Source organism: Oreochromis niloticus, unplaced genomic scaffold (genome assembly GCF_001858045.2).
Source record: "Oreochromis niloticus isolate F11D_XX unplaced genomic scaffold, O_niloticus_UMD_NMBU tig00006690_pilon, whole genome shotgun sequence".
Lineage (NCBI taxonomy): Eukaryota > Metazoa > Chordata > Actinopteri > Cichliformes > Cichlidae > Oreochromis > Oreochromis niloticus.
The window spans coordinates 148,438-220,526 of NW_020328122.1; the positions used below are offsets into that span (position 1 = coordinate 148,438).

General features: G+C 41.4%; 3 protein-coding genes and 2 long non-coding RNA genes across 10 annotated transcripts; all 5 read left to right on the forward strand.

The window, feature by feature from the left end:
- The first annotated feature begins 18,440 nt into the window (after positions 1 to 18,440).
- On the forward strand, positions 18,441 to 20,179 carry LOC112845323 (uncharacterized). Its single transcript, XR_003218140.1, has 2 exons — positions 18,441 to 18,502; positions 18,954 to 20,179. It is a non-coding gene; the product is annotated as an uncharacterized LOC112845323 (long non-coding RNA).
- Positions 20,180 to 39,792: 19,613 nt separating this feature from the next.
- On the forward strand, positions 39,793 to 45,330 carry LOC106097433 (uncharacterized). Of its 4 annotated transcripts, none has more exons than XR_003218136.1 (6): positions 39,793 to 41,326; positions 42,417 to 42,466; positions 43,243 to 43,480; positions 43,610 to 43,776; positions 44,011 to 44,106; positions 44,555 to 45,330. It is a non-coding gene; the product is annotated as an uncharacterized LOC106097433 (long non-coding RNA). The 4 variants fall into 4 exon arrangements; XR_003218137.1 differs by having other exon boundaries at positions 43,287 to 43,480; XR_003218135.1 differs by having other exon boundaries at positions 42,382 to 42,466; positions 43,287 to 43,480; positions 43,610 to 44,106.
- A 4,788-nt stretch (positions 45,331 to 50,118) lies between these two features.
- Positions 50,119 to 51,340, forward strand: LOC109200174 (P2Y purinoceptor 14-like). The gene is made up of 2 exons (XM_019355636.2): positions 50,119 to 50,442; positions 50,552 to 51,340. The coding sequence occupies exons 1-2, from the start codon at positions 50,420 to 50,422 to the stop codon at positions 51,060 to 51,062; spliced, it is 534 nt and encodes a 177-aa protein (XP_019211181.1). The 5' UTR covers positions 50,119 to 50,419; the 3' UTR covers positions 51,063 to 51,340.
- Positions 51,341 to 59,361: 8,021 nt separating this feature from the next.
- Positions 59,362 to 62,943, forward strand: LOC109200171 (nuclear factor 7, ovary). Of its 3 annotated transcripts, none has more exons than XM_019355633.2 (3): positions 59,362 to 59,504; positions 59,606 to 61,009; positions 62,881 to 62,943. In XM_019355633.2, exons 2-3 carry the CDS (start codon positions 59,623 to 59,625, stop codon positions 62,883 to 62,885), a joined length of 1,392 nt encoding a protein of 463 aa, XP_019211178.1. In that variant the 5' UTR covers positions 59,362 to 59,504; positions 59,606 to 59,622; the 3' UTR covers positions 62,886 to 62,943. The 3 variants fall into 3 exon arrangements, with proteins under 3 accessions (XP_019211178.1, XP_025760538.1, XP_019211177.1); XM_025904753.1 differs by having other exon boundaries at positions 59,618 to 61,009; XM_019355632.2 differs by lacking the exon at positions 62,881 to 62,943 and having other exon boundaries at positions 59,606 to 61,129.
- Positions 62,944 to 64,358: 1,415 nt separating this feature from the next.
- LOC109200172 (uncharacterized) lies at positions 64,359 to 66,762 on the forward strand. The gene is made up of 2 exons (XM_019355634.2): positions 64,359 to 64,905; positions 65,680 to 66,762. The coding sequence occupies exons 1-2, from the start codon at positions 64,845 to 64,847 to the stop codon at positions 66,234 to 66,236; spliced, it is 618 nt and encodes a 205-aa protein (XP_019211179.1). The 5' UTR covers positions 64,359 to 64,844; the 3' UTR covers positions 66,237 to 66,762.
- Positions 66,763 to 72,089: the final 5,327 nt, after the last annotated feature.

Genomic DNA, 72,089 nt, shown 5'->3' on the forward strand with positions numbered 1-72,089 from the left:
GTCTCGTCGTCATCTTGTAGTCTGAGAGCTATTTACAGCTGACATCCTGAAGGTGTGGTCTGAAATGAAGATTGGGGCACAGGTGCCCGTCCATCCGGGTGGCAGTATGAAGTAGGCACGTTGTCCACACAGCCAGGCCATTCCCTGCACCCAGTAGGTGCCGTTGCTGGGCGCGGACGTGTTTACAGTTGCGCCCTCTCCGTTGGCTGCGGTTTGGTTACAGTTGGTGGTGTTGCCTAGGGGTCTGTTGCCGTTGTCTTGTCGGTAGCACATGGAGTGGTTCTTCCCTGGGGTTTGGTCCAAGAACACTGGGAAGTGAATGGACGTGTTCCTATTCGTCACGTTGAAGTTGATCCAGAAGAGCCGGTCACACGTTCCGTTGTCAAGTCCAGCGTTTTCGACGGTGATTACCTCGTATCGGGGTGGTCCCTGGAAGATACTAAAAAGGTTAAGCGAATAGATGATAGAGCTTGTCTCATTAATGATGATTTCCTTATGTTGATAGCCAACGCCCGAAAAGCTGGCGGCACGTTTGGCTTGTGTTCTGTTCTTTATTGTCCTCGAAAAGTGCGAGGAGTCCTGCTAGGAGCAGGAGGACAGCTGCTAGGACGGCGAGTGTCTTCATGACAGCCAAACACACCTAGATCCTCGGGTGAGTAGACTACTGGCGAGAAGTAGAGGGCGGGATATACCCAATCAGCCCTCCCTTCACCAGTCAGATCACCTGAGGGTAGGGGTGCCGGCGTCTATGAGTCTGGGCTGTCACTCACTTTCTTGCAGTGGCTTTGGTGAATCCAAGATGGTCTTTCTGCTATCTTACAGGCGGTTGGTGTGGTGATAAGCACTTGATAAGGACCTTCCCACCTTGGTGAGCTCCAATTTTTCCTTTGGAGTACTTTGATCAGGATCCAATCACCTGGTTTCAACCTGCAAGATACTGGAGAGTTGTTTAGAACAATCTCTTTATTTTCAAGTAATTTCAAGTTGTGAGTTTCTGAGAACTTTGTGTCAGTCTCATCCACATTTTTACTAGGCCTATGCACTCTGGCCACGGCCTTCCTGTTTCTTCCATACATTTTCTAAGTCTCTGTTTTATTGTGCCGTTAGTTCTTTCCGCTAATCCTGCACTTTGCGGGTGATAAGCACAGTGATTTTTGATGCTGAATCCTAGTGCTTCAGAGACTTTGCTGATTACCTCATTGACAAAGTGTGTCCCATTATCTGATCTTATCAGAGTGGGGATGCCATATGTTGGAATAAAATGGTTACATAAGCATTTTGCTGAAGTTTCGAAATTTAGAGTGTAAAAGTGTTTTGGAGATTATATCTCCTATCCCTCCTGTTGACGCATGGAGAGTAACTCCATGTGTCACTAAGGCTGCTGTTTTGTGTAGAGATTTTGGAAGTATTGGTTTTCCTTCACAAATCATCAAGTCATCTCTTAGTTGCGCTCCGCATTTCAGCCATTTCTTTTGCTCAGCTGTGGGAGCTGCTTTTTGTTCATCCTTTGTCAGTAAAATTGTTTCCCTTTGTAATTTCATAGTCATTCTTCTGATGTGCTGCACATTTGCAAACTGCTAAATGTCGCATCACATGAGGAGTTTCCTCCCATGTAAACAGATGTGTGCCATGATAAAACCTTCTCCACACACTAGAAACAAAAAACTAATTTCAACCGTTGTTATATCTTATTCACTTATTTTATAATACAGTTATTTTTTCAAATCTAATATCAATCAACTAATTTGCATATCAGCTTATAATGCGCTAAATTGACAGGTCAACAGAAATGCACGTTCAAAAGATTATCACAAAAGAGAATTTCCTCCATACAGTAAATTACTTGTGTTGCATCAATCAAGGAGAAAGCATCTCACAATTTATTGTATTACCAACTAAATTTATTGTCTGGTCACTGCTTGGTCATACCAGACTCTCTCTGTGTCTTTATTTTTCCTTCTCTGTTTTCACAAACGTTTCACCTATTGTCCTGCAAGCTGGAGAGTTAAATGTCAGTAGTGGGTAAATTCAGCAGTTGATAACAAAACTATTAAGTTTTTCCTGTTTTAACACCAATGTGAGATATAGAGGCGCACATATAGTGTGTGCTCTAGTGTAAGCTGCTCTTCATTGCATGTATGTGTGTTAGTACGCTTGCATGCAGGGCCTCTGGGCCTGTCTCACCCAAAAGGGCATTTTCTTAACAGTTGCCTTTCACTCGCGTGTGTTAAGAAAGGCAAATGTGCTTGTAGCAGTTGTGAGATTATTATGCTGTCATATATTACATTATACCTGTAATCAAAATGAGTGAATCATGATACTGCTGTAGGCCACATCATACTTCTTGTGTAATCAGTATGTAGTTTTAGTTTGCATCACACTTCTTAGTTAAAAGAATTTGAAAATCATTAGATTTATTAGATAGGTTTGTATTATCCTATACTGCTGATTTACTGTGAGTGAGTTACACTGTTTCATGACATTTCATACTGCTGAGTTATGAAAAGAGTATTGTGTTCAGAGAGCAGAGGCCTCTCTCTCTCTTTTTTTTTTTGTGATAGTAAAGAGCCACGGGAGCGTCACCCCCACCTTTGGTGGAGGCAGAAAAACAGGGAGCCAAGGTCATAACTCAGGCTCACAAAGAGTCAGAAAGAATGTGAATACTTAGTTGTTTTTTTTTGCTGTGGCGCATTTTGTATAGCTTCTTTTCTTTGTTTAGTAGCTTTCTGCCTTCACCTGAGGGTGTGCCCTAAGCATGTGACTTCAGGTCTCCATAATTGGAGTTTATTTAAAGATAAACAAGATGATTTCATATATTGCTCGCAGATCATGCACTAGACGATATGTTGCAGTATTAGCCTGCTTCAACACTTAAACAAAACATCACTCTTTGTTTTATTATTATTATTATTATTATTATCCTGTCTCAAAACAGAAAATGAAATTGTAGTTGTTCTTGGCTGAGAAACATAAAACCTCTCTTTCTTTTTTTTTCAAAACAAGAAACTAAGTTTTAATTTTTCAGCCTTGTCACATAAAACAAAACAGATAACCCAGCTCTCAGCTGGCTCTGGACTTTATCATCATCAAGGACACAAAAAGAAAAAGAAAAAGCTGCTGCCAGAAACAGAGCAGAAGTGTGAGGAAAAAACTGAGCTCACAGACAGCTGCATGTGTGACCTTTAATATGCAGCTTCTGCTCTAAAAAACAAATAAAAATAAAAAAATGTGTAACTTGCTCATCAGCTTGGTAGTGTCCACACATTTAATTCATTTTATTCAGCTTCTCAATCTTGTAGCTTTAGCTGTTGTATACGGGGTTTGGCTTATTAGTTGTTAGTATAGGTTTGCTCTTCATCTTAACAAAGTCTCATCTAAGATGACAGGTTTACAAGCAGGTCAAGTGTCTCTATGCACCTGATTAGTGTAGTTATTTCCTTATTTTCTTCATCTTCTATATCATTGTACTGAGTTTGAGCAAACCTTAAGCTTGAATCAGACTACTTTTAACAATCTTCCACCTCGCATCATAACTGACTGAGGTGCCTCTTCCTATTAATAGTATGTCATTATTAATGTTATCATTGTATTGTTTTTCCTTTTTTATAACAGCAATAGTATATCACAATACACTACTTTACTACTAATATACAATAGTATATTAGTTTATATTTTATTATGTATCCATCACAGGTCTGTGTGAACCTGCAGCTTCACACCTTCCCAAGCTGGAGACATTTTCCTTGGCTGAACAATGACACAGCCTTAATATGCCTTATGCATCTCTCTTTTTTATTTGATATATTTTGTGTGAATTATCTGGTTTCACGCATTCTATTCATTCAGCTTGGTTGTCTTCCCAATTTTGTTTCATTGCTTTAATTTAAGTTAACCTTAATTTAACCTTTTGTTTATTCCACTTCATTCCTCTTTCCATGCTTTAAAATATTACAACTCTTGTGTATGCTTTGATTTCTTTTTAGCTTCCTTTTCAGTATTTATTTCTGCTTGGAGGGTTTCTTATAATTTTGTTAAAGCAGAGGGGCTGCATTTTCCTTCCCATGTCGGGCATTTAGTTTTCTTTGGATTTCTCCATCTAGATGCACCAATTTGTCCGGCGCCTGGACATTTCTTTTCTAGCCACTGCTCGTCAGCAGTGAGTTTTGTTGCTTTATTTCCCATTTTCTTATTTGTTTTATATGTTTCTTTTCTACTTATTTTATTTCTTTCTTTATGTATTTAGCGCTTAGTAATACACACACACACCTGCGGCGCTTTCACTGGCACGAGAACAGAGAGAGGTGGCTGACACGCCCTTCTACTTTTGAGCTATTCTCAAAAGCGGTGTCGGCTTTATGTGATAAAACACGACCTTCCTCTCAGTTCGCCAGTACTTCAGCGACCAACAGTAAACAAATCAGTGGAATAGTTTAGCCTCCTTATTGTGCTTTAAAAATCAACTTATTCCACCACAAAAATAGACAATAAAAGACAGACAGTTTCAACGCGCGTTCACGCTACCAGCTTCCTTAAAGCGAGCGTAGTGCTTCCAGCCTTTCTTAGGCAAGCTTATAGGCCTATTTTTACCCTTTCGGGGAGCTACCAATCATTCTTAGATGAGCTCAATATTTATTTTACTGCTTCCAACCCTCTGCGGGCGAGCTGACTACCAGTCCTCAAGACGAGCTTAATGCTTCCAGTCTCTCTTGGACGAGTCTATTTCTTTTAAGTTTCGTTTTCGTTTTTGCGCAAACCTTTATTATCTCAAAGTAGTCTGTCTTACCTTGGCGCTGGTTTCTTCAGATGCACCTGGTCAGCCCCCGACGGTGCGGACCGCTTGTAAAACGTTGACCAAGACCCGAATTCACGCTCTTGGATTTTATCACGTGTCTAGTGCGTGAGCTGCCGGCAGACTTCAACGTGGGCTTCTCGCACCGACGGGACCTGGTGAGGCGCCTTCTGTGAGAGCTGCTTTAAATAGGCTGTCTCATCCGGCTTCGAAGGACCAAGAAATGTCGGGGGAAATCTCCCAAATAGAAGGCTGCCAAAGTAAAACAGAGACACAGTGAGACAATATAATCAATCACATGTACATGGGTGAACTCTCTAAAGAGTCACACCAGTACTCTTCTTTATTGCAGGTTATATAGGCATGTAGGTTACTCAACAGGGCGGAGGCAGTCTCCGCCTGTTCTCAGAATATAGATTGCAAATGCATATCTTGCTAAAGAATATAGATTGCTTAACAGACAAATGCATATCTTGCTAAAATGTTCTGTTCATTATATACTAAACATCTGCTTATGTGGAACTTTCCGTTCCTCTTTACACAGGAACTTGTCTTCACAGGCATATGATAAGCATAGGCAAGGCTTCATGTTTATCAGGGTGAATCGTCATTCAGAGTTTACACAATCACAAGCAAAGCATATCATTCAGAGGTTTACACAGTTACAAGCAAAGCATATTTGAATAATAAACAAAATCTTTTCACAAAGATCCATAGAGGCTGGGGTCTATCACACCAGGCAAGACCCCAGGTGCAGGCTGTGTAAAGATGCCCCAGAGACAATCCAGCACATAACAGCAGGGTGCAAGATGCTAGCAGGCAAGGCATACATGGAACGCCATAACCAAGTGTCCGGCATAGTGTACAGGAACATCTGTGCCGAGTATAACCTGGAAGTCCCGAGGTCAAAATGGGAGATGCCCCCAAGGGTGACGGAGAATGACCGAGCTAAGATCCTGTGGGACTTCCAGATACAGACGGACAAAATGGTGGTGGCTAACCAACCGGAATAGTGGTGGTAGACAAACAGAAGAAGACGGCCGTAGTGATCGATGTAGCGGTTCCGAATGACAGCAATATCAGGAAGAAGGAACACGAGAAGCTGGAGAAATACCAAGGGCTCAGAGAAGAGCTCGAGAGGATGTGGAGGGTGAAGGTAACGGTGGTTCCCGTGGTAATCGGAGCACTAGGTGCGGTGACTCCCAAGCTAGGCGAGTGGCTCCAGCAGATCTCGGGAAAAACATCGGAGATCTCTGTCCAGAAGAGCACAGTCCTGGGAACAGCTAAGATAGTGCGCAGGACCCTCAAGCTCACAGGCCTCTGGTAGAGGACCCGAGCTTGAAGGATAAACCGCCCGCAGAGGCGAGATGGGTTTTTATACATATATATATATGTATATATATATATATATATGATATAGATAGATAGATAGATAGATAGATAGATAGATATAATAGTCTGATATATAATTATATATCATAATAGTCTGACAATACATATGATATTGGCCATATTATATTTACATTACCACAGTGAGATGATTTTAGTTTCATGGAAAACATTAGCTAATTGTTATTTACTAACTAATTTTTTAATGACTGTTCAGTACAGAAATGAAGCCCAACTATCATGTTTTACAGTCCCGTGCACTGGCGTGCACAGATAGAGACGAGGTGGTGCTGAAGCACTTGCCCTTTTGCCCTCAGTCCAAAAAAGTGCCCTTTTGAAAGACGTGATTTTTTTTTTTTTTTTTAAAGCTGCGCGATTTAAAAAGGTGTGAAAATAATGGCTTGATTTGTGCCCCTTCTTCAAAGACACCCGAACCCTGTCACTTTTTCACTGTCACCGTGTCACGTGAACACGCTTGCAGTTCATTTGTTGTGAGGCGTGTAGCAGCGGCATGACATAGGACTACTTGGAGTAGGCATAGTAGGCTAACTATAGCGACTGGGAGCCACAGCGGACAACACGGCAGCTCTTTCCCTTCCCAACCAGTCAGGTAACCCATGAATCGAGTGAAATTATTCTGTTTGCCCTCTAAGACCAACCTGCAATTGTTTTGTTGTGAAGTAGCCTGTCAGAAACTGCACATGACAAACTTTGCCAGCTTGCCCCCTCCATCCATCCATATGGATAAACAAAAAACGACACATTTAAAATGTAACCTAAACCATTTAGGCAACCCCACTCTCCATCAATTCCGACCTTTTTGCATACACTATTGAAAATATCACGTTATGCTATAGGCTACATGCCGTTAGGCAGAGGGCTCTTTTGAGCCCATTTTTCGTTACAAATTTTAGGATGATCTCACGGAAATCTGTGAATAAATACAAAGTTTTCAAACTGAAGTCAGTGACGGGAAGACATCACACTTTTTAGAGATGGAACTGCAGAAAAACCTAAAACCTTGACATGATTATGAATAATAGAATTATGGACGTTTCTCCGTTTTTGTGGATTAGCCTTTCCATAACTAACGTCAACTACTGTCCTACTTTGGTAAGATTGAAATTAATGTCTTTGACTGTCTTTAGTAGGTGTCTCCTGTGAGAAAGTTAGAACACCGTCCAACTGTCTAAAGATGCAGTCTTTAGCCTAACTGGTTGTTACTGACTCAGCGATGCTCGCAGACATTTACGCACTGTGTTGTGACCTGATTGTGACAGAACAGTGACGTTGTTATTGGTAGTTTGAAGGGTACGGTGTTGGGGGTGGTGCATGTTAAAAGTTTTGAGAAGCACTGGTTAGACATGTTAATTTTTTTTGGTGTAACATATTGGCAACATTAACACATTAATTTGCTAAAGGAAAAATAGGCAGTTCCCAATTGCCTGTGAAAACGACCATTCTGCCCTGTTCTTGTAATGACCACAGTCAGTCTTATTCGTTCTCATACATTTTGGTCTATTTATTTACTAATTTCAGCAAGCATAATGCCTAGGAAAGAGAGGCTGAGAAAGGAGAAAGAAAGGGATCTACAACAGGCAGCCCAGGGAAGCAGTTCTCTGCTCTCCTGGATGAAAGCAAAGGAAAATGAAGATGAAAGGTCAGAGTCAAGGGCAGAGTCAGGTTCTATTTTAATGTTTTAATGTAACCTGCTCCTTGCAGTTAATTCTATTGAAAAATCTTAAAAGCTGTTCACACTTAGTTTTTAATGAACTTAATCAGCAGGCATTGAGCTAACTATTATTTTGTACCTACGAAAGTTATTTCTATGTTACAAGACTTGCAGTATGGGTTATTATTAAAACTATCTGTTTAAGCTTATTATTATGATAAATAATAATACTATTATTATTATTATTGTTCCATTGTAGTCAGTCACAGCAGGGAAGCAGCTCTATGCCATCTACCAACATAGCAGAAGAGGGAGATATAGAAACAGATGAAGCCGCGACCAATGCAGCAACAGGTTCAGTTAGGCCTACAGACACTGATGTAGTGCTCTCTGAAGACCACAATGAGGAAGAACAGATCAATCACATAATGTCAAAGTTAGCAGCTTTACAATACCCAACAGATCCAACACACATCCATACATTTAAAATAAAGCGCAATGACAGATATGTTTCAATGTGCTGCAATGTGGGCCCATGTCAGCCTGATATACCTTACCCAAAAACTGAGGGGAGATCATTCCAGAAACAGTGGTTTTCTGCTAATGTGTGGCTGGAATACTCACCCACTGCTAATTCAATGCATTGTTTTAGTTGTCGGCTTTTCCTCTCGGATGAAAAATATAAAAGCAGAACAGCCTGGACAACTGATGGCATCAGAAAGTGGAGTACTGCTCTTGAAAAAATCAAACAACACTCCAGCGCAGAGATGCACATGACAAGCATGGTTAGATGGATCAATTTCCAGAAAAAGGCCCTTCAGTCTGCATTTGATGTTTCAGACGTAAAAGGGGTGGAAGTTAGAGAGCGAGAGAGGCAGACAAACAAAGAAATCCTGACAAGATTAATTGACCTAACAGTGTATCTTGCACGTCAGGGACAAGCATTCCGAGGTCATGATGAGAGTGAGTCCAGTGATAACCGTGGCAATTTTCGTGAATTAGTCAATGTATTTTCCCGCTACGATAGTGTGCTGAAAATGCATTTGGAAAAAATTGCCACAGTTAAAGCCACCAAGACAAGGCCCCAGGTGTCACTGCTTTCCAACAGAAGTCAAAATGACATCATTGCAGCACTAGGAACTTACATCAGGAAGGAGATACAATGTGAAATAAAAGAGGCTGAAATGTATTCCATTCTACTTGATGAAACCTCTGATGTTTCACACAAAGAGCAAGTGTCATTTGTTGTGCGATATTTTCATCATATGCAAATAAAGGAGAGATTCATCGAAGTGTGCAATGTTGATACAACTACAGGCCAGGAGCTGGAGAATACAGTGTTCTTGCTTCTGCAAAAGAATGGCCTAGAGATGAAGAACATGTATGGTCAAGGCTATGATGGAGCAGCCAACATGAGTGGCATGTATAAAGGTCTCCAAGCTAGAATCCGTGCACACAATGAGAAGGCCCTCTATGTGCACTGCAAAGCCCATTGCCTCAATTTGGTACTAGTGGAGGCATCAAAGTCCAGCAAGCATTTTGTGACATTTTTCAACTTGGTGGAGAAATTGTATGCCTTTTGCTCAGGCTCCCCAAAGCGTCATGCTGCCTTGGTCAAATTTCAGGAGTCTCTCTTTCCTGGACAACGTGTTATGGAGCTCCAGCAGCTGTCAGATACTCGATGGGCTTGCAGGGAAAAAGCACTGAAGGCACTTCAGAGAAATTTGAAAGCCATTTTGATGCTCCTTGATGACATCAGTGACAGTGACCCACCTAACCTGGCCCAAGGTGATGCTCAGATGTACAGAAATGCCATTAATTTTATGTTCATTCTCTGCATGGAAATCACCACACCAGTATTCGAAGTCACTGCTTTGGCATCAGATTCTCTGCAGGAAGAAGGGTTGGACCATTCCACTGCCTACAAGGTAATTGATGGTGTGCTTCACACATTGCAAACCATGAGGTCTGAGGAGAAATTTGGAGAGATATTTAGATGTGCATCAGAGAAGGCAGAGAGTTTCAACATTCCAGTACCTACCGTGGTGCCTGGTCAGGAGAGAAAGCGGAAAGTTCCAGTGCGTTTCCAACACAGCACCACAGTGTCTCAAGTAGGTGCTCAGTTTGAGTCAGTGGAGGCATATTTCAGGAGTGGTGTATATTTCACCTTTCTGGACATCATGACTGGGGAACTGAACAGGAGGTTCAAAGGGGACAATACTGGAAGCCCAACGGCCAGAATCATTCAGTCCTTCCAGCCCTTAACTGTGCATGCTAACTGGGTAGGCCCACCAAACCCAGAAGCCATTGAAGCTGTCCACATCCTCTATGAATTCTATGGAGAAGATGAGGACCAGCTCAAAACAGAATTAAAGGTCTTCCACTCCAGCTTTAGTTCAAAAGACCTCAGAGAAATATTTCTGATACTGAGGGAAAACAATGGCCAGCTGATCTTTCCTGCCTTTGTCAAAATGATTCAGCTCTACGCAACACTACCAGTGACAACTGCGACAGTTGAAAGATCCTTTTCAAAGCTAAAAATAATCAAAAATAAACTAAGAAGTTTGTGTGGAGAAGAAAGGTTGTCTGATCTCCTCTTGTTGGCCATTGAGAAAGATGTGGAGATCAATTACAACGAGGTCATCAACATCTACAAAGACATGGCACCAAGAAGGATGCTTCTTTAGAGCAGTACACTCCATTTAATGGACACTTGAGAATATGTATGTATATAGTTTAGAGTTGGATACAGATTTTATCTTTTTGTGGTGTGATTTTTGATTTTTAGAGAATGTTTTGAAATAAAAGTCAAATTGCATTTAACCTGTGCGATTTTTTTATTATAAAAAGAAAAGGTTTTCCACATATGCAAAAAGTGCCCTTTTTTCCCCCTGGAGCACTTGCCCCCCAAAATGTCTGTGCACGCCACTGGTCCCGTGGTCTCAACCTCAGATATTCAACTAATCAAAGTGATGTCATGACAAAAATGAATGACCAACAAAACATTTTTTCTCCTTCATTTCTGTCACACAAAGCTGTATGAAACGTTTCTCGCGGTTAGAATCATGGTTGCTAGGCAACCTGAACAGCGCGACAAAGGCTAGACCGTCCCATTTCACAAGCCTCTCACTTCCGCACTTCTCGTACTTATAGTACGCACCGTACGTAGTATGCGTAGTGTGCGTACTTCAAGCGTGCATACCCTGAATTGGGACAGCCGAGATAGGCCCTAATTTTGAATTAACATCCCACGTGGATCACAGCAGAGCCCAGGAAAGGGGGCGGAGCAAGGTGTGTGTGCGTGTGTGCAGTAGATGAGGCGAGCATAGAGAGAGCTGCTTTTCATAAAACTGGACTAAAGTAGTAAACCTACAGGAACATATGCCACTACCAACGTTTGGATCGATATCTGCATCGATCTGCACACCCTTGTCTCCTGGATCGTAGGTGAGATCAGCGTGAACCACGTGGGTCTCTGCTCCCTGATCTGTTTCCTGTGTTTAGAAAGACTTCCAGCTTCATGACGGAGTTTCTCTCGGTTTGTGGGCTCATCTAAAGGTAAGCACCGAGCTAACTTTAATGTGGGTTCAGTTTATGTTGAGTTTTCTCTGTTGCGAACAATAGATTGATTGGTATACACTGGAGTTAGAGAGACTGTTTGCAGACAGTTTGCAATCACAAGGCTGGCTGGCAGCGCGGCAGTAGCACCCAGCGGCCACTCCGGAGCCAAAATGGTGCTACATTGTTTACGTTTTGTGTGTAACGTGTTTTATTTTACTCTATGTATGGATATCGTCGCAACTGGTGTCCGTACATACAACAGCCAGACACTTTTCAACTTAAATAACCCGGTTAACGACATCCAATATGGGCTGCGGGAAACGCTACGTGAACTCGGCTTGCTCCGCGAACCAGGCCTCGAAGCCTCGGCGTTGCCTGATGCCGGCAGCCGGAGGAGGGGACAACGGAAGCGGTGCGCGAGGAAGCGGAAGCGCGACAAGCGGGCGGGAGTCTGTGCTAGGCTAAAAACAAACCCTAGCCGGCCGGTGTTGTGCCAAAAAGTGATTGCCTGCGAAAAACTGATTTCCAATGTTTCTGTGCATTTTTATGTGTAATATCTTTACGTATGTTCGTAAACACACTTGGGTGAACAGGGTTTACAAAGGGGTTATATATAGAATTAAAAAATTATCTGTTTTTCAAGTATATTTACAACTCTGTGTTATTGTACTTACATTATAACCAATCCGGTCCTTTATCCCCACTTAAAATATTTTTACAGAACTATTGTGATATTTGCTGCCATTTCTACTGTCCTCTTGGCCAGCTTACTCTTACAAAAGACATTTTTAATGTTAATGAGATTTTTTTTTAACTGCATAAATAAAGGTTACGTAAAAGTCACTGCCAAAAACTGATTGCGGCTTCTACCTTGCTACACGAATGTTGTTTGTGGCTCAAGATGACTTTATGTCATCCATAAGGGATGCATTTGACATATGTTTCACATATTATAGGCCAACAAGTTACTTATAGCAGTTTAAATACGAGCAATCACTTTTTGGCAAATGCCGGAAATCAGTTTTTGGCAGACAATCACTTTTTGCCACAACACCGGCTCTCCCGTCCATCATCTTATCCAATGTCTGCTCCCTGGATAATAAACTGGATTACATCCAACTCCAGCAGGCTACACAGCGTGAGGTTAGAGACTGCTGTGTCTTTGTTTTCACGGAGACATGGCTCAGCGACAGAGTACCGGACGCCGCTATTCAGCTAAACGGGCTGGCCTCGTTTCGTGCAGACAGAAACACAGCTCTGTGCGGTAAGACTCGCGGTGGCGACTTGTGTGTCTACATCAACGCGAAATGGTGCAAGAACTCTGTGCTAGTTTCTAGTTATTGCTCATCGCTGGTGGAGTTTGTGACTGTTAGATGCAGACCTTTTTATTTACCATGGGAATTCACCACTGTTTTCATTATCGGAGTGTACATTCCACCTAGCGCTAATGCTAAGGAAGCGCTAAGGGAACTGTATACAAAGATCAGTGAACTGCAAAACACACACCCGGATGGACTGTTTATTGTTGCTGGAGATTTCAACCATGCAAATCTCAAGGCAGTGCTTCCTAGATTCCATCAGTATGTGGACTTTGCAACGAGAGGGGAAAACACGCTGGATCTTGTTTACACAAACATCCCCAGCGCATATCGGGCAGAGCCCCGCCCCCACCTTGGCTACTCAGACCACATCTCTGTTATGCTAATTCCAGCATACAGACCACTCGTCAGGCGATCAAAACCGGTTCTGAAGCAGGTGAAAACCTGGCCAGCAGGAGCCATCTCTGCTCTTCAGGACTGTTTCGAGAGCACTGACTGGAACATGTTTAGGGAGGCTGCAACTTGCGGCGACTTCACTGACTTGGAGGAGTACACGTCATCAGTGTCCAGCTACATCAACAAGTGCACCGATGACGTCACTGTCTCCAAGACCATCATCTCACGACCCAACCAGAAACCGTGGATTACTGCGGAAGTGCGTGCACTTCTGAGGACCCGAGACTCTGCCTTCAAAGCGGGAGATAAGGTGGCGCTTAGAAGAGCTAGGACCGAACTTTCTCGGGTCATCAGAGAGGCGAAGCGCGCACACGCCCAGAGAATCCACAAGCTTACAAGCCATCACTAACTACAGGACGACATCACCTGCCTGTGATGGTGACGGCTCCCTTCCAGATGCGCTGAACTACTTCTACTCTCGGTTCGACAGGCAGAACGACGTGGCGGCGAGGAAGACCACCCCTTCTCCGAACGACCAGGTGCTGTGTCTCACTACAGCTGAGGTGAGGAAAACTCTACGCAGAGTCAACCCACGTAAAGCTTCCGGACCAGACAACATCCCAGGCAGAGTGCTCAGAGAATGTGCTGAACAGCTGGCAGATGTTCTCACCGACATCTTCAACATCTCTCTGAGCAGTGCCGTCGTTCCCACGTGCTTCAAGGCCACCACCATCGTCCCCGTGCCCAAGAAGTCTTCTGTGTCCTGTCTCAATGACTACCGTCCTGTTGCACTTACACCCACCATCATGAAGTGCTTCGAGCGGCTCGTCATGAGACACATCAAGACCCTGCTGCCCCCCTCACTGGACCCACTGCAATTTGCATACCGCCATAACCGCTCAACGGATGACGCCATCTCTACTGCACTCCATCTTGCCCTCACACACTTGGACAAGAAGGACACACATGTTCGAATGCTGTACATAGATTTCAGCTCAGCATTCAACACGATCATCCCCCAACAACTGATCGGAAAGCTGAGCCTGTTAGGCCTGAACACCTCCCTCTGCAACTGGATCCTGGACTTTCTGACCGGAAGGCCTCAGTCAGTACGGATCGGAAACTGCACCTCCAGCACCACCACACTGAGCACTGGGGCCCCACAAGGCTGTGTGCTCAGTCCCCTGCTGTTCACACTGCTGACTCATGACTGTGTAGCAACACACAGTTCAAATCACATCATTAAGTTCGCTGATGACACGACCGTGGTGGGTCTCATTAGCAAGAACGACGAGTCAGCGTACAGAGAGGAAGTGCAGAGGCTAACGGACTGGTGTAAAGACAACAACCTGTCTCTGAATGTTGACAAGACAAAAGAGATGGTTGTTGACTTTAGGAGGACACGAGGCGACCACTCACCGCTGAGCATCAACGGCTCCTCTGTGGAGATCGTTGACAGCACCAAATTCCTGGGCGTTCACCTGGAGAAAGACCTCGGATGGTCCCTCAACACCAGCTTCCTGCACAAGAAAGCCCAACAGCGTCTCTTCTTCCTGAGAAGACTGAGAAAGGCCCAGCTTCCACCACCGATCCTGACCACCTTCTATAGAGGCACTATTGAGAGCATTCTGAGCAGCTGTATCACTGCCTGGTTTGGGAACTGTGCCATATCGGACCGCAAGACCCTACAGCGGATAGTGGGAACAGCAGAGAAGATCATCGGAGTCTCTCTCCCCTCTATTAAGGACATCTACACCACACGCTGCATCCGCAAAGCCACCAGCATTGTGGCTGATCGGACACACCCCTCTCACACACTCTTCACACTCCTGCCATCTGGAAAAAGGTAGCGAAGCATTCGGGCACACACATCCAGACTGTGCAACAGCTTTTTTCCACAAGCCATCCATCTCCTCAACAAAAAGGGACTGGACTGATAAATACACGTGTGCACACACACACACTATCACTCAGCTTAACTCAACTACCTCAAAGCATTGAGACTGGACTGAATCAACACAAGCGCAAACACACTGACCTACACCACCAAACTATCGTACACACCAACCTGTAAATGCTCTTTTGCACAATATGATTACTGGATTTTTTTTGCACTTCTTTACTTCCTAATTTTTGCTGCTATATTAAAGAATGTTTACTGTTCCTGCACTACCTACCTACCAAGTTTTCCTTAGATAGTTAGATAGTTAGTTTTTGTTAATTTATGTTGTAATTTATGTTAGATCAGTCTGTCTTGTCTCTGCTAGCCAGCTCACTAGGCCCGTTAGCAAGTATGTTTACGGTTTCCTTTGCACTACTTACCTAGTCAGAATAGTTAGTTTTAGTTAGATAGTTAGTTTTTATTAATTTATGTTGTAATTTATGTTAGGTCAGTCTGTCCTGTCTCTAGTTAGCTAGTTTAGTGTTTTCTGTTAATTTATGTTGTAAATTTATGTTGCATGTAGCACCTTGGTCCTGGAGAAACGTTGTTTCGTTTCACTGTGTACTAACTGTATATGGTTGAAGTGACAATAAAACCGACTTGACTTGCTTGCAACACAGTAGCCGGAAGCACGTGACCGCCACACTAACCGGAAACACGTAACTTCCGTTAAATCGACTTTGACAGCGAAAACTAAATTGCGTTTTTGTTACTATTGATGCTGCTGAGAAATAAAAATGGTTCTAAGTGGGTTTTTTTTTAACACTCCGGGTTTTTTCAAAGAAATTCACACGCCCCTGAATTGTTCGTGGCCAAAAGTGTACAGTGGTCCTTCGCTATAACGCGGCACACCTTCCGCGACACTCGCTGTTTCGCTGATTTTTATTTTATTTTTTACAGCACATCGTGTTGTGCGTTCTGATTGCTGTAGACCATTGTCAATCAATCTAGTCCAGTGTCTCCTGTACAGGAGCGGTCCCTAATAGGCCCGGTCCGTGAGTCCTTTAGTACCGTTCCGCGAAAGTTGAGGCTCCGGTGTGAAATGTATAGTTGTAGTTGTGTGTCTTATTTTGAAAGAACTATTTACGTGTTACCATAGAGACCAGAGTGCATTAAGAAGCAGAGAGGAGGATGTCACTGTCATTGTTGTTGGCGCACAGCTCAATTCACGTTTATTATTATATTTACAAAATACCACAGTTTCTTTTTTAGTCTTTTGTTGTATTTATCCGCGACACCTTAAAGGTCGGTCCCTGAAAAAACTGTCTGACATTAAAGTGGTGCAAAAAAGGTTGGGGAGCGCTGCTGTACAGTACAGAATGCGTTTAGCTTGTCGAATTTACACAAATCTTCGATCGCTAGCAGTGTAACCCTGAAGTGCTGTACTGTATGTTTGTAAGTTGTCTCCCAAACAAACACAACAATGCCGACGATACGTTTTGCACCGCCAAAGGCACCTTTTGGTTTCATTCCATAATACTGGACTTATGTTTCTACAAAGGTTTGAACTCTAAGAGTGTTTGAACAAAAGAGAAAAGTGTGAAAATGTTCATGCCTGTCTGAGAAAAGTGTATAAAGCATGTAGTGAGGGGTTTTACAGTCTTAACATCTATCATAATTGTAAAAGATAAAGTTGGCTACTTCATGGATTTCACCTACCACGGGTTATTTTTAGAACGTAACTCCTGCGATAAACGAGGGACTGCTGTATTATTAATAGTAGAGTCTGGGACATCTAATTGATTAACATCAACATTGATTATTATGCACTGTTATTTTTGTTCAAGGAGAGCAAAAAATATATAAATAACTCAGCTTGTTTGTTGCCAAAAATGGCCACTTTTTGTGTATGTTCACAAAATGCTATAAAATGTATATTTCTTAAAACATTTATCTACTTTTACTGACCTGACTCTTTAAAATAGCACCAGTCCTTTTCATCAAGATCAAAATTGTATCTAAATTTCTTACTCTTTATAGCCAGTTAGGTTATATATTACCATTAACTTTTCAGATAAAACGGTGATAAAGTCCTAATGTTTTCATGAAACTTGCGGGGTTTTTTTTCCCCCCATCTGAGCATCGGGGAAAAGGCTGTCTTGCAATTGTTGAGGTCACTAGTGTGTGCCCCATTTCTTCCAGGATCACTCTCTTTATCGGTTTTAGTGGACTCCTAGTACTGTGAAGTGGTTTCATGGGACAAAGCCATTGTATTCCAAGATCTGGGAGATTGTAGAAATGAGCAGTGATGCCCTTCCTACCATCTTTCCAGAAATATGAGTGATCTGGAAGCTGTTAGGCTTACTTACAGCAGCAGCACTTTTTGCACCTGCATAAACTCCAGGACACATTTACTAACTTAAAAAGCATTGTCTTCTCACTATACTGAACATATAACCCACCAAGTAAAATTGATGTACTGTATAGTTCCCAAGAAATTACACTATAGCAATTCACATTCTCATATTTTAGCTGATATTAAAGGAAAACTGTAAGAGGTGACGCAGATGTCTTCCTGGATTATGACTCTGGGCCAACCCCACTCTTCCTCTTCCACCCCATAGCCAAAATTACTGTATGGTTCCAGAGAAAATTAATACTAAACTATACACAAATTACAGTAGTTTCTCATCTTTAAACTCAGATTAAAGGGAAACTGTAAGAGGTGACAGAGATATTTCACTAGATCCTGACTCTTGGGCATTCATTCAAAGTATAGTAATGTAATTTGGGTAATGTTTAGTATTAATTTTAGTAGAATTAATAGTTTTTAATTCCGCTCCGGACTCGTGAATCTCAACCCAGCAGCAGCGGTAACGTTTGCACGTCCTCTCCCATTAATGCTGCAGGTAAATAATCAACTAACAGTGCATATTATGTTAGCGCGATCTGCTTTATTATAAAACCTGCCATTGTGCATTTAGGTGACCATGATGAGACAGACAGACAGAGTCTGGCTGGCGCTCGCTGGCAGTTGTCGCTGCAGTCTACCGGTAGCGTCTCTTTTCAGGCCCGAATGTCACCGAGCAGTGACTAGTTTGTGGTCAAAACCTTGCAGCCATTTGCCACGGCAGATGGTAAGTGAATGTGTGTAGGCAGGGACATTACTGGATATTCTTGTGTAATTGCTACAGAATAATTATTTTACGCTTACGATTTTCCCCGGGGACCCTGTGACACCCCATTGAAGAGCCGTAGGCTGTGGATCTCTTAAGATGTATATATACGTGTGTGTGTGTGTGTATGTATGTATGTATGTATGTGTATATATATATATATTTTTTTAATCGCGAATAATATACATATATACACTTTTTGTGTCCCAGCTGAGTAACAGGAGGAGAAGAGTCTGGTGGAGCAGCAGAGGAACAATTTCAATGCCATTTGGACTCAGCTCAACCACTACAGAGGAAACAATGACTTCAACACAAAAGGTAAGAAAAATATCACAGTTGTACTGTTATTGAAACTCTGTGTAGAGCTGGTTGGTTTTTAAAAACCTGTTAACAGCAGCTTTTTCTTTTCCATCCTGGGCTCCTGCATATATACAGAATCTACATTCACAAACAAAAAACTCAGAGGTTACAAGAAAATACAAAGATTATTTTTATCAGCACACATTGAAACAACAATATCATCAGTTGAACTCACAATTTTTTATGAGTAAAAGATTTTCTCAGCTGATCAATATTTCTTCAATATGTATTTTTCATTACAACTCTCATTGTAGCACATCATTGAAATGTGATAATTTCACTAGAAGGTGATGGTAACACACCTACAATATGTTTGTGGACATGTTTGATTCCACTGATGGAGGGAGTTTCAGTTTGTTCCACGACTGCATTTCACTCACTGCCTCTGTTTGTATCTCTGTCACTGCAGGACCAAAATGGAGCGAGAAGTAAGCGCACTCAGGAGGTCAACAAACGTCACAGAAGAAAGGGAGAGAAAACATACAGCTGTAATGAGTGTGGAAAGTCTTTTACCCGGGCTGAAGGCTTAAAAAGACACAAATTCATCCACAGTGGAGTTAAAGCTTACAGCTGTGACTTGTGTGGAAAGTCTTTTACCCTGGCTGGAGGCTTAAAAAGACACAAATTTTCCCTGGCTCACATCTTCAAAACGCACCAATTCATCCACAGAGGAGTTAAACCTTACAGATGTGACTTGTGTGGAAAGTCTTTCAACCGGGCTCAAAACTTAAAAAGACACCAACTCATCCACAGTGGAGTTAAAGCTTACAGCTGTGAGTTGTGTGGAAAGTCTTTTTCCCTGGCTCAAACCTTAGAAACACACCAGCTCATCCACAGTGGATTTAAACCTTACATCTGTGAGTTGTGTGGTAAAGCCTTTGCTCAAAGTTGCAGCTTAAAGAAGCATCTAGTTACCCACTCTGGAATTAAGCTGTACAGCTGTGACTTGTGTGGAAAAACTTTCAGTGAAAAAAAGTACCGAAATATTCACCTACGGACTCACACTGGAAATGATGTTTCCTGCTGTGATCAGTGTGGAAAACCGTTTACAACAGATGCACAGTTAAAAATACACATGTTTAGCCACACTGAGGAGAGACCTTATAAATGTGACCTGTGTGAGAAGACTTTTAAAGCTCCACATCACCTGAAAAAACACCAACAGATCCACACCAGAAAGTAACTCTACTAGTGCAGTTACTGTGAGGTATGTATTTATCTTTTTATCCTGTAATTTTAACCTGATTGTTTGGAACAAGTCTGATCGGTAATTTTGTGGAATTACATTGAATGAACTGTTTAGAAAAAGGAAGAGTCATCTTTGTCCGGTAAGCTGAGTGTTGTAACAGTAAAATGTAATTGGATGTTGGCAGAGATGCTTTTTATTTCAGGCAACGTTCAGGATAAAAACGTTGAAGGAATTCCCTGACTCACACTGTCTTTGTTTAGAAGTGGAGCAAAGCACATGGATCCAGTTCTCAGCCCTGCCGTCACTGTGGTGGTGGGAAAGAGTTTTTCTGTGACCTTCCAATCATCAATGGGACCTAAAAATACATCAACGTAGACACACTGGAGACAAAATGAACTACTGCAAAGAATGTGGGAGAAGCTTCCACACACCAAGTACATTAAAAATACATGAACTCTTCCACAGTGGGGTCAAAAAGCACATCTGTGACCAGTGTGGGTCATCCTTCACCCTAAGCACATGAGCTTAATGAAAAAGCATAAGGGAATCCACACAGGAGAGACACCATACAAGTGCAGACACTGTGACAAAAGCTTCTCACAATCAGGTCATCGTAACAAACATGAACGTACACACATGGAAGTGAACTTCAGCTGTGACCAGTGTGACAAGAGCTTCAGGAATCTCAGTTCATACTCCGAACACAAACAATCCCACACTGTAAAGAAACTGTTTCACTGTTACCAACGTGCAAAAACATTCACTTCATTATCTGCTCTGTGCAAACATCAGCCTGATCATGCAGGACTGAAATCACTGGATCACAATGAATCTGAAGAGAGAGAAAGATCCTCTTCTGGTTTCAGGGTCGGACTTAATCGGTCGGAGATCAGGCTCCACAGAGTTCAGATGGAATCTCCTGTAAAGACTGTCAGCTGATGTCACACTTGGATCTGATGAGGTAGCTCTGATTTCTGGACCTGCAGTGAATAATCCTGAATGTTACATTTAGGAAGCTGCATGTATAGATATGCATATCAAGTTAATTTTTTTTCGTCTGAGAGAATTTAATTTTCTAAAATGTTATCCCTGTTACATTTTATTCTTTGTTCCCTTAGGATACAGTAGTGTTTAGTAGTTGTACTTGTTACTGTATTATTAAAGTTATAGAAATGTCTTTTTTAACAAACTGATATTGTATCAAAATTACAGATATGGATATATATCAATGTTGGGTCTGTGTTTCCACATGCCCCGCTAGTTTAGAGACTTGTTCCTCATGAAGAATGCAAAACATAAGAGATCATCTTCATCCGTTTTTTTAACTCGCTAACGAGGGACGCTTTGGTCAAGAACCAGCTCTTGAAGCCTAAATCCTTCAAAGAGCAGCTGTCCTCATAGCCTTTTTATGGACATGACAGTTATAGTTTACACAATACAACACAACACAAGCACCTCCCACCGTAAAACCCCCCAATGGTTCTAAGACAAGGCACTATTAGTGTGTATGTGTAAGCACCCATATGCATGCATGGGTGTGTGTGTGTGTGTGTGTGTCTGAGTGAGTGTGTGAGAATGTGTGTCTCTCTTTGTGCGTGACTTCCAACTGTTTCTAACAACATCCTTAGTCATAAAATGATAATCTCCCCCAAACCCAATATATGGTTCAATTCCTGTATTGGTTCACCATGCACAACACAGTGAAGCCATACAAAGGGCAGGAAGCTTACCAAACAACAAACAGAATCAACAAACAGATGTCTACAATAAAACCCCCCCAGCACAGAGTAGCTGGAGAGGTGGTCAGAGACAAAGGAATGTCTTGATCCTATAGATTGAACTAAGACTCTCAAATTTAAGAACCACAATGACAACATTCAACAATTAGACTTCAGTCAATTTCTTTCATTTGAACTTTCTTAGTTTTTCCAAAATTAACTTCTTTTTTTAAAGTATTCATTTTAAAGAAGTGTTCAAAGTTAAAAACAGCAGCACACATCAAGACCATTTTAAAGATCACAGGTGACTACTTTTAGTTGTTTCAAATTCTATTAAACCTCTATTTTTGGCTCCTCCTTTTACTTTAGTGTATTTACTGTATTCTTGAAGTCCACATGTTGTTTTTTAATGAATTCATTTTGATCCACATGTTCTGCAGCTGTTTTCTTGTTAATTTGAAGTTTGCATTATGAAAATCCTGATAATGTTATGATGATGAACTCTGTGTAGAGTTTGTCTTATTAAACAGTTTGGTGTGAAAACATAAAGAAATGGTCTCACAACAAGTAGTTTGAGCCATGATTTCAGATTCAAAGTAATTTAACAGTTTTCAGTGGTACGTGTGGAGGTTTATCAGAGGAGGAGACTTGGCTGTTCTCCACTCACACTGAACAGGGTTCCTGCAGCTCGTTAAAAACTCTGAAATGATCTTCAAGGACAAAAATATTTGATTTTTCTCAAAAACGTGCTGTGGTGGTGGTGATGTTCCTGCATTGCAGCAGTGGTTTGAAGATGTGTTCTCCCCCCTGCTCGTCTGCACGACTCTCACGGAGCACCACTTTGAAACGCAGCCTGTCTGGCTGTTGAGAGGGGCCGGTTGTCTTTAAAGTGCTTCCAGGTAATTAAGAAGTGAGCGCAGGGCTTTATACGGTTGTGTGGTGATTGTCACAAAGTGAACAAGGTCTCATGGTTTGATGCTTATCCCATGCCCCATGTTGACCCGGACTGTATAAGCACTGCTTGTTTTTTTTATCATGCTACATTTAACCAACGCCCACTGGCAGATTCCCTTGTGTGCAGAGTCCACAGACAAAAACGTCCTTCTCTACTCTGTATGGTTCGTATCAATTCCTCACACTTCTGTTTGCCTTGGTTGAAGCCCGACCATTTTCCAGCACCTCGTGGAGCGCTAGCTCACACTGCATATGCTGTTCCTTACCTGGATGGTGTTTTCATTCATAGTGATACCTCGGTGGATCGTTTGCAGTGGTTGGTCACAGTCCCGGAGTCCATGAGGCAGGCAGGGCTGATGGCAAACCCAAAGAAGTGTGTGGTTGGATGGAGGGAGGTACAGAGTTTGGGTACTCGTGATGTGTCGGTCGCGAACGAAATGGCTCTTAGAGCCTGATCTTTGATGTAAACGACGCGCCGGCTCCTTATCACGACTGATCGACTTATCCTTATCCTTATCACCCCCTAATCATGTTAAGGTGGCAATCCCTCAGGCAGAAAACAGAAAAGCAACAAATCAAAAAATAAATTAAAATATTGCTCATCAGATTCTAAACTAAAAACATGACAGGAGAACAATGCAAACTAAAACTACATAATTTCACAGTCTTTAATTAGGGGTATAACATGGCATAAGATAGTATAATAATCTCACAATTCCCCCTTTCATCTCTTTTTTTATAATCCAGTTTTTTATAAACCTTATAATCCAGTTTTGCGAGGTCCAATTTTTCTTACCCCTATGGCCCTCTGTCCCCCTTTAACGGATGGACCTTATGTGGGATGACCTCTGTGTTTGGGCAATTCAGATCCAAGAAAGACTAAATTTACAATAACAACAGTAGTTACAGATGACCAGTGTTGGGACTAACGCGTTATTAAGTAACGCGTTACAGTAACTACGTTATTTTTGTGGTAACGAGCACGGTAACTAGTTATTATGCCAAAACCAGGAACGCGTTACTCGTTACTGGGATTTAGATAGGCTCGTTACTCATTACTTCGTGTGGTGGATATCGCGGAGCTTCCACAGATTCAATAACATTAGCAAGTGGTGGAGGCCAGCAGGTGGATGAAGGAAAAGGGAGGCAAGAGGAGAGACCCGAAGCGGCCGCCGGTCCGAGTATCAGGTGAACTGAACTTCAGGTAAGAAGTTATGACCTGCAGTCTATGTGAGTCAGATATAAACCAAGTTTAGGTGGAGTTTTTCGTACTGCGTGCTAGCTAGCATGACGGAGTTTCTATACAGCTGGGTGGGTGCTATGTTACTGATGTTGAACTTTATTTTGTTCATACGGTTAATTATTAGAGTTGCCAACCGTCCCGTAAAAAACAGAATCGTCTGGTATTCAGAGAAAATATTACGCGTTTCGTACTGAGGTGAAAAGGAACACAGTTTGTCCCGGACTTCAGCTACAATGAAAAAGACACAAAGCTGAAGCTGCACAGCTGCCTCTTCTTCTCTCATTCTCTCCTCTCCCGTTTCTACTTCAATCACGAAACTGATCAATGATCAGCTGATCGGCTTTTCTCTCTTGTTTATTTATCGCCCACTTTGCGCCAGAAAGAGGAAACCAGCGGATGTCGCGTTAAACAACAGCAGCACGTTTAAGCTTGATCAGCTGTTGTTAGAATTGATTTAATATTACTTTCTAGTATCAGCTGATGTTTGCTGGAGCCACAGCTGTAAAGCTGCTGGTCATGATATCAGTTTGGTTATCTGGTGAGAGGGAAACATGCAGATGAAACCAGGAGATGTCCTTACTGAATCATCAGAGCTGAACAGGTGATGTAGAAACAGGGTTACCTTTTAGGTGACATGAATGAGTTGAAGGGAAGTTATGAACTGTTTCTGAGAGACAAATAACACCAGGAACCTTTTCTACGTAGCTGACAGCTGGTAACTGTGCAGGGGTGGGTCTAGCAAAGTGTTGCCAGGGGTCCAGGTAGGGCATTAACAGGGAAAGGGGGGCACAAGGAAATAGTTTTCTTTATTATTCTCATTTAAAATGTCTAGCTTTTAAAAAAAATAATTATCTGAGTCTTGCAACAAACAATTGATAGATTGATACATATATACCATCAGAACAGTGTACATCACTGTCACAACAGCGTTTATTTTCATTCAAAGTCTTTATGATTTTTCCTATAATGGCGGGCCGGTCTCTAGTCAAAATGCCCAGGATGATTTTTTTGTCCCAGTCCAGCTCTGTATGCAGCTCATCTGCAGTCTGGTGTTACCTACATCTTCCTATTCAGAAGGCAGAATTTCCAAGTTCTGAGTACAATCAAAAGCACCACGACTGCAGTTTTTGTGTTGGATGTAAAAAGTAGGCTAGAATCATGGCGGCGGTCAACGACGGTCCAGGCGTGGGATTTCTCTCGTGGAAATGTGCACATTATTTTTTCCTTTCTGTTGGTAGGTGGCACAGTGCACTTGTGGCAAGTAAGCAAGCTAGAAGACTGACAATCTTGCTGGGTATCCAGTTACAGAAGCAACACATTAACAAGAGAATTCTGAGTAAAACCAAAGTTACTTTCCCTAGTAACTAGTTACTTTGAAAGTAACGAGTAACTTGAAGTAACTGAGTTACTTTTTTAGAGAAGTAACTAGTAATGTAACTAAGTTACTAATTTAAAGTAACTTACCCAACACTGCAGATGACACTCCCATCACTCTCCAGTTCTCCCACAGCTTTATTTTGGTGCTACAGTTTTCCCCAACCTCATCTTGGTGCTACCTTGTACCTTTCCCACGTACTCAGACTAGAACCTCTGTCCGAGGAGCTTTTAACCTTTATTTTATTGCTGCAGCTACCAGTTTCTTCCAGTCGGGTGATTCTCTGCTCCTCTATGAACCTCCTTTATCTGGTGTTCCTGGATTTCCGCCAACCCCTTCGTGGTTATTAGTAGGGATGCACCGATCCCGATACTGATATCGGGTATCGGTGCCGATACTGTAAAATGTGTGCGTACTCGTACTCGTAAAAGTCAACCGATACCATGAACCGATACTAATGTAGCCCGGATGGGAATTTGGTAGTAGATACTCATAATTCCCATGGACTTGAACGCCACATAAGGTGTTCACAGTTCACAGAAGAGAACGGCATGGAGAGATGCACGAGGTTAGCTGAACCAAAGTGAGAGACTCGGCTAGTTTTACTGAGGTTAACTAGCACAAAAGAGTGTGTGACTAGAAAGCTAACCGTGTGAGAGCTTCGCAACAGAGTGTGGGTGAAGTGACTTTTTGTTTCAACGGTCGCACCACCGTGGAAAACTGTGTTTCCAGCCATGACCGCCGAGGCTAAAGGCTAGCCCGGACTGCTTGGCTGCGCCACGGAGGCAGCTGCTATGGACTGTCGGAGAGCTGGACAGTGACTGGCTAACGCGCTGTAGCAGAGACAGCATCGGGTCCGCAGGGAGTGGATTTAGTGTGGGACTGGTGAATGGCGACCTACCGAGCAACGGAACTGTAAGTCAGACTTTTGTGCTCTTACTGTGGAGAAGAGAATTTTTCTCCATCATCCAGCGTGAGCAGCAAACAGGCCTGCAACAAGTGTGAATGTGAGTGTGTGTGGGGCCCATGTGTGAATATTGTATGTTTAGTGGATTTATATAACGTGTTTTGGAGTGTATATTAGTGAGTCACTTACCAAAAGGTGATAACATAAGTTGGGTTGTTTAATATAATTTGAAAGGGAATTATTTCATTTATACAGTGTATTTCATGTGGTTAAGGAATTGGAATATCATTTGAGTTTAAAAAAGGGATGTGTTGTACAGTATTTGTCTCTGCCCTTACGTTCAGTAAACGTTTCGTTTGGGTTAAAGAGTTGTCTGGGGTCATTTCTTTACTACTGGTTAAGTTTAACTTGTGTGTGGTAGAAGTATCGGTTTTTGTACTCGGTATCGGCAAGTACTCAGATCCAAGTATCGGTATCGGATCGGTTTGAAAAAATTGGTATCGTTGCATCCCTAGTTATTAGTGTGCTTATGGGATCCATCCACTTGAGGTGACTAGCCGGAGCCCAAACGGCATGACACTTGACCCCAGTTGCTGTCTTGGCAGTCTCTGTGTCTGTCTCTGCTGTGAAGGGTCCTTGTATCTCGGTGACCTCGTCTGATGTCTGTTCCTTCCTCTGTAAGAGACAGAAAACCAAAACACCTCTCTGCCTAGCCTTGATAATCTAATGTTGTTATCCATTGTTCTTCTAGTGATTCAAATTTGGTTTAGAATATCATGTTCAGGACTCTCTGATCCAGGGACTTATTCTAATCATATCTACATGTGTAAGCATGGGCGATCATGGCTCAAAAGTTGGGAGTTCGCCTTGTAATCGGAAGGTTGCTGGTTCGAGCCCCGGTTCGGACAGTCTCGGTGGCTGTGTCCTTGGGCAAGACACTTCACCCGTTGCCTACTGGTGGTGGTCAGAGGGCCCGGTGGTGCCAGTGTTCGGCAGCCTCGCCTCTGTCAGTGCGCCCCAGGGTTGCTGTGGCTACAACGTAGCTTGCCATCACCAGTGTGTGAGTGTGTGTGTGAATGGGTGGATGATTGAATGTGTAAAGCGCTTTGGAGTCCTTAGGGACTAGTAAAAGCGCTATATAAATACGGACCATTTAAGCATGTTTGCATTTACTTATGACCTTCAGAAGACTGAGTGTCAACTCTTATTGGCAATGTGTGTATGAAAATGATTATAACCGCTTATTTAAGTAAAAGAAATCAAAAACAAATTAACCATTTTCAATTCTAACATTTTCCCTCCTTTTCACAAAAGCATATCTTTCATTCAGCCTGCTGTCCCACGGTTTCCTCTCCAGTGTGATACTCAGTTTCTCATGAACACTGGCTTTTTATCTTCTAAACGCTATTCAGTTTATTTCAATCATTAATGCTTAAACATGAAAATGATGATTTATGCTTCTCACCGGTTCTCTGCGTCATAATCTTAAGTTTTACCCTACCTAAATTATTAAACACACAATGTCATTGAAACCATTGTTTCATGTTAAAACTCGACTTCCCCCTTTTTGACACACTGCCATGTGTCAATTCACCGCAGCTAGAAATTAAAGGAAAAGGTTAGTGACATCATATCTCAGAAAACATCAGAAATTCTCCTCTCGAGTATTGTTGCTCTAGCCCTGCTGCCCTGTGTTGGGGAATGAAATCAGTTTAATTATCATGTTAGGTCTGTTGAACTCCTGGCTCCGCCCAGAGCCTGCATCCACAGAACTGCCTAGAAACAAAACCTGTGTGTTAATATGAAGTTCACATTTGCAACTCCGTTTTTCCCCACTGTCCTTCCCTCACTGACCACAGCAGGGGAATTTATGTCTTGGTTCAACCATGAATCCAGCTCACCTGATTCATCACTGAGCCTAACCATCACTGGCATCTGATAGTATGGCACTGCATCTTCTTCCCTTAATGTCACTGTTTTCAATCTTTTACTTAGAGTCCTTAAACATGAGATAGACCGCGTCCACAACAAGTCAATACAGCTGTAAATATGGCCAATTATCAAGTGTTCATTTTAATGCATGCTTTAGTCAACCACTCACCCAGAGGATCTTCAATCCCCAATTCATTTTCCTCATTTAATAAAGTCTGTCATTCTTCCATGTCCTGGTAGCTGGCCCATCCAGAGCTGTATCATTTTGAAATGTACATACAGCAAGCCGAACCACACCTTGGTCACACCAACCCTTTTTCCACCCTGAGGATGTCCAACGTCATCCTAGTCTGGACTGTCAAAGTTGACTTTAACACCAACTGTTCTGACATTCCTGTTTATTACATTCCCTGGTCAGATTAGCAAGTCTATGCACACTAGAATAAACATAATCAACATGGTCGACATTTTATTGGGTGTTATTTAAAAATATTATAGCTTCAAACCCTCCACCCCTGTGGGGTTTGACAAATTATGTTTATCTAGAACTCCTCTACGTCTCTACATTTTTGAGAATTTTATACTTGGTGTCACATTTTAGGAATTTGACCATAAGTGACATTTATGGTGTTATCACCCCCATCTCGGCTTACCTTTCCCACTTTTGGTGATATTCCTCCGTCGAACATTTGCAATTACCAAGTGGGTGCTATAGGAAACAAAAGCTCAGGACAGAACAACTATCAGTCATGTGCTTCATGCAAAATTTGCATATATTTTGATTTCATATTGATCCTCTGAGTGTAATGGTACATTTTAATTTATCAAAGCTAAACACAGTGGTTTTTCCTTCAATGTTTTACTCTTCTTCTTTGCAGTACTACATCCTAGTGTAACAGAGTTAAAAATACATCTGGAAAAACATGTACTTACTAGAGATGGACCGATCCGATATTAGGTATCGGTATCGGTCCGATACTGACGTAAATTACTGGATCGGATATCGGCGAGAAATAAAAAATGTAATCCGATCCATTAAATATCAAAAAAGCACCTCACAAAACTTGCGACACGGCGTAACTCGGCTCATAACCGTAGCAGTCGGAGCAGTGCGCGTCACCTGATAGAGCGGCTGTGTGTATTTGTAGCCTCACTAGCAAACCAGCATTTCATCTCTGAGGAAGTTATCCCAGAGAGAAGTAAAGCAAGTGTGTAAGTTCATCTCTGAATGTTTGTAAAGCGTACCTGCGTTAAGCTTAACCACCGATATATGGAGCGTCGGCATCTTCTCTCTCCCTCTCCTGCCGCTACTTCATGAAACTCCTTAATGATCAGCTGATCGGCTTTTCTGTCGCAAGTCCGTCTCTCTTGTTTGTTTTTGGCCCACTTTGCACCACAAGGAGGAAAACAGCAGCTGAACAACAGCAGCGCGTTTAAGCTTGATAAGCTGTTGTTAGAATTTATTTAATATTACTTTCTACACCAGGATCCTTTTCTACGTAGCTGACGGCTGGTAACTGTGCAGGGGCGGATCTAGCAAAGTTTAGCCAGGGGGGCCGATAGGGCATGAACAGGGAAAAGGGGGCACAAAGACATACTTTTCTTTCTTATTCTCATTTAAAATGTCTAGCTTATAATAAATAATTATCTGAATCTTACACCCAAAGTTTTAATCTGATGTAAAATGTATAGCAGTCCATTACTGTATATAGTACTTTTTCCTTTGGGAAGATACCATCTGTGCAGTCTGCAATTCTGTAGAAGAAAGATGTTGAATCTATTTAATTATTCTTGAAAAATAATTTATTTCTGTGCATTTTTTTTCACACTGCATCAAATTAAAGTTGATTATGTCGATTAAGCATCACGAGGTGGAGGGTGGGGGGTGGTTCCCTTTTTTTTTGCTGGGAGTTTGCAACCCTATTAGTTAGGTTGCTTAATATTTCTGCTACTTTTTAGCAGAAAGTAGCAGAAATATTTTAAAGTACTCTTTAAAATACCAGAATAGGGAGGATGGAGTAGGTTTCAGTTTATTAGATTGATCAGTGTTGCTGAACTATGAAATATTTTGGGTGCAGTGTATTTTTTACATACAAGTATAACAGAATAGCTTTAGTGTTGTTGTTTATTTAAACTTGAGTATGAACTTATACAAAATGCAGCACGATATTAAAAAAACAGTTTTATTGATTAAAAAACACACTATATCGGATTAATATCGGTATCGGCAGATATCCAAATTTATGATATCGGTATCGGTATCGGACATAAAAAAGTGGTATCGTGCCATCTCTAGTACTTACCTGGTCTTAATTATTATTTTAAGTGTGAATTTATCATTTTTGTTGTATTTTATTGTGGAAACCCAGAAACCAGATGGTGTCTGAAGCTTCTAAGGCTTCCGGTCCTCACAAAGCGCGTTTGCACTGTGAGGGTAAGTTCAGTAATGAAAGGCTCTGACATTATTATGGTTTCTGGCGTAAATGTTGGCACATAAGTTGTACATGTCGATGTATATAGGTTTGTATAGATTAGTGATGGGTAGATGAGGACTCGTGAAGCGTTTCAGCACATTCCCCAAACTGTATTGATACTGTGTTGACACGGACAATCTGATATCCTCGTGTTGGTGTTGTTCCCTCGTTATAATAAATAATGTTGTTCCAGCTTCAACATTACAAGTGACCAATCACCTTCTGCTGACGTCATCCGCGACCTTGAAAAAAAACAAACGCCTTCAAAAATTCAACTTCACTTGCGAGAAGAGAAACCGCCTCTGTAAGGACAATATGTACAATGCTTACCATTTATTAAAGGAAAGTATCCTGAAATGCAAAGAATTCCAGTTCCTGGATCGGCGGACAGAAGCGGTTTTCCTTCTCGCAAGTGAAGTAGATTTTTTTAAGGTGGTATTTTTCAAAGGCACAAAAGGGGGACGTCACAACAATGTGATTGGTCACTTGCAATGTTGAACCTGGAACAACATTTATTATGATGATGTGGGAACAACACCCACACAAGGATATCAGATCGACACAGTGTTGCTGTTTTGCTCTATACTGACACCTGCTGGACCTTAGATATTTTTTTAATTACTTAAATGGGGTTTTTTTATTACACCATTTCCCCAGCTTTGGAAAACTCACAGGCACAGATGAAGCTGGGGTACACAACAACTGTAAAGCCAGGTGGAAAAGGTTCTGATAAGACGTCTTCCTATTCCTCCAGTACGTTAAAAGATCCTCTGATCTTGGAATGTTTCTCTCCGACTCTCTCCAAAATCATAAAACACATATTTTTTTAAAAAAAATGATGATAAAGCTGTTCAGTGTCAATATAGGCCGACCTGTGTTCATTCTTAGTGTGTTTGTCTCCTCATTTTCATGTTTGGCTCTGTCCTGCCTGAACACTGAGGAGGTGAAATAAATAATTTACACTACAAGTCACATTGCTGTTTTTTCCCATTCTGATAGATTGAAACACTGAAACAAAGACAGACTAATTATTTGCAGTTTAAAGATCAAAATGATCCCACACAGCAGAAACTTTTCTTTTTCTTTCGGGCTCCATTTTGTTATGGAGAGATGTGTATTTTTATTTATCTTTTCGAAAGTAATTTTGTGGGGGGGTTTTGGTGGCGACTCATTCTTTTGACAGTTACGGATGTGGTACCTTTTAAAAACAGTTTGGCGCATTGGCAGTGAGTGATCACAGGCTTCACTCTGTGAGCTTGATACATGCACCGGTGCGTTAGTGTTGATGGCCCCATCACTAGTATTGATGTTAAAATGTTACTGCATAACCGAAACAAAGGCTGGTTGCTGTTAAACAGTGTTTGGACTTACTGTTTATCTGTGCTTTTTGTGACGTTTGTTTTACATTGTGGGAGCTACAATTGCGAGTACCACCAGAAGACACATGTTAAGTGTGTTCTATGTCTTCTGCAGGGATGTGCACTTGTTAACAGTCATTTTGTCTGTAAAGCTCAAGCATGTGAAAGTGTAGTGCTCTACCATAATTTGTCCACTAGAGGGAAATGTTTAGCCGCTGATACTTCTGTTATCCTGTTATTTTGATTATACGGTTGTGAAAAGTATTTGTATGGGTTATAAGATTTCTTTTTGTATACAAGTTCAGTGTGACAGACTGTAAAATGGGAGAAATTTTTATTTTCCATCTTTTCTTTATCAAGTAGTAATATGTAAGTCTGTCAACACAAGGCGTGTTTGCACTGTGAGGAATAAATCGTGAAAAGCCAACCTTTCTGAGCGTCTGTGATTTATGAAGAACTGGAAGCGTTACACTAGCACATGCCCCTGTCGGTTGTATTCTACTTTTTAATTATTGACTATTTTAAGGGAGAACCTAAATCACATGGACCAGTGTTTATTATTACATATCTCTATTTTGAACATGACAAATCTACCCTTCTGCTTTTATTCATAAATATTGTTAAAGTTTTGGCTATTTTGTAATCAACTTTTGCAGTGGCCTTGCTATGGTGAATAGTAACATATTCGAGTCATGAGTGATATCAAACGTTTTCTCCACTGTAGCATTTGGTATTCCCAACAATATAATCTGATACCTTAATCAAAACACTGCCAATAAAATACAATTTTCTTAATGCAACCATCAGTAACTTAAAATTAGCAGCCAAAGGGTTCAGTCTGCAGTTCCACACACTCATGTGAAGCTACAGTCTCCCCCTCCGGTCTCTCTTGTCCTCCTGCTCCTGCAAAAACAAAACAAAACAATGCATCCACCCTTTTCTTACCGGCTGGGTGAATTGTTTGTCGACATTTACTAATCCTAAGGTCAGTGCAGTTTTTGTCTCAGTATCAAGTCAGTCAAAACTTTTAGTACATCGTCAGTCCATCATTGTCCAGTCGCATGCATTCAATCACACACATCCAGGTATTGCTGATAATGGAGTCTCACGCACAACCTATTCGAGTATCCATTAACAGCAAGATGACGTCATCATTTTAAAGGAAAACACTTCCCTGTTATTTTGGACTGGATTGACTCGCTGCAATCCTTTTAGACTCAGGACCATGTCATGTGATCAGTGTCCCATATAAGTGAATTTCTCCAAAACCCATTATAATCATTGAGAAGCACACTTTGCAACTGTTTCCAGTAAGAATATTTCATAGCACTTTAAATTTCAATCTCTCAGGCCTGGTTTAAAGAGCTGATTCTTAAATCATGAACTCACAAAATATCACCGTCGGTGGATCACACCTCTCAGATTTTCTTATCTCAGTGCACTGTAACAAAAGCAAACGCAAGTGTAACCAATAAAATACTGATTAAAATAACACATACTAAATGGTAAATGGCCTGTATTTATATAGCACTTTTATTTGTCCCTAAGGACCCCAAAGTGCTTCACATATCCAGTCATCCACCCATTCACACACAGTGGTGATGGCAAGCTACATTGTAGCCACATCCACCCTGGGGCGCACTGACAGAGGCGAGGCTGCCGGACACTGGCGCCACCAGGCCCTCTGACCACCACCAGTAGGCAACGGGTGAAGCGTCTTGCCCAAGGACACAACGACCGAGACTGTCCGAGCCGGGGCTCAAACCGGCAGCCTTCCGATTACAAGGCGAACTCCCAACTCTTGAGCCACGATCGCCCCATATTAGGGGCCCGTTGCAGACATGTCCAAGCATAAAACCATCTCTCTCTCTCTTAGAGAAAGAAAACAACCCAGAACTCACTGATAAGCTCAACCTAGTGCAGAAGTGTAGACTTCAATTTAATTCAATTTTATTTATACAGCACCAAATCACAACAAAAGTTGCCTCTAGGCACTTCATAGGTACAGAGACAATCCCAACAATCATATGACCCCCTGTGAGCAAGCACTTTGGCGACAGTGGGAAGGAAAAACTCCCTTTTAACAGGAAGAAACCTCCAGCAGAACCAGACTCAGGGAGGGGCAGGGCCATCTGCTGCGACCGGTTGGGGTGAAAGAAGGAAAACAGGATAAAGACATGCTGTGGAAGAGAGACAGAGGTTAATAACAGATATGATTCAATGCAGAGAGGTCTATTAACACATACTGAGTGAGAAAGGTGACTGGAAAGGAAAAACTCAATGCATCATGGGAATCCCCAGCAGCCTACGTCTATTGCAGCATAACTAAGGGAGGATTTAGGGTCACCTGGTCCAGCCCTAACTATTTACTTTAGCAAAGAGGAAAGTTTTAAGCCTAATCTTGAAAGTAGAGATAGTGTCTGTTAAGGCTGGGCGATATGACCCAAAATTCATATCTCGATATGTTTTTACCTGGATGGCGATATAAGATATATATCTCGATATTTTTTTTAAGCCATAAAGTACGAACAAAAAGAGAGTCCTTAGTCAAAGCTGTGTCCCAGATGTCACACAGGCACTTTTATTAACATACAGAATAGATGTACATGAAAAAATTACTCAAAAATAAATTATGAGCATTTATTAAAAAATAATGCTCCATAAATAAAAGAAAACAATGTTGTTTTTGTGCATAACAAAAAGCTCACAATTGTGCAGTCAAAATGTAAACTAAAAGATGTTGAGCATAATAACAAAGACAGATTTCACAGCTGCTCTGTTCCCAACTTCTACTGCTTGACTGACAGCCTGGAGTTTGAAATCCTCTTTGTAACCACGTCTCTTAACAGGTGCCATTTATGGTCCTTATACACACACAGTATGGTAATATTACGTTAAAGCACAGTACGTATCACTCCGCGATGCTCCTCGGTAGCCGTAATGCTTGGACAGTCCATCAAGCGGTGCAGCTCCGTAGCTTACCAAAGTCGTACTAAAACATTTTTTGACAGATTGCTGAGCGCCATGTACCACATAAAATCGGTTCGCGGTCATCAAGCACAACCAGAATTCATACATAAAGTGCGCTGTCAACTTTTGAGAAAATGAAAGGATTTTAGGCTGTGCAGCCCCTCTTGGCTGCATGGAGTTAGTGTAGTTAGCTCGTTAGCGTGGTTAGCTCGTTAACACGTTGACGCCGTCCAGCCCCACGCACGGGGCGATGCACAGTAACTCGCTAACGTAGATTTGCCGTGTCCATCTTGTCGCTACCTGCAGGTGAAGCGACGGTGGAGGGGGGGGGAGTTGTGTTCAGTGAAGGAGAGAGGCGAGGCCGAGTAGCGTTGCGTAGAGACAAAGGTGGACAAAAGAGAGGCAAACTTGTGGCTCCGCAAGTATAATTATAACGTAACATAGACTATATCGATATAAAGGATATTGTCACATCTTATATCTCGTATGAAAATGTATTGATATTTAGCTCTAGTGTCTGTCTCCCAAATCCAAACTGGAAGCTGGTTCCACAGAACAGGGGCCTGAAAACTGAAGGCTCTCCCTCCCATTCTACTTTTAAATTCTCTAGGAACAACAAGTAGGCCTGCAAATTGACAGCGAAGTGCTCTAATAGGTCGATATGGTACTACAAGGTCATTAATATACGATGGGGCCTGATTATTTAAGACCTTGTATGTGAGGAGCAGGATTTTGAATTTTGGATTTAACAGGAAGTCAATGAAGGGAAGCCAAAACAGGAGAAATATGCTCTCTCTTTCTAGTCCCTGTCAGTACTCTTGCTGCAGCATTTTGGGTTAACTGAAGGCTTTTCAGCGAGTTTTTAGTACATCCTGATAATAATGAATTACAGTAGTCCAGCCTGGAAGTAATGAATGCATGAACTAGTTTTTCAGCGTCACTAAGAGACAGTGTGTGTGTGTAAAAACCATATGTGTGGGTCAGTACTATGTGGTGGAAGTGATACGGTCTCTCAATCACACCACCACATAGTACTGACCCACACATATGGTTTTTACACACACACTGGACATTCTGGACATTTGTTTACTGCACAACTACACTGTGTGGTCATCAAATCAAATCACTCTATCACAGGGGTGTCAAACGTACGGCCCGCGGGCCGGATCAGGCCCACAATCGGGTTTAATCCGGCCCTTGAGATGATTTTGTAAAGTATAAAAATGAGCAGCAATTTTTCAATAAAGAAACTGCTGTTCCAATTGTGTCCATTGGATGGCGCAATAGCAATTGTGAGCTACTTTGTTTTGTCCGCGAAATTTAAACCTTATGTGCTTTTGCACCCTCATTGCCCCAATATGTCTCTGTCAAAAGAGAGAAAGTGGATGCAGAGTGCAGAGTGTTCCAAGAAAAATGGTAATCCTCCTAATTATTCACGGAAGTGAAATGGAAAGCTGTATGTTTGGTGTGTTCCCAGCATGTTGCAGTGCTGAAAGAATATAACCTCCATCTTCATTCCGACAAATATGACAACTTTAAAGGACATAGGAGAAGAGAGAAGGTGAATGAACTCTTGGCGGGTCTGAAGAAACAGCAGTGTGTTTACTCACAGCCGAGACATCAGTGACGCTGCAGTGAAAGCTAGCTACCTTATTGCTAACAAAATTGCACTAGCATCAAAACCATTTAGTGAGGGTGAATTTGTAAAAACATGTATGATGAAGGCATCGGAGATTGTGTGCCCTGAAAAGCGCCAGGCCTTTGCAAATATCAGCCTAACAAGAAACACAGTTACCGACAGGATCTCTGATCTTTCAGCGGATTTGGACAGCCAGTTGAAGCAAAAAGTAAAGTCATTTATTGCATTTTCAGTTGCAATTGATGAAGGCACAGACATTACAGATGTTGCACAACTGGCAATTTTCATCCGCGGTACGGTGTACATTTTAGGACATTGTCAGGTCTCAGGAAAAAAGTTGTCAGGTATCAGACGAAAAAATTTCAGGTATCAGACTCAGACGAAAAAATTTCAGGTATCAGACTCAGACGAAAAAATGTCAGGTATCAGACGAAAAAATGTCAGGTCTCAGACTCAGACAAAAAAATGTCAGGCCTCAGACTCAGACGAAAAAATGTCAGGTATCAGACTCAGACGAAAAAATGTCAGGTATCAGACTCAGACGAAAAAATTTCAGGTATCAGACTCAGACGAAAAAATTTCAGGTATCAGACTCAGACGAAAAAATGTCAGGTATCAGACGAAAAAATGTCAGGTCTCAGACTCAGACAAAAAAATGTCAGGTATCAGACGAAAAAATGTCAGGTCTCAGACTCAGACAAAAAAATGTCAGGCCTCAGACTCAGACGAAAAAATGTCAGGTATCAGACTCAGACGAAAAAATGTCAGCTATCAGACTCAGACGAAAAAATGTCAGGTCTCAGACGAAAAAATGTCAGGTCTCAGACTCAAACGAAAAAATGTCAGGTATCAGACGAAAAAATGTCAGGTCTCAGACTCAGACGAAAAAATGTCAGGCATCAGACTCAGACGAAAAAATGTCAGGTGTCAGACGAAAAAATGTCAGGTCTCAGACTCAGACGAAAAAATGTCAGGCCTCAGACTCAGACGAAAAAATGTCAGGTCTCAGACTCAGACGAAAAAATATCAGGTCTCAGACTCAGACGAAAAAATGTCAGGTCTCAGACTCAAACGAAAAAATGTCAGGTATCAGACTCAGACGAAAAAATGTCAGGTGTCAGACGAAAAAATGTCAGGTCTCAGACTCAGACGAAAAAATGTCAGGTATCAGACTCAGACGAAAAAATGTCAGGCATCAGACTCAGACGAAAAAATGTCAGGTGTCAGACGAAAAAATGTCAGGTCTCAGACTCAGACGAAAAAATGTCAGGCCTCAGACTCAGACGAAAAAATGTCAGGTCTCAGACTCAGACGAAAAAATATCAGGTCTCAGACTCAGACGAAAAAATGTCAGGTCTCAGACTCAAATGAAAAAATGTCAGGTATCAGACTCAGACGAAAAAATGTCAGGTGTCAGACGAAAAAATGTCAGGTCTCAGACTCAGACGAAAAAATGTCAGGCCTCAGACTCAGACAAAAAAATGTCAGGTCTCAGACTCAGACGAAAAAATGTCAGGTCTCAGACTCAGACGAAAAAATGTCAGGTATCAGACTCAGACGAAAAAATGTCAGGTCTCAGACTCAGACGAAAAAATGTCAGGTCTCAGACTCAGACGAACTATAAATCTGGCCTGAGGGCTGCCATTTTTTACATTCAGTTATTTCTCTTAGAAATGTTGGATCTAAATAATGAATGTGTTACAGTTAAAGTGAAACACTGGTCAGTGTAAATGGCTCATTGGGACACAGAAACCTTTAAATTAAATCCCATCACCTGATATCGAGTGTCAAACAATGTCAAAGCTGTAAAAGCTGTTTACAGTCAGAATGTATAAAAACTACGATTGTAAATAAATTCAAACAAGTGAGCTTTTCTCTTTGTGCTGAATATCAACACTGTGATTTCTTAGACTGTAAGCTTTACATCAGCACAGTTGTAGAAGCCGTCACTCCAAATGTCTTTTGATAACAAGAAAAAAAAAAACCTTTTCAGTACACGGCCTGAAGTTCTTCTCCAAACATCTTCTGCCATCGGCTTTGTCTGCTGGTTTGAAGACAATAAGCCACAAAAAAGATGATTTAGTCACTTTGTCTGCATCATGCAGCTCGAATGTGTCGTGTAATGATGTTGAATAGCCGTCGTTATCCCTCTGCTGTGTCAGTAGGATTGTACTGTACAGCATCTCATTCATATGTGAGGAATGCTAATGTAACACGATAACAGACGTCTGGTCTTACATCATTAAAATATAACGGGCAGGAGATATTTAGATATTTTTATATTTATATTACATTTTATAGCTGACAGATATTACTAAATAGATAGAATTTACTAAATGGTTGAAAACATGAAAAATATGTCCATAATCACAAACGACCATGAGAGCCAGTAGAATTAATTCAACTGGACACTCAAAAGACGTCCTTAAATGTTCTTTAAGTGGCAGAACAAATGAACAAACAGTTAATCACTTACTTGAGATGAAATCTGCTCAGCTACTTTGAAAACAGCTTCTAACTGGTTCCTCTACATGCTTTTAAACCATTTAAAATTATAGTTCATAGTTTTATATATGTGAATTATATAATGTTAATTTACTATTAAACAAATGAAGTATTTTAGACTTTAGTTTACTTAAGCCATATTCCATATAAATCAAGTATCATACAAAAATAAAAATAGCTTTAAATACAGTCATGACAATAAAAGAATATGACTTTAAGGATTTAACAACATTACTTCAGTTGTAGTGCACCAACATCTCTGACACATTAGCACTAAGGAAACACTGAATGACCTGGTGGGTTTTGTCCATAAAACTACTCATCTAAGATTACCACACCGTAATAGATCTCTTAGCAAAATTATGCAAGATTTTAGGCACACTATACAAACACTGTACTGATGAGTCACTCATCAGTAATGTTTGTAGGGTGAGTGCATTTTGAAAAAATTTGTGCGAAATGCACTACAAGGTGGAATATTTGCAAAATCATGACTACCTCATGATATTTTGTCTCAAAGATCAACCCTATGCATATGTCAGTGCCATTAGGATGAAATTAACATTTGAACCAACATTTTAACATTAGACATATAATTTTAACAGCCTCTGTAAAAGAATATCCTGGCTGCTCGAGGCTGCCGTTTTCTCTGCCGTTTCAATCAAAATTAGAAATGCTACTCTGAGACTGAGATAACTAACAGTGCTGCCTGTTGTGCAGTTATTTTTCCAAACACGTTATTCAGGGTTACATACAATTTTAGACTGATGTGAGCCAAAGCCTAGCATAGCCTGTAACGTTATTATGACGGACACATTTCATGAGTGAACTTGACTTTAAGTGACTTGCAGGTTTCTTTGAAAAATACTTTCTTATATCCAGGTTCTTCCTTTTTGCTGCCATCCTCCTCTCCTCCTAGCAGCGCAGGCTTGCCGCTGCTAAAGCTAAACAGAGCTCCCTGAAAGGCACAGCCAATCACATTGGCCATATTTGGCACATGGCGTAGGACTCCAGTAGAGAACGTAATTTAACTCTTTCTGTGACGCTAGGTGAATGAGATGTCGACAGATCGATTTTGTTTTCTTTCTATCGGGTTTGTTTTTCTTTACTCAAAGATTCAATAATTGCTAGATATTGGTGGGGACATGTCCCTTCCATCCATGCCAAATCTACGCCCATGATCCATTCAGAGTATCACATCAGAGAAAAAGTGACCCGGACCAAACGTGTGCATATCCTCTATTCAATCCTATACCAACAGTCGATGCCACTGCTGCAGAAGCTACCAATAATACATGCAAGGGACTATCTCGGTCTGCTTTTGCAAAATGTCATGCTCTGTGGAATAAAACCAGCAGGTCAATCATGGCCTATGAGGAACGTGAGTGTAAGATGATGTTTTTTCGACCCAATCAGACTAGTTGGATGTCACTGTTCCTTGCTGTGGAAAGAAAGAAGAGAAAGGAATCAGCAATGTTTGCACAGCATTAAAGATAAAGATGTAATTTGATTGAACTTGTTTTTAATTATTAAATTGTGATTAATGTGTGAATCCACCCTTTTTTAAGTGACTTTGACTGAGACTGAAAATGTGAATATTCCTTATCAATTACTTATAATTTTACTGTCTTATTTTCCAATCATTTGCAAATCTTACAGACAATGCACAGTTATTACATTCTTGTAGAAATAGCTATGACTTATTTCTGTTTTTACACCTTTTTTAGGTTCAATCCTTCTGAAATGGGATTTGTGGTTGAGTACACTGCTGTGATGAAGCCCCTTGCCATGGCCTTTAACATCCTCCAAGGGCAATCATCTGTGCACATGGGCTTCTAGCTGCACTGTAAACCCAAATGTTCAAAGTAATTAAATAGATTAAGTAGTGTATACTCAAAGTCTTTAAAAAGTTCTGTTAACTTAAATATGTCAAGTTCGTGTAACATGTTCTTCTTTTTGAGTAAATGAAACTAATAATTTTTGATTGAATTGAACTATTTCTATATTAAGTAAGCATCACTTAAAATTATAACTTAAGCACAACGTAACACAGGACATATAAGAATGGTAAAGTCCTGTTATTTTTGTTGTTTCAAGTAGGTAGGATTTAATAATAAACTTAATTTATGTAGCACATGCTAAAATACAATAAAATCTCAAAGTGTTTCACCAAATAAGTAAAATCAAATTGTCTTAAATGCATTAGTGGAAGAAAAAATGTATTTATTTTAATATTCATTGTCTTATCAATGTATCCTATATATATATATATTTTTTTTTTCCGTAAGTGTTAAGCAGCTGCAGGAATCAATTTTTATTCCGAGTTAATCTCTGATTCACCCTCCGAAGGGGAAGGTGGCGCTAATGAGCGTTATACACTGATCGTTTACCGCTATTTTGAAAAAAATACGAAAGACAGAAGAAGTAAAGGTATATGGGTGGGAAACAGCACCAAAGAGGCAACACGGACGACTGGAGAAAGGACCTAACGGCAGCAACTAGCATCACTGGACTTACAGTAAGTTTTCAATTTTGGTATTAGTTTATTGTTAAAATACGAATATTTAGTTGTATTTTGGGTGCGTGTCGAAAAGAATAGCAGAAATGTCGGGTCCGTGTTTTTTATGAGCTTTGCAGCTCTCCCCGAAGGAAACTTTGTGCTTTCAGAGCTAGCATTAAGTTGTTGTAATGAGGGTCGCAGGTTGTTTAAAAAGTTAGATACTACTTGTTCTAGAGGTGGCGCCCGATCGCCTAGTCTGAAACAAAGTGTTTTAATCTCTCTAAATTTTTAAAGCCCCCTCTCATGACTCAGAATAGTTGGGTCCAAACAAGCCCGTTGTCCCTGCAGTTACACAGCGGAGATACCTGTCTGCAGTGAGAGTGCTTTCAAGCCGTTTTCTTGTTCAAAACGCTATATTTTAAACTATATGTGCGAATAAGTGGTGCAGGTGTATTAGGCGTTTGAGCAACGGTCTCGATGGGTGTTTTTTATATATATCAGTCACTTTATGCCGTAGAATGATCGGGAAACTCATCCTTCTAATACACCTGCTCTGACGAGCCACGTTGTTCACAAGCCAGAGTTACAGGGCCAATGAAAGAGCATGGCGCACGCATCGTCTCCTCTCACATGCCTTATTAGTGGAATCACTTGTCAATCAACTGCTGCCAACCAATTGGCACTCTTAGATCACTAAGGTCCTAAAAAACAAACCTGTCAATCAAAACAACCAGACTCGTTCGGAGAGAGAAGCAGTGATGAGGAGCCTGACATTTTTGACATTAACTGTGTATGCACATTAAATAATTTCAAATAACATGTTTGGGGGAACCTCTCATCAGTAACGCTTTAGTTTGTAGAAATGGCGTTGTTGTTTATTTAACCATGCCGTTAAAGTTCAAGTGCTGCTGCTTGTCTTCAGTATTGTAATATTTGCTCGATGGCTTTAGTATCTTGACTAGAGATGCATTCACACTTTGGGGATTAAATGAAAAGATCATTAACAGGGAAAAATTATAAATGGAAGTATTTATAATTTGTCACCGTTTGGATGCTTTTTAATTGTTCATCAGTTTATGCCTTTGGATCTCTCTGTTCCCGCTTCAAGAATTAAGACAGAGTCAAGGAAGAGAACTGGGGATGTGATAAAGATACCAGGTAATTCATTTTGTTTGTGAATTCTTCTACCAATCACCTCTCTCGCTCTCTCTCGAGTTGTCTTAAAAATATGTTAAACTAACTAATAAACCAACTTTACTTATGCTATTTTCCACCTATAGATTCTTATATAAAACAAATTGTTTTGAGGAAAACAGGCTGCCATTTTAAAGCAGTGTTAGCTGTAGTCCATGACCATGTCTTTGTGAGCTAATAGTAATTCACTTATTGTTATTATTTTAACTTGTTAATATAACTTAACTGTTATATTAAGTTGTAAGTATAAGGAGTTCTGTTTTGTTTCCAACATGATCTGGCAGTGTAAGTTGTGCGCAGCTTCCTTCACCTCCAGAATACAGTTATTTAGACACTACAGGCTGCAGCACAGCCACTATTCCCGAATCAGCCCTCTTCCATGCCTCTACACTGATTGCATTTGTACATTTCAGACACTTAATGCACTGAGTACTCATTTGTCAAGATATTGACAACTTAGCAGTTGTGCAGAGCAGAGTCAAAGGCCTGTGCTATTTAAATGCCCTTTATGCACATTTCAGCAACCCTTTTCTGAAACAGGCCTTTTCAGTCATCTCAGAAAGCATTTGAAAAATCATGAAACAGTGACATGTCCATATAAGGATTGTAGGTATAGCACAAATGATGGGCAATTATAGGACCAAGATGAGACGGGCTGGATGTCAGGAGGTCACTGTTAATGCTGAAAAAAGAAGTAGAAGTAATCCTGATAATGAACCTTCACATTCCAACAATAAGAGACCCAAGCGAGCAGAAGTCAACTTCCTACCAAACTTTCCCCAAGGAAAGGATCCTTCAAGCCTTGACCAGTTGAGGCAAGCAATTGTTGAAGAAGTCAAGAAGGCTGAGAAGAACCTGCCCCTCATTAGAAAGTTGATGGAGACCACATTTCCCCTGCGCAGACAAACCATAGTGATGTCCTGCCCACCAGTGAAGGAGCTCTTGGACCTCTGGCCTGCTCTAAAAATGGAGTCTGAGGTAATATGGATCAGCTCTCTTTAAAATGAAAATTGTAATTCTTACTCATGTGGCAGCTTTTTGCTTTTTGCTGCTTTATAAAGGTGTGCGAGATTCTTTAAATTGAACTGTATTGTCCTTCTGCTGTAGTTGTATGCAGAGTTTCAGCGGATTACAAATCAGAACCTGCCCAATACATTCTATGCTGAACTTGACCGCCATCTTCCTCGACTGATGACCTTATTCAGACAGAAGGCATCAAAACTGGGAAGACAGCAGATGCCCTGGCTGAAATTCTAAGAATTCACGATGAACAGGTAATAATAGATTGTTACACATTTCATAGGTTGAACCAGTGGAACATTGGACAGGTTCAATGATTTAAATGAGCTTTTTGAATTTTGCTATTAGTCCACTTTGTGTTTGCTATTTGTCTGACTGTATTAAAGATGTGAACAGGTTATTTGTGGACATATGTTCTCATTTGACTGTTGTTGTTGTTGTTCAGTAAACTCACCAGTATATACAATTCTGTTTTTATCTGGCAATAGGAAATCCATGATATCCACACCAAGCGCACTACCGTTCTCCACGCCCTTCCTGTCTATCTGCGTGAGGATGTCTCTGGATTTTTCAGAACCTGCACTGTGAGTGTCCTTAAGTTTCTAACAGATACTACTGTGTATATAAACAGTGCATCAAAGTACAAACATGTATTTTGATGCACTGTTTGGACTTACCTTTGTTTAGTCTACCCATACGGTTTCCATGTATGGTCTTTTCTGTCTCCTCACTACGAATGAACTGAATTGGTGTTTTGTTGAAAGTGATAAGATGTTTAGTAAAACATTTTCCTGTGTATTTCCTTTAGCTTAGTTTCAGTCTATCTCACACCACTTGATTCTCTGGTGAATTAGCTGATTTATGTGTGCAGAACATGGATCTTCTGTTTTTCACCTCTTACAGTGAGACCCAGGTCTCCCTTGTAAAAGAGGTATTGGATCTCAACGGGAGTTGGTAAAATGAGAAATTATATGTCGTCTGTTGTATTTCTTGGGTTAGATTGTGATTAGTATCTCTTTTTCATTCATTCAGGACGAATCTGATGAGTTGGAGCTTGATGGTGTTGAAGTGGCCCTCTTCACTGTCATCAGTGACCATGACACGACAAGTCCAGTTCACTACCAACCTGTGAAAACCTCTGTCGTCATTGAAAGTGATGCCATGGTCAGTCTCCCCAGATTTGGTGAAGCCTTCCTGGTAATGTTTGGACTGATCTATGCACTTCACCTCAGCTACCCCAAAGCCCTGACCAACACTTTAGAATTTACTCAAAAGATTTTACTTGGTCTAGAAAGTGGTAAACTGTCACCCAGGTTACAGACCCTCAAGAATGACTTGGTTATGTAGGAACTCATCTGAAAGAAGGATGCAGGGTAAAGCGTTATAAAAGGCTAGTTCAAAGTTCTCTCCTTTTATCTAAATAATGCCTCAAAACGTTATTGCATTACTCGACAGGTGTTCAGCCAATAGGTCCAAACTATACAACGTGCCTTTGTCCTCATTAACATAATGCAAAGCAACACTAATGTTTTGTATGTTTTAATGTTTTTTGTAATACTATTTCTAAAACATTGTGGGCTGCGCAAGATGACCTAAATTTTACTGTTTGATACTGGTTAATGTAAAACAAATAGCATTGTAATTCACTCAAATTGCTGCCCTGTTGCCTTATTCAGATATTAGCCAGAGAGCCAAAGGCACATTTTGATATTATTTATTATTATTTGGCATTATTTTTTATTACTCTGACAGTTTTCCTGACTAAACAATTTTTACTTATTTTATATATTTATATTTATATATATAATATATTTATATTTACTTACCTACTTATTTATATTTATAAATGTTTTTGTTAATTATTTTTGATTTATTTAATTTAAAAAAAAAAAAGTATTTAATTTCAACATAATGTGCTAAAAGGGAGCAGACAAGATACTGTTCAATGGCAGATGTTTATGACTTTTGCATATTAAGTTACCGATACTCATTTTAATTGAGGCAATCAATTGCCTCAAAAATTTTAAGTTTTGAGTCACATGTTTTTAAGTATCAAGTAGTCAACATATTTGACTAACGTGTACTTAAAATAATGACAACACAAACTAATAAACATTTGAGTTTTGTTAACATAAAAATGTTATGGTTGTGTACTTATTTTTTATAAGTTCTGTGAACTTATTCCTTTGAATTTGTAAACTTGAAACCGTAAGTCATATTAACTGCACATATTTGAGTTGACCGTTCTCAAAAGATACAAGTACCATGTAATCCAAACTTTTATGTTCTGGAAAAATTTGACTTTTAAGTTGATCAACTCAAAAAAATTGAGGCAATCGATTGCCTCAATTTTTTTGAGTTCTGGTAACTTATTCGGGTTTACAGTGTGCCAACACTTAACCAGTTGCTGGAGAAGCTGAGGAAGCTGGAGTCATCTTGCAAAATGCGTAGACCTCTTGTTGATGCACTGTGGGATCCGGAAACGTTTCGGAGAAATAATGAAAGACAGTGATTGCAGCTCCAGTACTTCTACCAAGATTGAGAACATTATCACTCAGAGGGTGCCAACTGGAACCAAAAGTGGTTCTTTAGACTGATGCCATAGAAGAACGTTTTTGGTGCCACAAAGAACCTTTGCTTCCAACAACAGATGGCGGCGCGTGAACAACGCGAGGCTCAGTGTCTCTCCAGAATCTGCTATTTAGCGGTTTTTTATCTACTTTTAACCGGATTATTCATCCAGAATTGCTGTGCGTTCCTGACCTACAGCAGACAAGAGATTCTGGACATCTGGACTCATAACTCCAACAGTTTTATCGCCGATCTCCGACTCATCCCAGAGATCTCCAGAACACCGGAGGCTGCCCACTCTCCCGGCCGGGCGGAAGTGCACGCAGACGGCGCCGAGAACGTAAACAAAGGCGAGGTAGGCGCGGAGGGCTACGGGCTAAGCTAAAGCTAACACCACATCGGCTGCCTTTACCCAGTATTTTCCTCGCCAATGTCCGTTCTCTGGCAAACAAAATGGATGAGATACGGCTCTCCATCACTAACAACAGACGGATTATGGACTCAAATGTCATGTTTTTCACCGAAACATGGTTGAACAACAGCTGCCCGGACAATGCTATCGAGTTAGCAGGACGCCACACACACCGAGCCGACAGGCTAGCAGATGACTCCGGCAAGACCAGAGGTGGAGGTTTGTGCATTTATATTAACAATGCTTGGTGCATGAACTCCACTACTACTGAGAGTCACTGCTCACCTAATGCGGAGTTTTTAATGGTCAAATGCAGACCTTATTATCTCCCCAGAGAACTCACTTCAATCATACTCACTGCAGTGTATATCCCCCCTGACGCTAATGCTAGGTTGGCCATGAAAGAACTTTCTGCAGCCATTAACAAACACCAGAATAAACACCCCGAGGCTGCTTTTATTGTTGCTGGCGACTTCAACCACACCAACTTAAAGACAGTCCTCCCCAGATTCCACCAACATGTCTCCTGCCACACCAGAGGAGACAAGACTTTAGACCATGTTTATTCCAACTTGGCTGGAGCCTACAAAGCAACACCCCTCCCCCACATTGGACAATCGGACCATCTCTCCCTGTTCCTCACACCTAGGTATTCACCACTCATCCAACGTGTGAAACCTGCTGTGAGGACAATTAAAGTGTGGCCAGAGGGGACAGACGCAGTGCTCCAGGACAGATTTAAAAACACAGACTGGAATATGTTCACCCACACAGACCTGGACCAGTACGCCTCATCTGTACTGGATTACATCTCCGAAACCACAGACAGTGTCACCACCCAGAAACGGATCACCATGTACCCCAACCAGAAGCCTTGGATGAACCGGGATGTTCGTCTCCTCCTGAAGGCCCGCAACACCGCCTTTAGGTCAGGAGATGCACACGCCTACAGTACAGCCAGGGCTAATCTAAAGAAGGGCATCAAAAAAGCCAAACACCATTACAAAAAGAAGGTAGAAGAACACTTCTCCAACTCCAACCCCCGACGCATGTGGCAAGGACTCCAGACCATTACAGACTACAGGACCACCAAACCCTCCCCCACACCCTCTGATGCCTCCTTCCTCAACGAGCTCAACAACTTTTATGCTCGTTTTGAGCGAGGGAACCCCACAACCACAACCATAACAGACATGACGCCAGACCACCAACCTCTGACTCTCTCCCCCACCGATGTAGGAGCGGTGCTGAGCAGGATCAATGTCCACAAGGCTGCAGGTCCTGATGGTATCCCCGGGCGTGTTCTCAGAGCGTGTTCTGGGGAGCTTGCAGGAGTGCTCACAGACATATTCAACCTGTCCTTGGCCCACGCTGTGGTACCGGCCTGCTTCAAATCCACCTCCATCGTCCCGATACCCAAAAACTCCAACCCATCTAGCCTCAATGACTACCGCCCAGTAGCCCTCACCCCCATCATCACTAAGTGCTTAGAGCAGCTGGTCTTAGCACACTTCAAATCCTGTCTCCCCCCCACCCTGGACCCCCACCAATTTGCATACCGCCAGAACAGGAGCACAGAGGATGCAGTCTCCATCGCACTGCACTCTGTCCTCTCACACCTGGACAACAACAACACCTACGCCAGAATGCTGTTTATAGACTTCAGTTCAGCATTCAACACAATCCACCCCTCACAACTCATCAGGAAACTGACAGACCTGGGCATCAGTTCCCTCATCTGCAAATGGTTACTGGACTTCCTGACCAACCGCCCCCAACATGTCCGACTGGATAACCGCTGCTCATCAACAATCACAATGAACACCGGTGTACCACAGGGCTGTGTGATGAGCCCTTTCCTCTACTCCCTCTTCACCCACGACTGCAGACCTGCTGATGGTTCCAACACCATCATTAAGTTTGCAGATGACACCACGGTGATTGGCCTCATCAGTGACAACGAAGAGGCCGCCTACAGGGAGGAGGTGGATCGTCTGGCTGAGTGGTGCGACACAAACAACCTGCTGCTTAACACCGAGAAGACTAAGGAGCTCATCGTGGACTACAGGAGGAATGCTGACCCACATCCACCCATCCACATTAAGGGGATGGCTGTGGAGCGTGTGAGCAGCTTCAAGTTCCTGGGAGTCCACATCTCCGAGGATCTCACCTGGACGACCAACTGCTCCAAGCTGGTCAAGAAGGCTCACCAGCGCCTCTTCTTCTTGAGGACTCTGAGGAAGAACCACCTGTCCTCAGACATCCTGGTGAACTTCTATCGCTGCACCATCGAGAGCATCCTGACCAACTGTATAACAGTCTGGTACGGGAACTGCTCTGCCTCGGACCGGAAGGCGTTGCAGAGGGTCGTGAAAACTGCCCAGCGCATCGCCGGAGCACCACTTCCTGCCATAAAGGACATCTACAGGAAGCGGTGTCTGAAAAGGGCTGGGAAAATCATCAGAGACCCCAGTCACCCATCACATGGACTCTTCACCCTCCTGCCCTCTGGGAGGCGCTACAGGAGCCTCCAGACTAAGACCACCAGGCACCGGAACAACTTCTTCCCCACAGCTGTCAGACTCCTGAACTCTGCCTCCTGACATCTGACCCACGTTAAACTCATGGACTGAACATACACACAACCACTAGCACTTTACCACTACTGTATAGTTCTGTGTAGATAATCATTCTGTACATACGATAATTTTTAATCCCACAACTGTTTATAACTTACATAGTTCACATTTCTGTATAACTGTATATCTCAGATTTCTGTATAGTTTTTATTTCATATTTATATCCTGTTCATAGCCTGTACATAGCTTGTACTCACTACAGCCTGTACATACTTAGTTATAGAATATTCATAACATACTTCACACTGTGTACATTATAACAAACCATAATAGATCCATTTCTGTAATATACTTACACATCTCTATTATTGCTAATTTATATTGTAATATATCTGTATCACGACTAAAGCACTTCTGGATGGATGCAAACTGCATTTCGTTGCCCTGTACCTGTGACATGTGCAATGACAATAAAGTTGAATTCTATTCTATTCTATTCTATTCTTTGCACCTGGATTAAGATGTGCTCTCTAAATAAAGGTTTTCTTGCCTGACTTCTTCCTGTTTCTTTCATGCTGTGTTCCACAGTCAGATGCAGGTGGCAGAAACAGAACTATCAGGTACTCCTGAGAGAACAGGGCGGAGTCTGAAGAGGTGAAGGTGACCTCTATCAGAGTTGTTACTCAAGCTTTCACTGAAGCTTCAACGTGCCGGCTTACATCATCTTTTATATTGAGTCTGACTCAGTAAACATCTTAAAATTTTACACACAGACTCGGGTTTCATTTTCAAATCTATTGTGTCATAACTGATGGAGGAATAATTACTCTTTTTTTCATTTCAGTTTCCATCATGACTTTTAATTTCAAGGCTGCAAAGAAAATAACACTTCGGTCAGTGTGCTGATGTTTATATTGCTCAGTCAGTATTCATGGAAATGCTGACTAAATGCAGAAATATCAGCATGGAGCAATAATCAATAATGTTATGAGCATCATTCCAATATCTGATCAGCACCATGGACAGCAGCCACGATCACAGGTCCTCTCCTCACTAAAGATAAGAACAAGATCAACATTAACTCAGAGTAATAAAATTGGATAAGTATAGTTTAAGTGATTTTATTATTGTTTTGTGATTTTTATTATTTGATTTTGCTTTTGCTTTGGAAAAGTCATTTAACAAAATTTCCTGCAATTAACTTTGGCCTTGTAACCTTGTTTTTGAAACAGTAAAGAAAAAAGCCTAAGTTTTATTCTTTAAATTCAATTACATTTTTTTTCCTTGGAGCCTGCTGTCCATGCTACTAAAATCATCCCAGAGGTAACAGGATCAATGGGGCGCACTTCCATCAACAGGTGGGACTGATAGGAGTCGACCTGCAGTGCAAACTGCACGAATCATCTCTGTCATCACCTGGGTTTTTCTCCTGGCTCCAACAATCGTCTATGTTATCATTTTTTTCAGCTCCCAGAAACCTCTGACCTTTAATCCTAGCCGCTGCGTTCACCTGTTTACTCCATCAGTCAGCCTGTTGTTCAGGCTGACTGCAATCATCTTCCTCTTGGTCTTCATATCCCTGGTCTTCTTCTACTACAGCATCTTCCCCAGGGTTTTGGAGGCACAGCAGAAGCAGCTGACCTCCTTTGGCTCTGAGAAGCTGGTGAAGTATCGCAGGAACGTGTTGGTGCTGGTCAGCGTCTTCTGTGTTTGCTTTGTCCCATTTTACCTGGTTCATCTTCCCTTTACATTTCTGTGGAGTGATGACTCCGTAGGTCCAGTATTGTTCTACCTGAAGGAGGTGGCCACCATGGTGTCAGTTTTCAACATCTGCCTGGACCCTGTTGTTTACTTTTTCCTCAGCAATACTTTTGGGGAGAAGGTGAGAGCCAAACATCCGACTACAAACGAGGAGAATAAGAGCAGCAAGGACAAGCTGGACATCATTACATTAGAACAAGTGACTCGAACCAGTTAGTTGTGAGAACATTTACATTTTATGCACAGATTTCAATTCGTTTTGAGTGAGATGAAGCAGTGTCATGGACCGATATCCTCAGAAACCACAAGTCAGATATCAAAACAGAGCTAAAGACAACACAGAAACATTTCCACATAGATGGTATTGAAGATGCCATGAGTGTTTATGTTTCTAGTTTTCAGGAAAAAGCCAAATGATGATTTAGCATGAATGAAATTAACCAGTCTGTGGTCAAATTCATACGTCATGGTTCTGGCTCTTCGACTCATATGAGTTACTGATTTAGTTTTATACAAGGATAAAACACACAAAAAGATGAAGGCGATTTTCCTGGCCTGGGATTTTATAGCAGATGACCTTAAAAATATTCTGCAGTAGATCAAAAACGAAAGAAAACCATTAATGAACATATGAACAATAACTGATGCTGCTGAAGTGGAGCAGAGCAAAGTTACAGAGGTTTGATTAGAGACACAGCCAAGCATTTTGCAATTTTGCATAATTTTAAAAAGTTTGAATTGTTCAGTAGCCTGTTCAACAGCAGAAATGAGGCTTTGTTTTCAAAAGTAAGTGAAAGGGGAAAAACAGCGTCCGACAGCGCTGTAAACAGCGGTAGACTTGTGCGTAATAAGCTAGCAAATAATGAAGAAAACAGATTTTTTGACGGGAAACTGTTCTTGAACTGCACTGAGTGAGAGAGAGAGACGGCGAGTTCTGCATGAAGTGTGATTTTAAGAGCAAAATTAAGAGGGAATTCATGACGCTGTTTATGTGAAGTGAAATGTGAAGCGTAGTTTGGATCTTCCTTTGCTGCTGGTTCAGTCAATATTGTTTCGAGAGAGATAAAACCTGCAGCTCCGAATCTAGTACAAAAGTGGCATAAATGGCAGGTACACGGATTCTGCACAAAGATGTAAACACAAAGCGCGTAGCCGCCGACGGATCAGAATCAGCGAGCTGTCGGCTTTCAGCCCAGACCGTGTCCGTGCCGTTGGGTGAGAAAGTCGAAATCTCACTGATTCTGATCCGTCGGCGGCTCCGCGCTTTGTGTTTACATCTTTGTGCAGAATCCGTGTACCTGCTCTCATTTACTGTTTAAGCTGTTTGGTGGTTGTCGAAATTTTGTGAGTTTGTAACCTGAGATTCGGGCATTTCGGGCCAAATAAATCTATATTTAAAACTTGATTCAGGATTTTAATGAATCAATACCACGTTATCCAAGCTAGAATAGATTTGTTAAGATTAAGTTTTGCCTTCCTGTGTCTGCATTTGCATCTGTTCACTCTGCTACATCATAGAAACACAGATTGTAAAATCATACAAAAAATTCACCGTGTTAAACATTGGTTCCATCCTGGATCTTTCTAGGATGCCAATGTTCACATTTTGGACAGAGAGGACAGATGGTTTGAAAGTGGAGTAAAAGAAGCCATTTAAGTCCACTGTGAGCGACCATCTTTGAACAGAGGCGGTGGCTTATGACACCAACTGTCTGTCATTTATAATCCAGTGTTGAGATCCCTTCCCAGATGCCTTAATGCACATTCACACCCTGGGCCATCTGACCTCAGAAAATCACGTGATAAGGTGCGGCTAGGTTTCACAATGAGCTTACCCGAAACCCTGGCTGATTGTGACCCACACCTGCTTTCAGAACTTGGCTCATGTGATTATGTAGAGGATCATCAGGGGGTCCTTTTGTCCCTCTTAGGGTGGGTTACTCCCACTGGGTTTAAATCTGGGACTTTCCATTTGACCTTAGAACTGAAGAAGCTTCTCGGACGAAAGGTGGAACGTCTTCAAGCAACTTAAAGAAGTCCAGATGCTTTTCTTTCCGAGCTTCTTAGACCATGCTGGAAACATTTAGTAGAACCTTTAAATGGGTGTTTAAACCAACAATGTATACATCGCAATCTGACTTATTAAACATACAGCAAATAAGTTAAGGTTAAAAATAGTACATAAAGTTAAGAATACTCAAACTCATGAAATAAGCAGTTGTTGTTCTGTGGAAGCTAACATCTTGTAGTTTCTGACACTTTCCATGTTTAGCATAAGGCTAAAATTCCCCCTCAGTGGGTCACTGGTGACCTGGTGGATGTTCAGAGGGTCATTAAATCCAACATGACTAAAAACTCAAATGTCAAAGGAAATAAACAAAATATTTAAAGTCAATCATTCTGATCATAATTGTGCTTTGACCTTTAACCTCTCTGCTCTGTGTTGTTTCCTCTTTCAGACCAGAAAATTTATCATAGCTGAGTCTGGACAGGTCGTCACTCTGACGTGTTGAGCTCCAAACAACAAGATCATGGTTGTAGAGTGGAGCAGAGCTGAAATGAAGTCAGAATATGTCCTTTGTTATCAGGATAGTCACTTTTATCCAGACAGCCAGCATCCATCTTTTAAGAACCGGGTGGATCTGCTGGACAGACAGATGAAGGATGGAGACGTGTCTTTGATTCTGAAGGATGTGACAGCTAATGATGCTGGAACATACGAGTGTCGTGTCTTCATGGATGGAGCACACTCATTGGAGTTAAGCATCATCTACCTTCATGTTCCTCCAGGTGAGTGATTAGAGTTGACTTTGTGTGTGATCAGAGGTGAAGCTGCTTCCTGGTTGTTGATGTTTGTTTGTAAAGATGTTGTTGATGAGACTTTGTAGAAAGCAGCTGGTCTGAGTGATGTGATCAGAGTGCAGTAGATAATGTCTGACAGCAGTTTGAAGAGGAAATGGATTCTGTTCTGTTCTTCACTCATCACCTACCTGACAGCTGACACCTTACATCTGTTTCTCACCTGCAGGTCAGACAGGAGGACAAGAGAAGGATGAAGACAAGACGGAAGATGGAAGAAAGGAAGATGACGGAGTGGGTGGATCTGTTGGAATTATTGTTGGTCTGTCAGTTTCTGCTGTGCTTCTCGTTGCTCTTGTTATTGTTTTTCTGATCTGCAGAAAATATTAACGACAGAACCGGGATTTTATCTAGCATCCTATTGAACTGCAGCAGGTTGAAATGTCTCAGAGCTTTTTACAGCTTTGAGTCTGCTGCTGCTGTTCAGAGTTCTGGGTATTGTCAGTGTTTTAAAGTCATGCAGAAACAGATGTAATGAGCATAGACAGCAGGCCTACAGTACTGTATGTCTATTTCATTTTTACTCAAGGTTTTTGTCATGAGATTTGAGTGTCTTACTGATCAACAGATCAAACGGCCCCTTTAGACTTCAGTATCACATCCCTGCTGAACGTCGAGCAGTGAACTTTGCATAATTTGCATCTTTTAATAAATCTAGTTTGTTAGATCTTCCAGCTACAACATGAAAAATATGAAATAATTAAATATAAAAAGTACAGATTCATTTAGCTGCAGCTCGAGTGTCTGTTTGAGCACCTGTGATGTAAATTTCATCATCAGTGAGAGCGAGGTTTCATTGTTTTAAAGTGCACAAGTGAATGTGAGTTTCCATCGTCCTCAGGCTGAAATCTCTGATGTAACAATGATTTCATATCATTGTGATATTTACAGGAACTCTGGGCCTCATTTCTGTGTGTAAAACACTGAAAACTAAAGAGACAAATTCAAAGAGCACAGTGTAGAACAGCTGACTGCACACTGTAACATGTGAACATCTGTAGCTGCTGCTTGGATTGAATGTAGTGAGCCTTCGGCTGTAGTCAGTGGCGGAGGGAGCGGGGGGGGGGGGGGGGGGGTGGCTTACTGGGCTTAAGCCCGGGTTGTTTTTTCAGAAGCCCGGGGTCTTTGGGAGTGTAATTTTGTCATAGTTAGATGCCTGGCTGACAACTGTATAAAACAAAAACTACACACAATATTCGAAGCACATAGTGCACATTGTGGGAATTTACGACTGTGCGTAAATGCCCCCTAATATTGGTATGATCCGAGCTCAGGCACTAAGCGACTGAGCGAGGGGGCGGGGCAGCTGCTGCCTGCGAGTGCGCTGAGAGAAACGGAGCGAGGCAGACAGAGGAGAGCTTAAGTTCGACCAGGTACCAAAGCAAATCATTCGTACTGTACAAATAATGTAAATATGACGGTGTATCAGAAAAGATTGATGTCAAACTGATCATTTGACCCATATTAAGTTACTTGCTCTTCAAGTGAATCAACAAATGGCGAAATGAAAAGCCGAACAACAACAATGCTGTTTCTTTAGAGAGTCTTAGCTTACATGTGTGTTTATTTCATATTTTCAGTTGTTTCCCTCCACGGCTAAATAAATCGGTTTCAGTAATGTACTGATATACAAGAATGGACATAAGGAGCTTCTTTCAAAGAAAAAACTCAGATGTTATTTTATATATTATGCTTTGTATGTTGTTCAGTATATTTCTATGCAGAACAAGAGGAATTTCAATACACAGCAGTTTATTCACAGCTGAAACCAGATATTTACATACACTTTATGGAAAACACAAGAACATTTTTTTTTACTGTACATCATCAATATAGAGTAAACTTGTTTTGTTTTGGATAAATAAATATTGAAATATCTTTTGAATTAGTTAAATGTCAGAATAAAGAGAGAGGGAGCTGTCTATTTTTTATCACTTTCATCAAATTTAGGAGTACATATACACTAAGTTTATTGTTAATTCATAAGAAAACTCCAGACTATTCCATTCTGAGCTGAAGAAGCTTCTGATAGGTTAGTAGAGTCCATGTGAGTAAATTGGTGGCACACCTGTGGATGCATATAAGGCAAAACACAGAGCCTGTTTCTCGTATGTATCTCGTACCTAGTGTTTCTTTTTAGGTTTGTTATTTTTCAAATTCTATATTTATTAAGTTATGCAGGCTTGTTTGCACAACAAGGCTAAATAATTATATAAACTTTTCTAAATAATTTACTTTGGTAGAATTAAAAAATAAATGTAGTGCAGGTCTATGATGATTTTTAGTGCTACTATCATCTAGTTCTGATTCTGGTTCTGTCTTGGTTAAGTCCTAAGTAGTCCTGATTTTGAACTGTTGTAGTCCTGTTTTAATTCTGGATCAGTTCTGGCTCTGGTCAAAAAAGGAATTGTATATAACTGTAACTAACGGTAACTGACACATGGTATATTATCTGCTTATGCACACAGGGCACATACAGCCCTTTAAATAGTAAAGCTTGTGTATTTTCTCTTTGAGATCTACCAGACTGCGCTCTGGGTGGTAGTGTGTATGTCTCCCACTTATGCGCTTAATAAAGCACATATGTGCATAATTAAAGATTGTCATTGTTTAAAGGTGAAAGTATTTCTTTGTGCCCCCCTTTCCCTGTTAATGCCCTGCCTGGGCCCCTGGCATAACTTTGCTAGACCCGCCCCTGCACAGTTACCAGCTGTCAGGTACATAAAAAAGGATCCTGGTGTTATTTGTCTCTCAGAAACAGTTCATAACTTCCCTTCAACTCATTCATGTCACCTAAAACGTAAACCTGTTTCTCCATCACCTGTTCAGCTCTAATGATACAGTGGCTTACAAAAGTATTCGGCCCCCTTGAACTTTTCCACATTTTGTCACATTACAGCCACAAACATGAATCAATTTTATTGAAATTCCACGTGAAAGACCAATACAAAGTGACCACAAGGGGGCAGTATATAGCGGTGTGCAATACGCTTTAAACAAAGCCACTTTAACTGGAAGTGAACAAAAGCTGAACTTGCGTGCAATAGTATTTGCCTGCACATAGAGCTTACACCGTTGTCTGTAGATGTCATCATCATCATTCATTGGCTCAGTAATAAAGTGACCGAGGTATTTCACCTTTTTATGAACTTCAAGAGTTTTTTGGGCCAGTTTAAACAAAGGGAAATTTAGCTGTTTATCCTGCTTGGTTCTACATATCAAAACAGCACTTTTAGCAGCATTGTACTCTATGTCATATTGCACACCATATTCAGTACAGACATTAAGAAGATCCTGTAACCCAGCACTGCTTGGACTAAATACAACCAGGTCATCTGCATACATAAGATGATTTATCAATGTTTTACCTAATATACACCCAGTGTTACAGGCTCTCAGCTGTATGGACAAATCATCAACATATAGATTAAATAAAATTGGAGACAAAACCCCACCCTGTCTGACACCATTGCTGACACCAAAGGGGGCAGAAATACTACTTCCCCATTTAACCTGCATGTTCTGATGAGCGTACCAGTAAGAGAGAATTCTCACGATGTATTGAGGAACTCCCCGTCTCTTCAATTTATCAAAAAGTTTTCTGTGTTTCACTCGATCAAAAGCCTTAGAGGCATCAATGAAACACATGAGGACAGATGAATTTTTAGCCCTATACAAACTGACTATTTCCTTGACTGCATATATGCACATGTCAGTGCCGTGCTTTGGTTTGAAGCCAAACTGATTATCCAGAGAAGAGATGAACACACTAACTCTGTCAAACAAGATTCTTTCTAACACCTTAGATAAAATACTGGCTAGTGCAATCGGCCTGTAATTATCCAAACAGCTCACTTTTGAAGCTTTGTCCTTCATAACTGGTACCAATAAAATACACAGCATTGAGTCTGGTAATATGCCATGAGTCATAAACCCAGTGAAACAGAGTGCTAAAAGAGGAGCTAGCCTTAAACTAGCATGTTTTAAATGTTCTGCAGTGATGTGATCCAGACCAGAGGATTTATTATCAGACAACCTATGAATGTTTATTTTACTGTCTTATTGAATCTTTTTTTCACTTAATGTTCATGTTTATTTGAGCCTTTTGTGTGAAGCGCTTTGTGACCGCTGTGAAAAGTGCTTAATAAATAAACTTTAATTGCTTATCTCTGAAAATCAATCAATCAATAATCAATCAGTGAGTTTGTGCGTTTGAGTTTGTGTGTTTCAAAGATGGAGGCCACGCTGCTCTCAGAGGACTGTGTGTGGTTGTGGTAAACGTGTGAGCTGCTGCTGCTTCTTCCTCACATGTTTGACATGTTTCATATTTCCAGCTGATGCTGATCACACTAACCTTAACATCACAGACCATCCTTTGGTTCTTCTTCTGTTCCTCTGAAACTTCCTGCGTGGTGCCTTTCAAATTAAAAGCCCTCCCTGACTGTAAAGACTGGACTGTGCTGCAGCTGGTGGAAACAGTGTGTAGGTGTGTTGTGTTTGATGGAGGACTGAAGTGTGTGTCCAGCTGAGCTCTCTGTGTGCTCATATATACAGATGCTGATAAACACATGTTTGTATTTGGACCCTGTTACTGATCAGGACCTGCTGTGTGTTTCCTGTCCACAGGTCTACAAAGAGTCGCACTTCCTGCTGTGGTTCAGATGTTCAGCGTGTTGCTTTGTTTCTCACATGTTGGCTCCACGGTCTCTGCTGCTGTGGGCTGATGTCATGCAGCAATACAGCTGCTGAACATCTGGCCTTGTTTTGCTCCATCAGCAGATATTTGACTTTTAGATCACATGATATTTGCGAGCAACCTTCAAACACGTGTGGAGAATTCATTATTTCTTTGAAAGATTTTTTAGTAAATAACAGAAAAAGAAAGTAAGAGAAAAGCAAAACTTTAATTCTATAAAAGAGTAAAAATTCCACATACATGTAACTCACCACTGTGTGAACATCACAGGGGAGAAATCGTTTCTCTGAGTCAGAGATGAGTGTCAGTAACACAAAAGTAACTCTCAGTGTCATGCAGTGACTTTTACAAAACCAGATCAGATGAACCAACTCACACTAAAACATGCATTTTGCTGCACTCTTTACACTTATTTCTTTTCTTTCTGCTCTTTTATATATTTTGTAAAACCACAAAAAATATTTTATATCAGCAGCAATTTTTCTCAAACTGCTGCATCACAGCTTTCATGCTCTGACCTGCATGTGAAATGAGATAAAAGCTCTTTATTAGTAACTTTTACAACTTCTGGCAGGTTAATGTCTGAACTTTGGAGTGAAACACACCCTTAGTTACAAGAAATAACACCACTGTCTGTAACAAAGTGAATCCACCTTAACACCACCTGTGTGTGTGTGACTGCATTACACTCCCACTGCTGGGAACCTGAACAAGAACCAGAACAAAGTCTAAAATAGAAGCTGACAAACAGCTGCACCACCGAGTGACACTTTATTTTATAAACTTCACAACAGGTTTCATGTTGTGACCTGTGGACGTGAAATGACGCAAAACCTGTTTTACAGTTTTTGAGCTACAGGCAGGATTGAAACACACCTTAGTTAAAAGTCAAACAGCAACATTTTTCTCCTCCCCTCACGTCACTCAAATGTGACAAACCAGGAAACAGGAAGTTCTTCTTCCTCAGTAAAGAGAGACGCACAGACGATCAGACTGAGTTCAGACCAAACTAGCAGCTTCCTCTGAGTGAGTCCAGCTACAGGAGAGAAAAGTGGAAAACTCCAACACTGCTGCTTCAAGCTGCTGACGCTCCACACACTGAATGTGAGTTTGGGCAAAAACACGACTCAAAGCAAGTTTCAGTGAAGGTAGTAGAGGAGGGAGGGGAGCCAGGACTGACTGTACTGCCTGTCTGCTGTTTTCAGCTTCACTCACAGACTCAATGGCTTCCAGATCAGAGAAGGATCTCTGCTGTCCGGTCTGTCAGGAGGTCTTCAGAGATCCTGTTCTTCTGTCATGTAGCCACAGCTTCTGTACAGACTGTCTGAAGAGATGGTGGAGAGAGAGACCAACACACGAGTGTCCAGTTTGTAAAAGAAGATCTTCAAAGGAAGAACTACCTTTAAGTCTGGCTTTAAAGAACCTGTGTGAGTCGTTCTTACAGGAGAGAGATCAGAGAGTTTCAGAGGCTCTCTGCAGTCTGCACTCTGAGAAACTCAAACTCTTCTGTCTGGACCATCAGCAGCCAGTTTGTCTCGTCTGCAGAGACTCAGAAAATCACACCAATCACAGATTCAGACCCATCGATGAAGCTGCACAACAACACAAGAAGGAACTTCAGGAAACACTGGAGCCCTTAAAGAAGAAGTTAAAGGTTTGTGAAGAAGTTCAAGTGAAGTTTGATCAAACAGCAGAACACATTAAGGTCCAGGCCCGACACACAGAGAGGCAGATTAAGGAGCAGTTTAAGAAGCTTCACCAGTTTCTAGCAGAGGAAGAGGAGGCCAGGCTGGCTGCACTGAGGGAGGAAGAGGAGCAGAAGAGTGGGATGATGAAGGAGAAGATGGAGGCTCTGAGCAGAGAGATAGCAGCTCTTTCAGACACAGTCAGAGCCACAGAGGAGGAGCTGAGAGCTGAAGACGTCTCATTCCTGCACAACTACAAGGCTGCAGTGGAAAGAGTCCAGCGCTACCCCCTGCTGGATGATCCACAGCTGCCCTCAGGAGCTCTGATAGACCAGGCCAAACACCTGGGCAACCTGACCTTCAACATCTGGAACAACATGAAGGACATGGTCTCCTACACTCCTCTCATTCTGGACCCAAACACTGCTGGTCCAGATCTCATCCTGTCTGAAGATCTGACCAGTGTGAGAGGAGGAGATGAACAGCAGCTTCCTGATAATCCAGAGAGGTTTGATGGATTAATCTGCTCTGTTCTGGGCTCTGAGGGCTTTAACTCAGGGACTCACAGCTGGGATGTTGAAGTTGGAGACAGAACATGGTGTGACCTGGGTGTGTTAGCAGAGTCTGTGCAGAGGAAGGGAATCATACTGTCTGGATTATGGACTATATGGTTTGATGGAAGTAAATACTCAGCATGTTCACCATCAACTCCTCTCACTGCTCTCTCAGTACAGAACAAGCTCGAGAGGATCAGAGTGAATCTGGACTGGAACAGAGGAAAGCTGACGTTCTCTGATCCTGATACTAACATACACATACACACCTTCACACACACTTTCACTCACAGGATGTTTCCATATATTTGCACTGATGGTAAAGTGAAGGTGTTGCCGTTGAAGGTGTCAGTGTCAGTGGAGCAGATGAGTTGAGAACAGGCACGTGCAGGGGGGGGCGGAAGGGGCTTGAGCACCCGCCCCTTTCCTGATGGGTGCCCAAAGTGCCCTTTTGCTGAGGCAAATTTTTTTTTAATTTTTAATTATTTTTTTTTAAAAATGTGTGTGTGCGTGCGGAGTCCTGTCTGTGGCCCTCAACAATAATATTTAACTATTAATCACAGTTTTGCTAAATAAAAGGATCTGGCTTGCATCAGTCACATGATCACCATTAACCAATGATCGCCCTTGATGGCAGAACACGCTGGTTACGAGCCGGGAACGAGCTCACAAAGAGCACGTGCATTTTTTGCGGTCCGGAGCTGTAGGAGAAACACAAATTACCTCAGACACACAGAGTGATGCGACAAAACCAGTAAGTAGCTGTACAGCGCACACTGTAGTCTAAAGCACACAGGAGTATTAGCTTATCACGTACACGTTGGTAAGTTGTCTTGTGGCAACTGACGAACTGAAACAAATGAGCGTGCTGTGTGTGTAACAGCGCGACAAACATTACCTGTCCTTTTATTAACTGCACAAGTAGTGCTGGTCATAGCTGCTGGCTGACTGGGTAAGGCTGTCATGGGTCTGTAGCTCTGTCCACATATTTAGTTTTAAAGTAAGTTACAGGGCTTTTCCTGCCTTTCTGGGGGGATTATATTTCACTAAAACGATGTAATATGCATGTCCACATAATTATGGATGATTAAAATTGTGATATTTAAAAAACACTTTATTTTAATGAACATAAATTAAGAAATAGATTATGTTAGAATTATATTTTAAATATGACAAAATGCTGATTTTACAGCAGCAAAATTATTGTATCTCTACAGTTTTAACATTTAATAAACTTTCTGCCTGTACAGACTGGATAGTGAAACAAATGGAATCATCATAAATACATTATTTCATATTTATTACTTTTTTTTGTCATTGCTTTATTATTGTAGCTCTAGTAATAAATAATAAGGGAAGAATTCTGAATTAGCACCATGATGCCCACAGTATATACAGTATTCTGAAGGTCTGAAATGTCACTGTGTGTGCATGCATGTGTGTGTTTAATGTATATAGATTTTTTAAATTATTCATTATATAACATTGTCCATACATGGCTGGTAAGGACATGAGGAGGAAACAGTAGGAGCTGTGTGAGGATACTAAAGGCAGTGGATCCCTCAGCAGCTGGATTACAAAGAGCACAGGTAACATTAACACATGTACCAGTTGTTGGAGAGGTATTCCAGTATAAAAATAATAATAAGCACAACTGGAATGTTTTGCTTCTATAACATTTTTCTGTCATCATTTTATTATAGATTAAGTGTAAGAGTTGTTAAGTCTGGATAATTAGATAATAGTTTATTGCAATAGCAGTTTGTGCCTTGTTCTCAGTGGACAGCAAGTGGAGAGTGAAATGATGAAATGAGGGGATGGAAGGAGGAAGAGAAGCAAAGAGTGATTCACAGGCAGAGCCGCGTTTATTTCTCACAGTTTTTGTTGCCTTATGGTTCCAAGCGCTGTCACCAATCTTTGTATTTTATTATTATCTCATGATACTTGTTTAATCAGCTACCATCTCTCCTATGGACTTTTTAATGTCTACAGTCTCAGATCAGCACAGCCCTGCCCTCCAGCACTATCAGCAGCAGGAGCAGCAGAAACCCCTCAACAGCAACATTGTACCCATCAGGTAAAACATAGGCTACGTTTGCTTTGCCTCACAACAGTGATATAGTATGATGCGATCCCATATTAGATTCTTGATGAATGTGTGTTGTTGTTATTCAGCCTGGTTCAATGTGCCCCCTTTTAACTTTGAGCACCTGCCCCTATAAACGTCTCTGCACGGCCCTGGTTGAGGATGATGATGTTTCTAATGTTGTTTCCTGTCAGTGAATTGAAGCTGTTAAACTGCAGCTGTCCTCCTGCTGCCTCGTTGTTCCAAAGCTCTTTGTTTCTCTTTTAGTTCTCACTGTTTCTTTCTGTTTCTGCTGTCCACCTTTTCACATGGAAAATCATTTCACTGTTTCTCACTGAATGACTCCCCAAACTAGATTTGAAATTCTATCAAGTTTCTAATCATTACAAGTGATTCATGTTTCTATTTGATGTGTGTAAATGGAGATGATTTAGTTTGCTGGGATATGGACTGACATGTGTTGAATGGGAGGAGCAGTTTGTTGTTGTCTTCTTGTCTGTTTATGACAACAATAAATATGTTGTTGAAACAATGATTCATGTTTAACTCCATATATGAAATGTTTCTGATCTTTGAATTCTGTTTGATTAAAGACTTTCTTCATGACACAAATGAGATTTCAGTGTATTAATAGAACTAAATAAGCTCAGAGTTGAAAGGCTGCAGTATTATGTACGTGCTTCACTGTCAGTATCTTCAGGGGGATTCAAAGGGAAACATCAAACTGCTGTAATGAGATAAACTAGTTGGGCTGAACACACTTATCTGTAGTTTGTCTCCATCCAGGATCATCAGAATATAATGAACATGTGTGAAGAGCCAAAAAATGCTGCTCCCCTCTCAGCATGATGACCTCCAGCCTTTGTTAACAGGACAACAGGAAACATGAGACAACTTTCAGAGACAGTAACCAACTGTGGCCACAAGATGGCAGCAGCTGATCTGAGATCCTTTATTGGACAGAACGACTCTGCTCTGTGACGTCATCAGAGAGACGGCCTTCACTTTGATAGATCTGACGTCATGTCTGCACTGCGATGATGAAAGCTGATAAACACATTGTTATTGATCCATGAAATCACCTCTGTCCTCTCAAGTGTAGCTGTTTACAGAGCTAAAGAAGTCCTTCATCATCAGTAGTAATATACCTATAGCTTTTTGCCCCCACCCCCCCCCCACCCCACACCCCCACACCCCCCACACCCCCACCCCCTACCCCCACACCCCCTCCCCTATCCCCTCCGCGTCCATGTGCGCGCGAACGGACCTTGCGCGTGAACGGACTTTGCGCGTGAACGGACTTGCGAGTTCAGAGATCATATGTTTACATGTGTTTAATAGCGTTTTATTTAATGAAACCATTATGTGTTTTAATTAAACTCTTTTTTAAAGGATTGTATAGGTCTCAGAGTTCTGTTATTTAGACATAGATGATTTAATTTAACTAGTTTAGGGGTATTTTTCTTTAGGGCTCTGAAACACACACAGGGGTGTAATAGTTTCAAACAGAAAGTTTTTTCCACCTTCTAAAAACACATATTCACACACAGCATTTAATTTAACTAGTTTTAGGGGTATTTTTCTTTTTCTTTAGGGCTCTGAAACACACAGAGGCTAATAGTTTTTAAACAGAAAGTTTTTTCCACCTTCTAAAAACACATATTCACACACAGAGGCTAATAGTTTCAAACAGAATACCACAAACAGCAGGCATTCCTTTAGAAATAAACAGGGATTCTGCAACAGTTAGCCCCCCTACAGTCAGCAGAAGAGGACATCCTTATCAAGAGCATCTCAATTGTACTGCCATAGTTTTCAATACAAACAGTCTCCTTTATCTTATGGCAGAGGGCCGGCTGTGCTAGGTCCATCGGAGCCACTATAGCTTTTATCACGCCATTACACTTTGTACTGACCATCCTCCAAGCAGGTATCATCTTTTGTTTACACCTTATCTCTGCATCTCAGAGGGCACCTGAAACAAGCCCAACCCCAAGGGGCGGTAACGACACCTCCTAGAGGACTGCACCAATACATATAAAAACGGTCTCTTTCACCATTCGGAACATCAACAGCGCAACCTAAAGAACCCTCTAACTAACTAACTAAGGAGTGCAGGATGACATCTGTATCAACCATGACGAGTAGCCTGGACATCGCCCAAGCAACAGAAGCTCTAGGTACGTCTACAGGCGTATGCCGGGGCCCTCACCACAAAAAGCAACGCTGTGAAAACGTCGTAGACGGGACTGAATTTAAGTTAGAATATCGAGGCAGTAACGGGTATGTGTATACCGTTAAATATACCAACGGAGCAGTTATACTTCGTGTAGATTGTGGCGAGGGAGTGTTTTGGGGGAGTCACAACGCATGTCTACTAGAAACTGGAAACTCTTTCGCACTGTTGTTTGTGCGGACTTGGACAATGTGGGCTTCCCAGAGATGCTGTATGTTTCCCAGTGGAACAGTCCAACAGGCCCTGAGCTTTACAGGGTCGAGGCTGATCGTTTCAACCGTAGCCCCGATGACTTTATTTTTCTCAGTGTATGTGATGACAGGGAAAGTTTTATAGCGGCCAGAGGGGTTGAAAACTGGAGGTTAAATCCTTACCCTCTGAGCATAGAAGAGCGCGCTACATGGTTTAAGGATATGTTTTTTATACAGTGGTGCGACTGGAGAGCTATGCTGCATATGTTTAGCAAGGTTGACGACGCCATCAAGAGAGATAGACTCAACACTGCGTACGAGGGTATTAGAAAACGACTTGTTTTTGATGATTTTGCGACTTGCTCGAAGACTGGCTTGCCTTCTACCCTGTGCAAACCTAAAATCATAAGGCCGTCCGACAACTAAATAAACCAAATGGTAGGTTAAATATATGTGTGTGTGTGTGTGTGCGTGTGTGTGTGTATCTAAGCAACAAAATATAACATTTTTATTGTTCCCATTTTCAGAGCGAGACACGCAGCCGTGGGACCTCACAGACTCACCACCCCCATCGCTGTTAATCCAGACCCCACCATCTCCACCCCCCTCTCCACAGCTGCTGCTGCAGGATCCTACAGGATCGGGGCTGTTTGAGGAAACCATTATCGACATCAAGCTTGCAACCCACCATCTTCTGATGTTGGCGCTAAACGAGTTTCTACAGGATACATGCTACGGATGTCAAATATCTCACCCCAGTCAGGTGCAACACAGCTGCTTGCTCGAATTGCCCGAGTATTTCTTTGACATCTACTATGACGATGTGATGATAAGGCTCAAGACAGACCGTTTCATCCCCGCCATACGCCTGTTTGTGCGCTCCTACACAGTCGATGGGACTGGAACACAATTCAGCCGAATTGCAGAACACACCATGACCGAACTGAGATCATCACAACATATAGTATGCGCAATTAACGACAACATTGTGCAGTTGCTAGAAGCAAGTCGTTATGCCCGACGTGCTAAACCAGCCATGCTACGTATGATTGGTAACTACTGGGCCGGGAGACACCTGGTTTAATGTATGCTGTTCAGTATTCATTGTCTGTGTGAATGAAATAAAAAGACGTGTTAACACCGACAGCTTTATCATTTGTGTCTTGCATGCATCATGGAAAACACCATGTATAAAATTTATCATGATCCGGCCCATCCGGCTGGCCTGGCCAGTTTAAATAAGCTCCGTATAGCTACCGCTGAGGCAATAGGTGTAAAACCCTCATTATCACAGGTTAAACATTATTTAGAACGAGACGACACTTACACACTCCATAAACCAGCCAGGATCCACTTTCCCAGAAACAGAGTATTGGTTAATGGAATCGACAAACAGTTTCAAGCCGATCTGGTTGATATGTCTGAATACATGACAGATAATGATAATGTTAGATACCTGCTAACATGTATAGATGTATTCTCAAAATATGCATGGGTTAGATGTCTCACAACCAAGACGGGCCCAGCCGTAGCAGCCGCTTTCGAGGATATACTTGCTGAGGGAAGGATCCCTATGAAACTACAAACAGATGAAGGCAAAGAGTTTTATAATACAACCTTTAAACAGCTAATGAAGCGATGTAACATCAAACACTTCTCAACAGCTAGTGAGGTTAAATCTAGTATTGTTGAAAGATTCAACCGCAGCTTCAAGGGTAGAATGTGGAAGTACTTAACATCCGTCAACTCAAGGAGATATGTACACGTCATCCCCGAGCTCACACAGGCATATAACAATGCTTATCACAGATCTATCCATATGGCTCCAGCAGAGGTAAATAAGGATAATGAGAAGCTGGTCTTTAACACTCTGTACAAAACCACGCCTCAGAGGAAAGTGTGTTTTAAATTTAATGTTGGCGACACAGTACGAATATCGAAACTGAGAGGAGTGTTTCGAAAAGGATACGAACAAACCTACACCGATGAGATTTTCACAGTCAAAGAACGTATAGGGAGACAGCCCCCAGTGTACAGACTAGCCGATCTAGCAGGAGAGGTGTTGAAAGGCACATTTTATGAGCCTGAAATACAACGGGTGATTGTTGATAAAAACAAAACATTTAAAATTGAAAGCATATTGGCTAGAAAAAAGGTGGGCCGAAAAAAGATGGCTCTAGTAAAATGGTTAGGATGGCCAACAAGTTTTAATTCATGGATTCCAGAAAAAGACATCATCGAGGTGTGATTAACCCTGATGACACAGCTCTGCAGTCATTCATTCACCACCGTGCAGAGACAGAGTAAAGAAGGATGGATAAAAAGAACAACAAGGCAGGCTTTTATGTGACCCTCTTCTCAAATGCGTCAGCTCATGTTTACCCAGGCAATAAGATATCTAATTTTAGAACAAAGTTAGCAAAACCTATTGTTTTGAATCATCAGTATGAGGTAGCTGTTATAGAGATACAGTACCCGCGCACTTGGCTGTCTTTTCCACAAGCAGATTCGCAAGTAGAAATTTATAACCCTGTCAAAGATGACGCTCTATCCGTAACAACGATTGAGCTGTCTGTGGGTCATTATACCTCTGTGGAGCAGATAATAAAAGAATTTAATTTGAAATGCCAACAGCAGCCAGGCACGGCGGACATTAAAACACAATACAACACCGTTAGTAACTATGTAGGTGTTATGGGCCTAGAGGCTGCGTTCTCACATTTAGAGGGAGACTGGCAGAAATCCTAGGATTCAAAACAGAAGAACCATTTGTGCTTCATTATAAAAACACATATGCTCCGCATCCTGCTGACATATACGGGGGAAAATACAACATGTTTATTTATGCAGATATCGCCGATTATCAACTTGTGGGTGACGCCCACGCGCGGCTATTAAGGGCTATAAATATCACAGACGATGTCCGGCGCATAGCCATTTTACAATTTGACACTCCACACTACACACCTGTGTCAAAGACATTAATCGACGACATAGAAATTGATTTGAAAGACGATCAGAATCAGCATATACCCTTTTTATACGGTAAGGTGTTTGTCAAGCTACACTTCCGCCCGATAAGACAACAATTTTAAAAAAGAAAGGATGGCTGTCTACAACGCAGACGAGACAAGATATCTAAAATATTACGTCGCTCAAGCCGGGGGTGATTTGGGGGGGTATATAGGGACCAGTACGCAATATGGTGCAGGTCTGGGCGGATTGTTCCGCAGCTTATTTAGATTTGCAGTGCCGTTGTTTAAAAAAGGAGTAGGTATACTGAAACCCCACCTTAAAACCGCAGCGTCAGGAATAGTGTCTGATGTCATATCCAACATAACTAAGCCCACAAACACTAAGCAGGACGGTAACGGAGTGTATGTGTATACGCCCAATTCTTCAAAAACCCCACCCACAGCACGCATACCATCTAGAAAGCGTAAAACCACAAAACCAGCCAGAAGATCCAACAAACGGACACCGTCACGCGGAGTGAAAAGACCCAGAACCAAGCGTTCAAAAACTACAGCATTTGACATATTCTAAATGGCGCTGTTACACAGTCAATCTGGAGAATGTGTAAAACAGAGCTGGACCTGTTTACTGTTCCCTACACACAGACCAGCATTGAGAAAAGTACGTTTATTGAAATACCTCCTGTTTCGGCAATCACCGATGGAGGCCCGATCGAGTTTTACATCTCATCGTCCGGCGAAGACTACCTGGATCTAAATGACACATATATCTACACACGTGCGAGAATCACAAACGCTGATGGCTCAAACCTGGCTAGAGATGCTAACGTGGGATTTATTAATTATCCTGGATGCAGCTTATTTAGTCAAGTCGATGTTAATTTGGGACACACGCTCATTAGTCAATCATCCAACACATATCCATACAGAGGTGTGATAGAATGTCTTATCAATTATAATAAGGACACTTTAGACACACAGTTCAGCACAGGGTTATTCTGTAAGGATACAGCATCACACATGAATGACACATCCATAGAAGGGAACAACCAAGGCCTTGTGACCAGAGGCGAATATACAGCGAATAGCAGCATTGTTGAATTGATAGCTCCTGTACACGCAGATCTGTTTTTTCAAGAAAAACTGTTACTTAATGGAATCGACCTGTCACTGAAATTTGTGCGCTCTAAAGACGAATTTGCTCTCATGACAGCGGATGCCAATGCGTACAGAGTTAAAATTGTCTCAGCCAGTCTCTTTGTCAAGAAAGTTAGTATATCACCGAGCGTCAGACTTGCACACAGCAAGGCATTGCACCACGCAAACGCAAATATGCTATAGACAGAGTATCTTTAAAGACTTTCTCCATACCAGCAGGGTCTCGAATATCAACTAATGACAATTTATTTATGGGCAGGATACCTAAATTTGTCATCATTGCTTTCATTGATAATGAAGCTTTACAGGAAGTCCAACCCGTAACCCATTTAATTTTGAAAACTGTGATGTAGAATTCATTTCTTTATACGCTGATGGTCAGGCTTATCCTGCTAAACCGTTCCAGCCAAATTTTCAGAGAAAACAGTATACCAGAGAATTCTATCAGCTGATACAAACCACTGGAAGACATTTAAAGGACAGGGCACTTGCCATATCGCGTAACGACTTTGGTAACGGGTATACATTATTCTGTTTCAATCTGGAAGCTGACGAAGGACATTCAGGCAATGTATCGTTAATTAAAACTGGGAACGTGAGGCTTGAAGCCCGTTTCAGAAACCCGCTACCCCGCACAATGAACATCTTGTGTTATTCAGTATTTGATTCAGTCATTGAAATATCTAATATGAGACAGGTGCTCTTGGATTACTATTGAGACAGCAAACACGGTCATGAACACTATAGAGCTAACATCTGTGATCGGTAGGATTATCAATAAAAACACACATTTTCTAGGAGTGCTAGCCAGCGATCAGCTACCCAATGCACAGCTTCAAAGACTGCCTGCTATGGCTATTGTAAACACTCACCCATCTACAATGCCCGGGGAACACTGGCTTGCTGTTTATATTTCGAGAGACAAACGCTGTTATTTTTTGATAGTTTTGGAAACTCGCTAGACCGTTTTCCACCAGAGATAAAGGTGTTTGTTCTAAAAAACTGTTCCACTATTTTATATTCAGGAAAACAAGTGCAGAACGACTTCTCCATCACATGTGGCCAACATTGTGTATTTTTTTTATTTCATATACAAAATGGTGTATCTTATTCACGTTTGCTTAACATGTATTCTACTAATTTAACTTGTAACGATGCTATGGTGTGTCGCTTTGTCAACAACATAGAGCCTGTGGCAGGCTGTAGCGATTATGTATGTGTGCAACAAGGATACTGATGTGTACTAGTGGTTATAATAAAACGATATGAGAGCGTGATTTAATCGAGTCAATTGTATTTATTTATTATCAAAAATGTTGCATATATATTATACGGCCACATCATACAGACTTCAAGAGTAATAAAAACAATAATAGAAAAACTGTAATAAAAGAAAACAACGTAGTAATAATGTAGTAATAAAGTAATAAAGAAATCAAACATTATACAATAATAAAACAATAATAGAAAAACTGTAATAAAAGAAAACAATCTAACAGTTAGTGAAAATTACGGTAGAAAAACAACAAACAGTCAATATTTTAGGCAGAAAAACAACAACAACATTACAGCTGTGATAAGAAACAGTCTGAATTCAAAAATCCAACCACTCGACAGGACCACCCTTTAATTTATTTTTTTTATTCTTTATTTTTTTCTTTAATGTACTATCACGCAGTGAGACGCCCGGTGTGTTCTTTCTAGGCGTATGTTTTAAAAAAACAGGGTCTTCAGGCAGGGTGTGATCTGTTTTATACAACGCAAGGGTCTTACGTACGCCGGCATTGGATATGGCTGATAACGGTATGTTTAAATCTGAAACAGCCTTTAAAACTCTGTCCAGCCTATAGGTCTGAAACCTTCAGAAGGTGTGTGTGTGGATGTGACGGCTTTAATCAGATCATAAATGTGTGAGCCCGGTATAGTGTGTTTATCGACAACAATTTCGCCTTTGTCATTGTAAGAAATAGTGTTTGGCGAACGGTTCAGAGCTGATAGAATGAGTTCTGCATTCCTCCTACTCCTTTTAGATATGTGTGTCAAAACATTCTCTGAGATAAAATCCTTCACACCTTCAGCACCATAAGCAAGAGGGGTGTCCGCAGGCGGGGTTTGCACCTCTGTGTTAAGCTGCTCCGGTAGGGATAAAGACAATACGCTCTTTTCACGGGCCCCTTGTCTCACAAGTGCTAGGTATCTTTGGAGAATATCGCTGTATTTTTTAGCTTTCTCATACACATCTATGTCTGATTCTTGCAACACCTGAAGCATTTCCTTGTCCAAGTCATTCTGAGCCTGTTGTCTGATGTTGCCTGTGTGCTGTGGTGGTTGCTTCAATGAGTCCAACTGATGCTGGGGCACCAAAAACATCTTTTGCACATGTTCCATTTTCACCTGTTTGCTATCAGACTGGTGATGAAAGGATTGCAGCCCCTAATAACGGCAGTAAAAACCCTCCAGATTGGTTGATTGTCTTTCTCTTTTTCAAGTTTTTATTTTTTTGTCGGCAATCAGTCTGATTAGAGATTTTTCTTTTTTAGCTGTTTGTACTGTTGATTGGTCAGTGGAATGTTACCTTGCAATACGTTAAAGGCTATCTCACACAAAGCATTGATGAAATCCAAGTTTGCATTGCTAATAATAACTCTGCGTAGAGCCGGTGGAGACTTGTATATCAACTCCAACAGAGACAGATTCCTCCGCATGCGTGATGACATCCTTTCACCTCTTCACAGTTTTTTGTTTTGGGATATAAACAACCGGACGGTCTGACAGTAAATTTGTTCTGAGTCTTAAATAGTCCG

Bases quoted from the DNA above. Each gene is read 5' to 3' on its own strand.
- LOC109200174 (XM_019355636.2), top strand. From the start codon at position 50,420: ATGGGGCGCACTTCCATCAACAG. The intron at 50,443-50,551 runs GTGGGACTGATA...CATTTTTTTCAG, and splicing joins GGGCGCACTTCCATCAACAG to CTCCCAGAAACCTCTGACCT.
- LOC109200171 (XM_019355633.2), top strand. From the start codon at position 59,623: ATGGCTTCCAGATCAGAGAAGGATCTCTGCTGTCCGGTCTGTCAGGAG.
- LOC109200172 (XM_019355634.2), top strand. From the start codon at position 64,845: ATGACATCTGTATCAACCATGACGAGTAGCCTGGACATCGCCCAAGCA. The intron at 64,906-65,679 runs GTACGTCTACAG...TCCCATTTTCAG, and splicing joins CCAAGCAACAGAAGCTCTAG to AGCGAGACACGCAGCCGTGG.